At 37.5% G+C, this 72089-nt stretch overlaps 1 protein-coding gene across 1 annotated transcript; it reads right to left on the reverse strand.

Moving 5' to 3' along the window:
- Positions 1 to 48364: 48364 nt before the first annotated feature.
- Positions 48365 to 55201, reverse strand: DUO1 (myb-like HTH transcriptional regulator family protein). The gene is made up of 6 exons (XM_078987669.1): positions 55052 to 55201; positions 54546 to 54709; positions 49946 to 50203; positions 49161 to 49419; positions 48701 to 49094; positions 48365 to 48626 (listed from the first exon to the last, which is right to left on the reverse strand). Exons 1-6 carry the CDS (start codon positions 55199 to 55201, stop codon positions 48484 to 48486), a joined length of 1368 nt encoding a protein of 455 aa, XP_078843795.1. The 3' UTR covers positions 48365 to 48483.
- Positions 55202 to 72089: the final 16888 nt, after the last annotated feature.

A 72089-nucleotide genomic window follows, 5' to 3' on the forward strand; every position in this document is an offset into this window, starting at 1 on the left:
TTAGTGACTAAATGTGACAAAAGTCGAAAGTTCGTTACCTTTTCAAGTCATTATCCCTTCAAAAAAAGTAAAAGACATGCAACGGTAATCCATCTTTTTGCTAGTTAACTTCATGCTCATTGAAAAAAATATCGAATATAACTTTCTCTGGTTAACCAAGTACGCATTACATTCATCTCATTGACTTTTTAACAATGCTTGAAACAAAATGCCAAAAAAGAAAACGGTTGAGCACAACTTACATCAAAACTACTTAGAAAATACCAACGGGATAAAAATATGATCTCTAGCTCTTTTTAATGATTTACTAGGTGTGAAACCCGTGTATTACACGGGTTGATTAAAAAAATATATCAAAGTTTAAATATTAAGAATTTTTTAAAATAAAATTTCAAAATAAATAAACATATTCAACCAATGAATAAAAAGAATCATTATTGAGAAAATGATCCGTAATATCATTGATTGTTTTGTCATATTCATTAAATTTTATTATCATATTCAATGTATTTTAATATATTTTATATATTTTTTAATATTCTTTATATTTATTATCACATTAAATATATTTAATACTTTACATATATAAATTTAGTATTATCTGGCATATTAATTGATTTAATTAAAAAAAAACCACAAAAAGACATGTGGATTTAAATTTAATCAAAAATTTTACAAAATTACATGTGACAAATTTAATAAGAAGATGACATTTGGCAAAATGATCTTCATTTATTAGGATAGATATGACCATGATAACATTTGCGGGATTATGGATTCTTTATATAGTCTTTTTCAAAATTTTCAAGTATCCATCAACCAAAAATCATGAGGATCATAAATCAAACTAACTCCTTTACATGCAGCCAGATCACCTTCTTCACGTCATCAACCACCAAACATAATGGAGGCGACGTTTTGACTCACATCCCTCCACCCCATCGTTCTCGTCCCCTATCCCTATACCATACATATCCTTCATATTCTACACATGAACACCACATTCATATTACTACTGCCTAAAAAAAAAAAAAAAAAAAAAAAAAGTGAAGGAATTAAGTAGATGAAGAACAGAATCAACAATTACATGAAAAATTAAGTTGTCGAGAAAAAAAAAACCTAACAATTAGGAAGAAGATAGCAAAGAGATGAATCTTGAAATTTGTATATTTATGTTTCTCTATTGGACCGTCGTCTATAGTTTGCTACGCCAGAGCATGAAAGACGTATGTGGTAGTAACTGGTCTGATGACTTAAGAAACATCAGGGAGACCGACGGCTTGACGGTGGTGAGTGTCTGATGGGGTAGAGGGAGAACCAAAGAGGATGGAAGAGAGAAGGTGGTGGGAAGCGAGGAACATAAAGCAATGAAAAGCTGTGGGAAGCGATGAATAAATATAGGAAAAAAGAGGCGATGAGAATAGCAGTAGAGGGATGTAGAAAAAAAAAACAAAAAGAAATGGAGGAAGCAATAAATTCGATTGGGGTGATAGACGGTGGAAGGACCAAAACGACAATACCACAAACCACTATGACCAAAGTCTGGATGAGCATAAATAAATTGTTCACAAAGGGACTAAAACATTAACAAATGAAAATAAGGTAGTAAATGTCAACAAATGGAAATAAGGTGTCAAAATTCCGAAAGTGGAAACCTTTGGTGGCGAAAAACTGAAAGGAAAAATGTAATGTTGGTAAGGCTCCTCACGATTTATGTTATATATAATTTAATTATATATTTGTTTCCAATAATATCATTATCTCATTTAATTGACATGAACCCGTCTCTTTAGTTTTTTGATTATTTACAAAAACATCACCTTACATTTTAACCATCTATTTTTTATCCAATGTTTCATCTTTAGTTTTCGGGTTCTGAAAAAATCTCTCATATATATATATATATATATATATATATATATATATATATATATATATATATATATATATATATATATATATATATATATATATATATATATATATATATATATATATATAATTTTGGGTTTTTTTTTGTCATAGAACAACGTTACATACGACAAATTAACACTCTCATATGCTACCTTCATTAGGATATATATGGTATCTTAATGATTGTAGTTATCATATAAAATTTAAGAACACATGTTAAAAAAATGATATATACACCAATTTAACATGTGTTTTTTTATAACCAACTAGTGGGTGGGCCCGTGGTGAACCACGAGCCACCTTTGTGGCGATGAGATGTATTCTGTTCTATTCACAAACGATGACGGTGAGAAAAAGATGACAAAATGAAACAAAAGTACAAATCGGTAAACGGAAAAGGTCAAAAATGAAGGTCAAAAATTGTCAAAGAGACTGAAAGTGAGATATATTAAAACACGTGTGGCCAATCTGTAATGAAATATAAGTAGTAAGATGAAAAAAGGACAAAAAGAAGGTCAAATGGTCAAAGGGACTTAAAGTGATAAATATACTAATAGACATGTGACCAATCTTTAATTACAACACACTAGGTATTAAAATTGTCAAACTATAAAAAATATTTTGGTAAAATGTTGAAACATACCAAATAGTGGGATTTAAAGTGTCAAATATTAAAAGATATGAGCCTTGGCATAACAAACAATAAAATAATAAAGAAACACACACAAAAAAAAAAAAAAAAAAAAAAAAAAAAAAATTAAATAGGCGCAAAGGCTAAATAGCAAAGCATGAAACTTCAATGTGGTTTAGACTATCTCCAACCCACCTCCATTTTTTTTCTTAAAATTGGAGTAAAATAAATATACTTCATTTTTTACCCCTAAAAAGTACATTTCTAGTATATTCCATTATTCCAACTTACATAGATTGTCAAACACACCCCTCTACTAATTTAGTTTTAACAAATATATAATCTATATTTTTTTCATTACATTAATATTAAATACAAACGATTATACTTATAATAAACTTATAACTAAATATTATAGATGCATTTATAAAAATATTACACATACATACTTTTAAATAAATATTAAATAAATAAATAATAGTAGTGTCACTTGTTGGTTTTTATCAGATTATTATTGTAATATATAGGTTAACTACAAGTTTATGTTATCGTGTTTGTAATATATATTTTAATTATAAGTTTTTGTAAAATACGCTATCGTTTTTTTAAAATTTCAATATGTATTTAAATTTTTATATGAATTTGATGAACAAAAAACAAACTTTATATTTATAATTAATTAATATAATTTAATATATAAAAAAATATTATAAATATTAAATATTATATTTAAATTATAATTAATAGGTAAAAATGAACTAAAAAATATAAAAATATATAACAAAGGAACTAAAACCGACAATACAAATTTCACTCCCATTTTGGGAGAAATGAATAGTATAACACCATATTTGGTGTAATACTATTCATATCCCTCAAAATGTGGGAATAAATGAGAGATTGTTGGAGAAGAATGGGGAAAAAATGAGGGAAAAATAAAGAATGGAAGTGGGTTGGAGATGCTCTAATATGGAATAATACAAAAGTTTATTGTAGCTAACTACCATGTAATATAGAGTATAGTAATGTAACTCGTAAAGTGTAGATGATAACTACGATCATTAAGATATCATCTATATCCTAATGAAGGTAGTATGTGACATTGATTTGTTGTATGTAGCGTATTTCATGCCTTGGATTTTCAAACGAAGTGATTTAGGTGTAAAGAATGACAATTAGGTGATTTTTATCTTTTAGAAGTGACCAAATTAAGTTAAAGTTGTTCTACATACAAAAATCAAATACCATATATATATATATATATATATATATATATATATATATATGTGTGTGTGTGTGTGTGTGTGTGTGTGTGTTATCTTAATGATTGTAATTATCATTGAATTAAGGTGTCTAAGTTCATAACTAAATTGGTATAAACTTGTAATTAAAAGCAAAACCATTTTTAGGTTGCCATCATAACTAGAAACTGATTAGATTGACATTTGTAGAGAGGAAATAATTTGCTACTTTATTATATGATTAAGTTAAAGTTGTTCTATAACACATTATTTAATACAATCTATATATGATACAAATGATATCTTAATGAGTGTAGTTATCATATATAATTTAAGAGGAACTTCGTTAATTTGTCATAGGTAGTGTTGTTCTACAACATAAATTATCGTTATTGTGGTTTTTCGATAAATAATAATGAGTTTTTTAGTGAAAATAATGTACATGGTATCTTTATTTTTATTTTTTTAATAAATAAATATGAGTTTTCTTCAAATTAATTTAGTATATGTAAAAGAGTAAATTACACGAATGGTCCCTATGGTTTAGGATAATTTGCGTGCTTGGTCCCTAACTTATTTTTTTAACTTGAAAAGTCCCTACTGTTTGTTTTTGTTACGTACTTGGTCCCTGTCTTACCTAAAAAAACTATTATTTAAATATGGAGAAATGGTGGGACATGTAAGATAAGATGAGAGGGATGGGGTTGGGTATGTCTATTTAAATAAATTAAAAAAATCAATAAAAAATAGTTTTTTTAGGTAAGACAGGGACCAAGCGTGTAACAAAAACAAACAGTAGGGACCTTCCGAGTTAAAAAAAATAAGTTAGGAACCAAACATGCAAATTACCCTAAACTATAGGGACCATTCGTGTAATTTATCCTAAACCATAAGGACGATTCATGTAATTTGTTATGTGACATGTTGATGGCATATCTAAGACATCTTTTCAATGATTTCTATACAATGACACATCTTTAGATTAAAGACATGTCCTAACATTCAAGAAACAACATCTCTTGATCTTAAATGGAAGAGATTTGGAGCACTTGGAAGTGATATGGAGGAACAAGGGGACCTTATTGCGACATATGTTAAAGGGATGGGCCAAGAAGGATGCTCTTGAAATAGAAAAATATATTATTCTTTTAAGTCATTATCTCGTTATATTTTCTTGAAATGTTTTTTTTAACTCAATTATTTATTCTTTTTTACGTACCCTTTTTAAAATTATTAATTTTTAAGGGAAAGGAAGTAAAGTTTTTCCAATTCGAGAGTTTATACGATGAGTTTATCAAGACATGTTGATGGAATATCTAAGACATCTATTCAATGATTTCTATACAATGACACATCTTTAGATTCAAGACATGTACTAGCATTCAAGAAACAACTTCTCTTGATCTTAAATGGAAGAGGTTGGGAACACTCGGGAGAGATATGAAAAAATAAGGTGATCTTGTTGCTTCATATGTTAAAGGGATGAGTCAAAATGATGCTCTTGGAATAGAAAAATATATTATTCTTTTAAGTTATTATCTCGTTATATTTTCTTGAAATGTTTTTTAAATCAAATTTTTTTTCTTTAATACCCTTTTTAAAATTATTAATCTTTAGCGGAAAGGAAGTAATGTTTTTCCAATTCGGGAGTTTATACGATGAGGTGAATTTTTGTTTTATTTTCTAATTAAAGCTTATGTTTTTTATAAAAGTATTGGGACTGTATGGCAGTTTATTAGAGCATTGGGTATGGGCAACGAGATATAATACCAAATTCGTGTCACCTCATCTATAACACCAAGGGGGAAATGGTGTTCTAGATGTTATATCTTGTTAAGAGATAGAGAGAGAAAATACAGAAAATTATTTGATTGGTTGATGAATGAGATAGCCAATCATTTTTCTTGTTTTATCTTGTCCTCGTTACCACAAGATCCACCATAACAAGATTCAACAAATTGGGGGGGGGGGGGGGGGGGGGGGGGGGGGGTTCCCCGTCATGACACCGTTGAGGCATGCCACATCAGCATGTTGTTTCTCGTTTTTGCCCATACCGTATGCTCTTAAAACCCGTGTCGAGGCTACCAATGATATTAAAGGTGCAGTTTACCGTAAGGTAGATGTAAAGGTGAGCTTATTTTTTGGCATTTTAAACTCATTGTAGAGTTGGCTTACAGCTGGACAATGTATTCATGATGTCTAATAGATTATCCTCTGTTGCGAGTAACGCATGGACGGAAGGTAAAAACGGATTAAATTCCAAAAAATAGCAACAATACTTTCATTAGGATTGTTTACTGTAGCATCTTAATTAACTTCTTCCCAAAATTCTACAAAATTATATCAATGAATACAACAATTTTCACCACTACGATTGGTTGATTTTCAAAGGACAAAACACTGATAAGAAAGGAACTGAATGTACAATGTTATATTAAGGAGAGACTTTCCGATCTGTCAAATTTATTCTTGAAACATTGCGTATGATTTAATTGCTAATATTTTATTTAATTGAATTATGATTTTATTAATTTGTTGTCATAAATGTGGAAAAAAGCTAAGCAGTAGTGACGATGTGGCTCCGATTGTATTATTTTACACTTCAACAAACTTCATTTATCAATAGATATTTTCATTCGTTGTCAAAAATAGCTGAACTCAAACCGAAGGAGTAACTTTCAAAAAATTTAAGCAGTAACAATGGAAATCCCAACTTCGAATAACAAAAGTCACTGGAATTCCTTTGCATGCGTGGGATATTTAAAACTTCTCCATTGTTGGTTGCGGTTCGATTTGGAATCGTTCTGATATTTCCCATGGCAAGATATGTTTACTCACCGCCTCTAGGAAGAAGCTGAACGAAGAGATTACTGTTTCTATCGGGGAATTAAATTATAGGATTGGGATATTTGAAGTTGATGATGATTGGGAGCCATTCATACCTTTTTCGTCAAAGGATGTGTCTGAATCGGATGAAGACGACGAAGATGACGAGGATGAGAGAGAGATGGAAGAAGGCGAGTTCATGCATGATATGTTTGATGCCGCCGTCTGCGGTGGCGCTCCGGCGGCTGCAGATGACCATGTGGGAGACCATGAGGCGCCGATGGATTTCGGAGATCGGGAAGAGGATGCGTCGAACATGCGACTCTTTATACGCGAGGGATTTGGAAGTCAACGGCGTCAAAAATCACAGGATGAAGTGTCACGCAGGAGTTGGGCCTACTCGTCCAATGGTTATTTTGGGCCCAATACAAATTCATATCCAGTTGGACCATCTAACAAGCCCAGATTTCGAAAATGGGGATTCGGCTGCAAAATGTCATCGCACGGAAAAGAGATTCAAAGAAGGGCATCAGATTGGTCATATGAATAATAAAAATTAAAAGGGTAATTGATACAAAAAAAAAAAAAAAAAACATTTTTTTTACACAAAAATTCAATTTTAACACCGTGTTTTTTTTTTTTTTTTTTTTTTTGTCAATTTTGACACTGTGTTTTTCAATTTGTTACAAATCTGACCATTTGTCCGATTAACCAGGTTACATGCTGACGTGACATGATGATGTGGCATGCTGACAAGATATGTTGACGTGTCAAAATTGATTTTTTTTTCCATAAAAAACACTAAGTTTTCACTTTTTTCGATTTTGACACTAAGTTTAACTTTTTATTTCAATTTTGACACTATGTTTTTTTTGTTCCAATCGAACATCTTTTATCAAATTTTGTTCCATTTTGTCTATTTTCTATTTGAAACCGTATAAATATATTTTTTTATTACATTTTAAACCGTATAAACATATTTTTTTCGTTTTAACACTACATTTTTATTTAAATACAATGTGTTTTTTTTCTTACATTCAAAGCATTAGTTATATCATGAGAATTACACTAACCATAAGCTTCTAATAAGATATTAAGATGTAAAAATTTGATGAGTTTTGATCGATTACACGCCTTCAAACCTCCAAACACATTTTAAAGTTGCATATTTAATATAAAATACAATTTTTATATAACTAATACATATTTATATATAAATATATGGTTTGAGTGTAAAAAAAAATGTATTTATTCAAAACTATAGTTTTTAAATGAAAAAAAAAAACATATTTATACGGTTTAAATGTATTAAAAAAATATTTATACGGTTTCAAATAGAAAATTATCAACATTGAACAAAATTGGAAAAAATGATGTTCGATTTGGAACAAAAAAACATAGTGTCAAATTTGAAAGAAAAAAATTAAACTTAGTGTCAAAATTAAAAAAAAAAAAAAAAAAAAAAAAAAAAAAAAAAAAAAAAGTGTTTTTTGTGAGAAAAAATTTCAATTTTGACACGTCAGCATATAATGTCATCATGCCACGTCAGCATGTAACCTGGTTAACCGGTCAAGTGGTCAGAATTGTAACAAATTGGAAAACACAGTATCAAAATTAACACAAAAAAAAACACGGTGTCAAAATCGAATTTCTGTATAAAAAGAGTGTTTTTTGTGCCATTTACCCAAATTAAAAATTCGCTTCCACCTTCTCGTTCTCCCCTTTGTTCTATCGATCTTAACCAGCGTGCCTCCTCTCCTTAAATTTCCAACTCAGCGAAGGACACCGATAACCTATCAAGACTCAATTCCCCCTCTCACACTTCTTCTGAGGCATGCACAAACCAGTTTTTTCTGAACCTGACCGGTTCACTAGGAAACCGGTTTAGTTCCAAACCGATCAATCCCTAAAAAAAATCCGAACTTATATAAGTCGGTTCGGTTTTATCGAAACCGGTTCAAAAACCGGTTCGATGCATATAAAGTTTTTTTATTATTATTTTTGGCTGATAAGTGTAAAATAAGAATGGTTTTTTTAAGCCTTATGGCTAATACACATATACACGTCCATATATATGCAAAAAGGTCAAAAAAAAAAAATCAATTTTTTTTGTGTTTTTGTTTCTTGTTTAATAATACACATATCTTTTGATATATTTTTTTGGTTTTAATAATATGTACAAAAACATAATTTATGCACAAAATTGTTCAACTTGAACCAACACATTTTTTGGAGCAACTTTCTATTTTTTTTTTTCATTTTTATATTGGAAATACATAATACAACTTCAAACATAAAAACACAACACATCCAAATTGTCAAACTAATATTTAATATAAAATACAACACACCTTCAAACACATTTTAAAGTTGCATATTGTAACGCCCGTGTTTCTAGGCTTGCCATTTTTAGCAATGTAATAGTCTAGGTTAACCTTGTAACTCAACTTGAAATAATAAGAATGTATTATTTGTGAATAATTTGAATTATGTGATTTATGTGTGTATTTTCTTAATTTTTATAATTTAATAAATTAAGAATAAAATAAGCGTCAAAATTTAAGTGTGAGATAAGCCCGACATCTTTGCATAAACTTGTAGTGGTCGAAACAAGGATTCCGGGGATATAAGGAATGCCAAAATCCGAGTTATAACGAAGAAGTTATGACATGTCGAAGTTTCGCGACAGAACCGACACGACGCTGAGTGACGTAAAATATGAATTTAAGATAGAGCGATATTTAGCCTTAGCGATCTAAACGAAAGTCGTAGATTTCGTTAAACCGAGAGCGTGCATAAAAGGAACGCCCAAATCTGACTTCGTATGAGGAAGTTATGATTTTTCTAAGTTTCGACTTAGCAGTATGCAGCCCGAATACTCGATTTGAGATCGAGCGGTTTTTAGCCGAAACAATCTAAATGAGAATCGAAGATCTTGTTGTTAGTAGCGAAACGATGAAAAGTTAGGCGAGAACGGACGTCAGACGAAGAAGTTATGAATTTATAACGAAGTTTTTCTGTCCCGGCCTTCTAAAAATAAATAATAAAAATAAAAGTCAAAATTAGCCAACGGAGTCTAAATGAAAGTTGTAGAGTATGGTCTGACCTTCGTGTGGATATAAAGAACGTCGAAAACGGAGCTCGTATGCGAAAGTTACGCAATTTAGAAGTTTGACAAGTCAATTACGCCCCGCGTAATTTGAGTACGCCCCGCGTACTCAGTCGGATGCAACTTGTCTGACCAATACTCGAGTGCCACCAGTCGACGCACGCAGTGACGTCAAAGTACGCCCCGCGTAACCCGAGTACGCCCCGCGTACTGAGTACGCCCCGCGTAATTTGAGTACGCCCCGCGTAATCCCAGACCCAGCAGCCTATAAATAGAACTTGAATTCAGCCATTTTCTCTTGTTCAAACTCTTCCCTCTCTCTAAGTTTTGCCTCGATTTGCATGCCGTTTATACCCCAAAGCCCCGGTAATATTCCCGAGCCTCGATTTGCATGCCGTTTATACCCCAGAGTATGGATGACGACCACGGACTATTCTAGACTGTCCTGTGGAACACTAGCAGGCTCATTACCTGTAGGTGTTGTGAACGACGTGTTCACCGGTGTACTCTATCCCCCACATGGTTGCCTTTAGGATACTTATTGTTGAGGAAGCCCCTCTGCAGTAATATCCGTCCCGATGAAAAAAAATCCTAAAATAAGTTCCTTATAATAGACGTTATTTTTAGGAACGTAAGGTGAGGATAACGGGAATGGGTAATCGGGTTTATTGTTGATGGTTGAAATTAAATATAATTATTGTGGGTTTGAAAACCCTATATGCTCACCAGGCTCCCAAGCCTGACCCACTCAGTTGATTTATTTTACAGGAAGTGGCGCAAGAGCTTAAGATGGGCGAACATCAAATTGTTTTGTTTACAAGTCTGTATATGTATATATTTGTTGAACGACTTGTAATGTTATCGTTTATGCTTTATGACCTGTATCGGAACATGACATCCCGACTTTTGATTATGAAATGAAATCATATTTCTTTATGAAATGTTTTGATAAATATCTATTTTATCATGTTTTGTTTTTGGGAACAAATTCCGCATCTCTTTTAAAATTAAAAGGATTTACTCTGAAAATTATTTTAAAAAGCATAAATGAAATCGGTCTTTTCTGGCCGAGATTTTGGGGATGTCACAGTTGGTATCAGAGCATTAGTTTAAGCGAATTAGGAATTTGTAGGATTTCTAAACTTAAACTTAGCATTCTAAGTGGAGATTGCGAGGTGTGTGTCTGTTGGATCTTAGACACAAGCACTAGTTTATTTTAGGAAAGTTGCCTAAAATGCTTTTATGTGCTAAATGTTATATGTTGCCATATATGATATTATTTGTTCGGATCTATGGTTTGTTGCCAACCAGATCTGAAGGTTTATGTGTTTAGGATTCTAAGCGTATGTATACGATATTAGAACTAGCATGTAATCGTTTGGAGTAATAAGGTGAAATTATTCGGTGTATAGATCAAAATGGTGAGAACAAGAAGCGGAGTTGGAAATGCTAATGAAAACAGGAATCAACCACCTGTAATCGAGCAAGTACCTGTCGTAGCTGCTGCACCTGAGCCGATAACAATGGCTGGTGTACAAATGATGATTCAAATGATGTTGGATCGTCAGATGGAAGAAACAAGACGCCTGCTTAGGCAGAATCGTGAAGAACCGTCAATTCAAGCGGAAGAGCCCGAGGAGAATGGAGGGCAGTCTGAAGGAGAAAACTTTAGTGGGATCATTGGTCAAGACGAACAACCAGTGGTTAGACGCAATAACCAGTATGGAGGAAATGATGGTCGTGGGTGCAAGTATAAGGATTTCATGGCATCCAAACCACCATGCCTATCCGGAAGCCCGACGCCGGTGCAAGTTATGGACTGGGTCTCTGAAATGGAGACTATGTTTGAAAGTTGCGAATGCAGCAACAGGCAGAAGACCGCTCTTGCGATCCCTCTGCTAAAATCTGGCGTGTTGAGTTGGTGGAAGCTGTTAGCTGACTCTATGCCCAAGGGAGAAGCAAGCAAAATGTCTTGGGAAGACTTTCTGGAACAACTAAAACTGCAATACTGCTCCGAGCAGGACCTTCTGGAAATCAGTAATGAGTTTCAGAATTTGAAGAAGGGGAAATTGAGCGTTACTGAATACGCTACAAGTTTCACGGAAAAGATGAAGTTTATCCCATATTTGGTGCCTACAGAACTCTCTAAGGTCAACAAGTTTGCCCTTGGACTACCAGCGGACTATGGTCCAATGGTTAAGCAAGCAACCACATTGAAAGCCGCCATCTGGGCTGCTAGAAATGTTGAGACCTAGATCAGGGAAAAAGGTCTAGAAAGGTCAGAGGTTGGTGAGAAAAGGAAAATCGATGGATTTTCAGGGTCCAGCAAGAAAAGTAAATTCTCGAAGTCTAGTTCGAGAGGAAGTGGAGGAAAGGTAGAGGCGAAATGGTGCGACAAGTGCAAGAAGAAGCATCATGGGAAGTGTGGCGCGGAAACCACATGCTACAAATGTGGAAAGCCAGGGCATTATGCCAACGAATGCACCTTCACCAAGAATGTTTGTTATGGTTGCGGTGAGGAGGGGCACATCTCAAGGGATTGTCCGAAGAAGAAGGAGGCAGCAAGACCCAACATTCCGCCAAAGCCAAAGGCGAGAGCATTCCAGATGACACTGGAAGCTGCTAAAGATGAAGCTGATGTCGCTTCAGGTACCTTTCTCGTTAACAAATTGTCTGCCCAAATTTTATTTGATTCTGGAGCCAACTACTCCTTTATATCGCATGAATTTGGTAGAAAACTAGCTTTGCCTATTGTGAGACTAGATAATGCTTTATTAGTCGAAGTTGCTAGTGGCAAGATTGTACCTATTAGCCATCGTATGAAAAACATTTTAATTGATTTGAATGGGAATAAGTTCCACGAGGAATTATTACCTATAGAACTTAATGGTTTCGACATCGTTTTGGGAATGGATTGGCTTAGTGCCAATGATGCCGAAATTTTATGCAAGAAGAAAATAGTGAAAGTGAATTCGCCTGGAAAGGAATCGTTTATGGTGTATGGAGATAAACGCAGAGTAAATTCTGGAATCATTTCCCTAATGAAAGCCAGAAAGTGTTTGACCAAGGGATGTACATCATATTTAGCATTCGTGATCGATGCTAAGAAGGAAAAGAAGGTGATGCAAAATATTCCTGTTGTGTGTGATTATCCGGAAGTATTTCCCGAAGATCTTCCTGGATTACCGCCCGATCGACAAGTAGAATTTCGTATTGACTTGTTGCCCGGAACAACGCCAATTGCAAAAGCACCTTATCGATTAGCACCGACGGAGATGAAGGAGCTAATGATGCAACTTCAGGAGTTATTGGACAAAGGTTTCATTAGACCTAGTTCATCACCCTGGGGAGCTCCGGTGTTATTCGTAAAGAAGAAAGATGGAAGCATGAGGATGTGCATTGATTACCGAGAGCTGAATAAGGCAACAATAAAGAATAGATATCCATTGCCGAGGATTGATGACCTATTCGATCAGCTACAAGGTTCAAGTTATTTCTCAAAGATCGACTTGAGGTCAAGATATCATCAGCTAAAAGTAAGAGAGCAGGATATAGAGAAGACTGCATTCAGAACCAGATATGGACACTATGAGTTTTTGGTTATGTCGTTTGGACTAACCAATGCTCCCGCAGCATTCATGGATTTAATGAACAGAGTTTGTAACCCGTTCCTTGATAAATTTGTGATAGTGTTCATAGATGACATTCTGATTTATTCAAAAAGCCAGGAGGAGCATGGCAGACACTTGCGAGAAGTTTTGGAAGTCTTGAAGAAGGAGAAGCTGTATGCGAAGTTCTCCAAATGTGATTTTTGGATTCGAGAAGTCCAATTCTTGGGTCACGTGGTCAACCAAGAAGGTATAATGGTTGATCCAGCAAAGATTGAAGCTGTAATGAAGTGGGAACAACCGAAAAGTCCCACTGAGATTCGAAGCTTTTTAGGATTAGCCGGATATTACCGAAGGTTTATCCAAGGCTTTTCTTCGATTGCTAGTCCATTAACAGCTTTAACCCACAAAGGAGCTACTTATGCTTGGAGTGATAAGCATAATGAAGCATTCGAGAAGCTAAAGAAGAAACTATGCGAGGCACCGATACTTTCTCTAACCGATGGAGTTGAAGACTTCGCTGTTTATAGCGATGCGTCTGGTGTTGGATTGGGTTGTGTTTTGACCCAAAGAGATATGGTGATCGCGTATGCATCTCGACAGCTGAAAGAGCATGAAAAGAACTACCCGACTCATGATTTGGAGTTGGCAGCGGTAGTTTTCGCTTTGAAAATATGGAGGCATTACCTCTATGGCACGAAGTGCAAACTTTTCACTGATCATAAGAGTCTCCAATATCTCTTTAGTCAGAAAGAATTGAATATGAGGCAACGACGCTGGCTGGAACTACTTAAAGACTACGACTGTGAGATACTTTACCACCCCGGTAAAGCCAATGTTGTCGCTGATGCTCTCAGTCGGAAAGTCAATCTTGAAAGGAGAAGGCCAAGGGCGTTGAGAATTGAAGTTGTCTCGACTATTTTGGAAAGTATAAAGAAAGCTCAAGAGGAAGCTTCGGAGAAGAATGACCGAAAGGAAGAACGTTGGGGCAAAACGTTGGTGTTCGGTGTAAACAGACACGGACTGAAGGTGTTCCAAGATCGGATTTGGATACCTAAGACAGGAGGAGTCAGAGATCTTCTGATGGAAGAAGCTCACAAGACCATGTACTCAATTCATCCCGGTAACACTAAAATGTATAGGGACCTGAAACCCTATTATTGGTGGCCGACGATGAAGCTCGACATTGCGAAGTATGTGGCCGAGTGTGTGACTTGTGCAAGAGTCAAGGCACAACATCAGAAACCGTACGGGAGTTTAGAACCATTGCCTGTGCCTATGGGTAAGTGGGAAGACATTACTATGGATTTTGTCACTAAACTGCCCAGAACAAAGAATGGTCACGACATGATTTGGGTGGTCGTCGATCGATTCACTAAGAGTGCGCATTTCATAGCAGCCAATGAGAAATGGTCTATGGAAAAGCTTGCGAATTCTTACGTGAAGGAAATTGTGAGGCTTCACGGTGTTCCGATAACGATTGTGTCGGATCGTGATAGCCGTTTCACCTCACGATTTTGGAAAAGTCTACAAGAGGAATTGGGTACCAAGTTGTGTTTAAGTACAGCTTACCATCCGCAGACTGATGGTCAGAGCGAACGGACGATACAAACACTTGAAGATTTGTTGAGAGCGTGTACCTTGGAATTCCTAGGTAATTGGGATGAACATTTACCTTTGGTAGAATTTTCCTATAATAATAGTTTTCACTCGAGCATAAAGATGGCACCTTATCAAGCCTTGTATGGACAGAAGTGTCGTACGCCGTCTTGTTGACTTGAGGCTGGGGAAAAGCAGTTTATGGGGCCGGAGATAGTCCATCAAACTGCTGAAAAGTTGAAAATAATTAGGGAGAGAATGTTAGCAGCTCAGGATCGTCAAAAGAGTTATGCTGACAAAAAGCGAAGACCGATGACTTTTGAAGTTAGAGATTCGGTTTTGCTTAAAGTCTCGCCGTGGAAGGGACTTATAAGATTTGGAAAAGGGGGAAAGTTAAGTCCAAGGTTTATTGGACCGTTTAAAGTTCTTCAGAGGATTGGGAACCAAGCTTACAAGCTCGAACTACCAGAAGAACTGAATGGAATTCATAACACTTTCCATGTGTGTTATTTGAGGAAGTTCACGGGAGAAGTTCCCGACATAATTCCACTTTCAGAGTTGAGGATCGATGAGAACAAAAGGTTGATTGAGGAACCGGAGGCAATTGTTGACCGAAAGACTAAGAAATTGCGACGTAAGATGGTGGAGTTAGTGCTTGTCCGATGGAAACACACGAATGGGCCAAATCTCACCTGGTAGACGGAGAGTGACATGATGAGTCGCTATCCGCATTTGTTTGCTGGTGTGTGATTCCGGGGACGGAATCATTCTAAGGTGGAGAGAATTGTAACGCCCGTGTTTCTAGGCTTGCCATTTTTAGCAATGTAATAGTCTAGGTTAACCTTGTAACTCAACTTGAAATAATAAGAATGTATTATTTGTGAATTATTTGAATTATGTGATTTATGTGTGTATTTTCTTAATTTTTATAATTTAATAAATTAAGAATAAAATAAGCGTCAAAATTTAAGTGTGAGATAAGCCCGACATATTTGCATAAACTTGTAGTGGTCGAAACAAGGATTCCGGGGATATAAGGAATGCCAAAATCCGAGTTATAACGAAGAAGTTATGACCTGTCGAAGTTTCGCGACAGAACCGACACGACGCTGAGTGACGTAAAATATGAATTTAAGATAGAGCGATATTTAGCCTTAGCGATCTAAACGAAAGTCGTAGATTTCGTTAAACCGAGAGCGTGCATAAAAGGAACGCCCAAATCTGACTTCGTATGAGGAAGTTATGATTTTTCTAAGTTTCGACTTAGCAGTATGCAGCCCGAATACTCGATTTGAGATCGAGCGGTTTTTAGCCGAAACAATCTAAATGAGAATCGAAGATCTTGTTGTTAGTAGCGAAACGATGAAAAGTTAGGCGAGAACGGACGTCAGACGAAGAAGTTATGAATTTATAACGAAGTTTTTCTGTCCCGGCCTTCTAAAAATAAATAATAAAAATAAAAGTCAAAATTAGCCAACGGAGTCTAAATGAAAGTTGTAGAGTATGGTCTGACCTTCGTGTGGATATAAAGAACGTCGAAAACGGAGCTCGTATGCGAAAGTTACGCAATTTAGAAGTTTGACAAGTCAATTACGCCCCGCGTAATTTGAGTACGCCCCGCGTACTCAGTCGGATGCAACTTGTCTGACCAATACTCGAGTGCCACCAGTCGACGCACGCAGTGACGTCAAAGTACGCCCCGCGTAACCCGAGTACGCCCCGCGTACTGAGTACGCCCCGCGTAATTTGAGTACGCCCCGCGTAATCCCAGACCCAGCAGCCTATAAATAGAACTTGAATTCAGCCATTTTCTCTTGTTCAAACTCTTCCCTCTCTCTAAGTTTTGCCTCGATTTGCATGCCGTTTATACCCCAAAGCCCCGGTAATATTCCCGAGCCCCGAAGTAAGATCCGAAGCCCCGAGGATCCCGAAGAGCGTTATTCCCGAGCCGAAACGTTGCCCGCGAGGAGCCCGGTTTTGTGAAGATCTTCCAGATCTACGGAGAAACACCTCTTCTGCAAGCCGTAGTGCTGCCCGATCATCTTTTGATCAAGTGAGTGTGTAGTTATTTTCATTCGAACGCAATATTATGAAGTATTTACTATAAAATACGTGTTATGTGTATATACTTGGTTGTTATACGTGTGAGTGTATATTCACTCTCTTCTATCTTAGAGATCTATGTATTCTCTATGAAATACGTGTTATGTGTGTATGCCTCATCTGTTATGTGGAATATGTATTGATTAAAACATGTTATACAGGTTTTTAAACTATGTATAAAAATGTATATTTTTATCTACTAATATGTTGGGTAGAACATGGGTAGATAATTGGTGTGTAATAAACAGATGAGAGGCCTCGGTGTTATTGGTGTTATTCTAGTCATTCAGCAGAGTATGGATGACGACCACAGACTATTCTAGACTGTCCTGTGGAACACTAGCAGGCTCATTACCTGTAGGTGTTGTGAACGACGTGTTCACCGGTGTACTCTATCCCCCACATGGTTGCCTTTAGGATACTTATTGTTGAGGAAGCCCCTCTGCAGTAATATCCGTCCTGATGAAAAAAAATCCTAAAATAAGTTCCTTATAATAGACGTTATTTTTAGGAACGTAAGGTGAGGATAACGGGAATGGGTAATCGGGTTTATTGTTGATGGTTGAAATTAAATATAATTATTGTGGGTTTGAAAACCCTATATGCTCACCAGGCTCCCAAGCCTGACCCACTCAGTTGATTTATTTTACAGGAAGTGGCGCAAGAGCTTAAGATGGGCGAACATCAAATTGTTTTGTTTACAAGTCTGTATATGTATATATTTGTTGAACGACTTGTAATGTTATCGTTTATGCTTTATGACCTGTATCGGAACATGACATCCCGACTTTTGATTATGAAATGAAATCATATTTCTTTATGAAATGTTTTGATAAATATCTATTTTATCATGTTTTGTTTTTGGGAACAAATTCCGCATCTCTTTTAAAATTAAAAGGATTTACTCTGAAAATTATTTTAAAAAGCATAAATGAAATCGGTCTTTTCTGGCCGAGATTTTGGGGATGTCACACATATTTAATATAAAATACAATTTTTATATAACTAATACATATTTATATATTAATATATGGTTTGAGTGTAAAAAAATGTATTTATTCAAAACTATAGTTTTTAAATGAAAAAAAAAACATATTTATACGGTTTAAATGTATTAAAAAAATATTTATACGGTTTCAAATAGAAAATTATCAACATTGAACAAAATTGGAAAAAATGATATTCGATTTGGAACAAAAAAACATAGTGTCAAATTTGAAAGAAAAAATTAAACTTAATGTCAAAATAAAAAAATAAAAAAAAAATGAAAACTTAGTGTTTTTTGTGAGAAAAAATTTTAATTTTGACATGTCAGCATATAATGTCAGCATGCCACATCATCATGCCACGTCATCATGTCACGTCAACATGTAACCTGGTTAACCGGTCAAGTGGTCAGAATTGTAACAAATTGGAAAACACAGTGTCAATATTAACACAAAAAAAAAACACGGTGTCAAAATCGAATTTCTGTGTAAAAAGAGTGTTTTTTGTGCCATTTACCCAAATTAAAAATTCGCTTCCACCTTCTCGTTCTCCCCTTTGTTCTATCGATCTTAACCAGCGTGCCTCCTCTCCTTAAATTTCCAACTCAGCGAAGGACACCGATAACCTATCAAGACTCGATTCCCCCTCTCACACTTCTTTTGAGGCATGCACAAACCGGTTTTTTTCTGAACCTGACCGGTTCACTAGGAAACCGGTTTAGTTCCAAACCGATCATCCCTAAAAAAAATCCGAACTTATATAAGTCAGTTCGGTTTTATTGAAACCGGTTCAAAAACCGGTTCGATGCATATAAAGTTTTTTTATTATTATTTTTGGCTGATAAGTGTAAAATAAGAATGGTTTTTTTAAGCCTTATGGCTAATACACATATACACGTCCATATATATGCAAAAAGGTCAAAAAAAAATCAATTTTTTTTGTGTTTTTCTTTCTTGTTTAATAATATACATATCTTTTGATATATTTTTTTGGTTTTAATAATATGTACAAAAACATAATTTATGCACAAAATTGTTCAACTTGAACCAACACATTTTTTGGAGCAACTTTCTATTTTTTTTTTTCATTTTTATATTGGAAATACATAATACAACTTCAAACATAAAAACACAACACATCCGAATTGTCAAACTAATATATCTTCAAATATGAAACATTGTTGTCGTCGTAGTCTTCATTCCAAGTCCGTAGTCATTGTATTTATTTGTCATCCGCTATGTTGTTGCGGAATCCTCTTTCAAACTCTAGCTCTTCTAGGGTGAGTGGCACCGACATTCCCATCGCTACTTCTTCATCATGTACTCGTGTTTCGGCATGCAACGATGTGTCTTCTAGTACTCAATGTCTTGTATCCGTTCCATGCAATCAAGGTAGCATTTCAAGCAAATGCACACTTCCACCGACAAAGATGAGTGTTTTGTTCTTCTTGGTGATATAACCCTACCACTAACAGAAAAAGCCAATTCCGAAGCTACTGTAGAAGCTTGGGAGCTTAGTAGATCAGGGGCCATAGCGGCTAGAATCGGAAATTGGGTTTCCTTTCCTTTCCACCAAGCCAAAATATCAAAATTTTAAAACTCTTGAATACTCATTTGTGACAAGAAATCAGAACCAATGCACCTTCCAAGCTCGCTACTAGGGGTATTAGACCGAGCTCGTTTGGAATTTTTGTTCCTCCAAGTATTATAGAGCCTAACTGTTTCGTTATTTTGGTAAGAAGTGGATCCGGAAGCCCCCGAATTTTGCATCATGTCATGAATGTTTGCTAAATCATATTTTGTTAAATAAACTTCAAACAAATTTTGAAAAACTTTGTTAAAATTTGAAACTTCCTTTGATGCATAATCCATATCATTATCCAATAAACCCAAATCGTAACAAGTATTTCAATTAAAGTATCAACCCCCTCCCCTCCCCAACATTTAGAGCTGGATTCAAAGCGGCAGAACAAATAATAGTGGGAGACATTTCTTAAAAAAAAAATTAACTTTGCTCTCATGGGTTTCATCATATTAGCAAACATTGTGCTCCTTATTTCAAACTCATTTATTTTCGCACACATTAAAAAAAATTTAGTTTACAACTAAACAACTTGTAGAATAATAAACCTCCGATAAAAAAATAGTTTTTTTTTTTTTTAACATAAAGCATGTCCGTAACAAGTTTGATAGTATCCCAACTTGATTTCGGATAAGTCGTAACCTTATTACGATCTGCAAGGTTGTCATGAAACATTTTAAAAGTATCTTTTTGACGTTAAGCACATTCAACCATTTTGCAATTGGAATTCCATTGGGTATTATTTTCTCAATTCAGACCTAAAAAGAGGGCATTCACATCGGCACAAAATTGCATATAGTTATGATATCGAGCATTACTAGAACTAAAAATATCTTTTAGCATCTATTTGAAACCATCTTTTATAGTTTCAATGCTAGTTAGTCCATCTTTCACAACCAAATTAATGATATGTGCAACACATCGACTATGAAAAAAAATACCATTGCAAATTGGTTTATATTTTAGTTTTAGTTGCCCAACTATGACGATGTTGTTTGAAGCATTATCAAAAGATATATAAAATATCTTTCCTTCAAGTTTATAAGTTTGATCACAAAATCTAAAAAATTAAATAAATTTCTACCGGTGTGCGGATACTCAAACATTTCAAACGTAATCGTACGCTTCATCATTATCCAATTAGTTGGATTAATCCAATGAGTGTCAACACAAAGTTATGCGTCCGGTGAACCGTGAGGAGCCGTCCAAACATCACAAGTTAAATTCACACCGGTTTCTAAAGATTGAAATCCTAAAATCAATTCATTTTTTGCAAGTTTCCACATTTCAATACAATCACGTCTAATAGAAGTACGACTCACATGTCAATATCATGGTTGGAGAGTATCTTGGATGAGTGAAGTCAATCATTTGTTGTCGAAGTGATCAAAAGGCAAGCATTCTTGAATCACGAACTTCGCCATCCTATCTCGAACTTTCGCCAAATCGTAACTCCATAATGTTGTATCATTCACCATTGTTGTTTGATTATGTTGCGGCCCAAATTTCACCCCGAGGAATCTCTTGGTCATATGAGTTTTCAATGTAGAATTCCCATGTTCATTGAAAAAAGCAACACATTTCTCACATCATGCTTTTCTTGGACCGCTCAACATTACACACAAATCAAAATTGCACCAAATAGCCGGATTTCTACTTGTTTCTTTGATGCTAACAACGGTAAAATTGTTTGATGAATCTCCAACACCAACGGAAGTCAAATCCATTGTTTGAATTAAGAGAGTTTTTTGAACTAAGAGAGTCTTTTTGAGGTTTGATTAAGTTAATACATCTAATAGCTATTTATACTACCAAGTATTGGTGAATATAGCCAAAAGGGACCCAAAATCGAGTGTGTAACAGCCTTAACCGGCTATATAGCCATTAGTATAGGACAAAAAAAGGGCAGAAATCGTGAACACTCAAAACCAATTCAAAACCGGTTCGTAATAATCCGGTCCCAATGGTTGGAAAGGCGAATTGGTATAAACTAGCGGTTCGGTTCATAGGTGAACCAGTTCGGGGATAAACCGATTTTCAGTTCAGGGACCGGTTCGGTTTGTGAACCGTTTTTTCCCACGCCTACTTCTTCTTGCGATTTGGATCAAACTATCAATGTTGGATTGCAGGTTGGCTTTCTATTCGGTGATGGGCATGATGCCTTGCTCAAAGATATTATGGGTGGTGGTGGTAAAAAAAGTTCCCTCGTTAATATTCTACCCTTAAATATAAGGGGCATGGCTGAGTCCCATAAATTTGAATGGCTAAAAAGATTGAAGTTTGAACACAAAGAATCCGTCTCTCAAATCTCCCCTCAAATGTTGGTGATTGGTGACCTCGATATAAATTTTGTGGAGTCTGTTGGAAGATCAGGTGGCCTTATTAGTTTTTGGGACAAAGGAGTGTTTTAAGATATTGTCCCCATAAAGTCTCGATATTTCTTGGCAGTGGTTGGTTACTGGAATGGAATTGCAGGGTAAACCATTTTTGTTAATGTTTATGCCCCTTAGGCTCCTGCAGAGAAAAAGGTTATGTGGGACAACATCAGTAACCTGATTCTTTCTAGACCTGGAACTTGGATCATCTTTGGAGATTTTAATGTTGTTTGGAGGCCTGATGAGCGGATCAATTTTCAATTTTCCCCATTATTGCCTCTTCTTTTAACAATTTAATAGCTAAATCCAGGTTGATAGATTTAAATATGGGTGGCAAGAAATTCACTTATTTCTGTAAGTATGGTTGTAAGTCAATAAACTTAGATCGTTTTTTGGTTTGTTCAAGTTTTATGGCAGCTTTTCCATTTGCTTCAGTTATAGCCTTCAAAGAGAATATTTTGACCACTCTTTGATTATCTTACGAACCAATTCCATAGATTTTGGGTCTGTCCCTTTTAGACTCTTCAATTCATGCTCTATTGTGATGGGTTTGAATAGGTTGGAATAGTTTTGTTGGTGGAGGAGCTATGGATAGATATTTATCAGACAAACTTTGGTTCGTTAAACAGGCCATCAAATATTGGAGGCGAATTGAATTTGAAAAAGAAAACAAGGAGATTATGGAATTAAAACTAAAATTTGATGACCTTAAGTTACAAGCTAAACAAATAATTCTCACAGATTCTGAAATTGCTCTAAGGAAGGAGTGTAAGCACCATGTTATTGAGTTAGAGAACCATGTTAAATCGATCTTATTTAGAAATCAAAATGCAAGTGGTTGCGGGATGGCGATGAAAACTCCAGTTATTTTCATAATTCGCTTAAAATTAAAAATAGGAGATGTAATATCCATGGCCTTATGGTGGACGGAAATTAGATTACTAAATGTGGAATCCATCAAATATGAGACTTGAAAAAAATTTAGGGACAAATTCCATGAAACCAGAAAGATCCGTCCAACTTTTATTAATTCAAATTTAATGCAGATTTCTGAAGGGGACATGAATTTTTTGTAGGCTCCGTTTGATCTTAGTGAACTAAAGAGGCAATTTGGAATTGCAGAGGTGAAAAAGCTCCCGGACCTGATAGGTTTTTGGTTCAAACTCATTAAGCATTACTAGCCTTTGATGCAAGATGACATCATAAGATTTGTAAAGCATTTTAAAGAATATGGCTGTCTATCTAGGGGAAGAAACTCCTTTTTTATTACTCTCCTTCCTAAAACCAAAGATCCCCTTTACCTAATTGAATTTTTCCCCATCAGTCTCATATGATGCGCGTATAAAATTATTTTAAAGGGCTAGCTAGCATTGGGAGCTTTTGAAGGGCTGTCTTTAGATGTTCTAATGCTTGCTCTGCTTCTTCTGTCCATTTGAAATTGCTTTTATCTACACATCCCTTTAGCATTGGGAATAGTGGCATGGCCTTCTCATCGGACTTTGAGATAAAGCGTTTGAGTGTTGTTATCTTTCCATTTAGTCATTGCATCTTTGTTAGGTTTCTTGGGGGATTGGTTTCTAGAAGGTCCTTTACCTTGCTTGGGTTTGGTTGTATTCCTTCTCTGGTGATGTAATAGCCTAGGAAATATCCTTCTTCCGCCCCGAATGTACACTTAGCTAATTTTAGCTTCATTTGTGATTTCTCCAGAGTTTTAAGAGTTTCTTCAAAATCTCGTAACAAAGTTGTGTCATTCATCCTTTTGATGACCATGTCGTTGACATATATTCAATGTTTCTTCTGTTTGATTTTAGAAAATCTTATTGACCAATCGCTGGTTAGTGGCCCTCATGTTCTTGAGTCCAAAAGGCATTTTTTGTTGCATAAGGTACCGTGATCCGTGTAGAATGTTGTTTTCTCTTCTTCTTCTTTTTGCATCCATTTATGGTGGTATCCTTTGTATGCATCAACGAAACGTTTCCATTTAAAGCCTTCTAGTGATTCCACTTTTTGGTCTATCTCAGGCAGTGGGTAGCAATTCTTTAGGCAAGCTTTGTTGAGGTCCGTGTAGTCTATGCACATTCTCCAATTACTGTCGTGTTTTCGAACCATAACGGGGTTGGCTATCCATGAGGGAAATGTAGTTTCCCTGAGGATGCCTGCTTGGACAAGTTTGTCTACTTCTACGTTTATTGCTTTGTCATGTCTCCATCTTGTCCCTTCCTTTTTTGTTACTACCGTGCTATCGAGTCTGATGTTTAAATTGTGTTATGTTATTTCTCACCTTATCTTGAACATGTCTGTTGGTTTCCATGTGAAAAAATGGTTGTATTGTCGTAGCAGTCTGAGTAGTTTTCCTCTTGTCTGGGTGGGTAGTGTGGAGCCGATTTTGACCTTCTGTCCCGGATACATGTCATGTATTATCTATTTCTCTTTTAATTCTTCTTCTTGTGGTCTCTTTTCTCTTCTTGTGATTTATTCAGGTGTCATAACCTGATTTCACATAATGGTCTTCCTTATGATGGCTTTGGCGGTTGCTACCCCCGTTTTGTGGGGAATTTAATTAAACCATGGACGATTGATACGACGACTCCAAATTAGAGCATTGTTGTCCTTCCAAGTATAATGTTGTGTCTGGATGTTTCTTGGACAACAACAAAGTGTAGTAGCACTGTCTTTCACTTTGCGTTATTCTCGTTTGTCGATGAAAAGCAGGTGGATTGTTCCTAATGGTGTGACATTCTACAATGCGAAACAGGTTAATCTACCAGGTGATGGTTCTAGCCCCTACCTCCAATGGTGAGGTAGTCGTCTAAAACAATGTTCGGACATGATATATGTCTCACTTCCTCCATCGACGTACACTCTGTGGATTGTCGTGTTTCTTATACAAGCTTGTATTATTAAAGGGTCATCCCCTCCCCAATGTGGGGGAACTTGATTGTGTGGTGAAAAATTTAGCTCTATATTTGCCATGGTTGATGTAGTTGTTCATGGTGCTTTTGTTTGATGTTAGGCCCGAATGGTAAGTATCTATGGTCCTTTCTCTATATTTTTTGGTTCTTCCTTAATTGGTATTATAGTTAGCTTGTTGGTGCTGTTTCTTTCTCTTAGGGTTTTGGATATCTCTGTCTATCTCTTTGAGCATTCCTTTGTGAATGAATTGGTCTAGTACTTTCTTTAGGACGTTATAGTCAGTTGTGTCACGGCTTGACCGTTGAATTCGTAGTGTATGGAATTTTCTGACGGTTTCTTCAAGAATACGTGGGTTCCTTTTGGCTTGTTGGTGATGACTAGTACGTCTGGGCGTCTATATCGTCTTTCATCCCTCTGGTATGGTCGATAGGGATTGTGATGTAACATCACGATTCCAGGTATTTTATATTTTGACCCTTGATATGAGAATCATTTTCATTTTGGTCCCAATGACATTTTTGTAAATGTTCGGAGCGGCTTGCGTATGCTGGGTGTACATGGAATGGACCTAAAACCATAATATTTAGGGTTTTATGCACTATTTATTTATCCTTAACTCTTAATTCCCCCTTCATTCATCAACTTCCCAGCCTCATATTCGACCCTTGCAAACCCTAATCCATTTCTAGAGCAACTTTGAGCCTTGGATGTGTATTTTAGTGATGTTAAGGTAGGAAGAAGGAAGACGAGATGTTTATGAACCTTAATACTACTTTAATAAAAAAATCATTTTCTTATAAAACAACCATGAGTGCATAATATTCAAAAACTATCAACTCACCCTAAAAATAGCAAAACATTAAATGTGGCCTGTTTTCAATTATGGACTTCATCATTACCTTTCTTAACCCAACCCATTTTCATCACCTATATAAACTTTCTTAAACCCTATATTACCTTTTTACGCTAAAAAACCCCCAACTCATCTTCCTCAAATCTTCAAACATTCAAACTGTTCTTCAAAGCACTCAACTAGTTCATCAACGGTATCTTCTTCTCCCACCCAGAAATCCCAAACTGCTTCCAAAATCTCGAAATCCTTCACTAAGAAGAAATATTCCAACGGTTCATCATCAAAAATGTCCACAGAACCGTTTCTCATGGAAACTACTCAGTTGTTCTCTCTCAATCCCAACGACTACGATGAATCAATTCAAGTGATGATCGAGTTCATCGCTCATCATCCAATTGTTGTGCCCCTTTCAAAGGTTCCGGACCCTCCTATTCCTCTTTCTCTACTGCACTTAGACTTCAATCGCATTAAGATTGAAAATGGATTTCTGTAAACACACATTACTGGAGATCGAATTGTACCCATTCACAAATCAACGTTCTTGAAGGAAATTAGGGTTGCAGAAACCCACCAAACTTCACTGTTCAAGAACCCACGACTGAAGAGTTTCAGTCATTTCTGAGTCATATTGGGTATAGCGAAGAATAAAAAGCCAAAAACTTCAAGAAATTGATAGTATCAGGGTTATGGACAATCTTGATGCACTTCATTGTTCGAGGTTTATCGGGTAAGCATGGCGGAATAGACTCACTGAGCATGGATTGGTTGTACGTAGTCTACAACATCTACTTCGGAAGAACAATTGATGTCGATTTTTCTGAAGTGTTATGGCAAGACTTTCAGAAGTTTGCCATCAACCGTAAGCCATACGAGATTTCTATTCCTCTCTTTTGGGATCTTACTATTCAACAACTCTACAAGGAACTCCAAGAACCCATTACTGTTAATGTCATTTCGGAAGAGGTATTTCTCTCATTTAAAACTATCAAGTCTTGTCGCCTTCCGGACTAAAGGTCGTTCGGACCTGTTAGACGTTTACCGGAACACATGTTGGCCCTTATTCCATCTGAATCCCTTTACTTAAAACACCACTTAGAGACTTTGATTGTGTATTTCCCTACACAATCTACCCATGTCTCTGTTGAGCTCATCTCGGACGAGGGAAAAGTAGTTCCTTCTGGAGGCAAGAAAAAGAAGTCTGCTAAAAGAAAGACATCTCCCTTAAAGTCAAAAGCCAAAAAGAGATCCAAATTCGACCCCTCCTCTCAACAGGAAGGAGTTAAGGACATTAAGACTGACATTGGCCAACCTACTACCTCTCCTGCCCACTCATCCGAGGTACCCCTATATGTTTCAAAATCACAAGCACACACTCACGGGGAGTCTGCTCATAATCCACCCTCACCTTCCCAAAAAGGTGATGTCGGTGTTGATGATAGTTCCTTGCCCCTGGAACAAGCCCATGTGTCACATTCGATATCCCACCTTCTTCTACACAAGCACAGTCCGAAACCCCTGTTCCGAACCCTAAGCATTCTGAAGCGGGAGTTGTCCCTCCTACTTCTGATGCCTCAACTGGTCTAATACCTAGAACAAGTACAGGATGACCAAACGATAACGACCCACTATGGGAAGATTATGTTGATAGGTCCAAATCTCAACATCCAGAACTCACAAGATCCCAGGTGGAAGCAACCCTCATCTCTATGAGAAATAGGGCAATCCAAAGCAACATGCCCTTCGTTGTCCCTACTGATGAAGTAATTGATATGGAATTTGCTTTCGGAGAAACTCCCACAAATCCTTTTCATAATGTCATGCATTCCGATCCCAACACTACAAGAAAAATACCCTTTAATGATGCGCAAACAATGACACTCGTAGATACGATACGCATTCTTGTGTGTCCATAAAAATAATGTCAGGTTTCCAAAATCTGAAGGATAGAGGTCAAGCATTTTTGCATGCCTTTAAATTAGTGTCTAAAAATAACACGGAGGGCATCTAACGAAAAAAGGGTGTCCTCTAAAGGTGTCGTTTTATATTTTTTAATGAAGGGGCGCGTTCTCCAATTTTTTTTAATAGCTGGGAAATGAAATACCAAAAAATTAAACACCCCACCATTTATCTCCTTCTCCTTCTACAATCCTCTACCAATGAACCCTAAAAAAATGGGGGTATCTCTAACCTTCGCTTCTTCTAAGCCTCTTGTATCATCCGAGAGGAGCTTACAGTAGCAAAAAAAATGGCGGACTCATTGGTACTCCGCGGCACGATGAGGTCCCACACCGATTGGGTCACCGTCATCGTCACTCCAATCGACAACTCTGACATGATTGACACCTCTTCTCGTGACAAATTACTGAATCACAAATACGACCCCTTATTGGAGATGAGAAGCTTCAAGGCTGTAAAGATTATGTCGTCGTCATACCCGAAAACTCCCAGGTCGATTATCCCTCATTTAAGCGCAGTGTCACTTAATTTTGATAAATTCCTCACTTGGTTTTAATGGATTCTACACATCTAATTTGGGTTTTTATTTGTTATTCTAAACATCCTTGCTTCCGGTCAGCCTAACTCCTTCGAAATATTTAGGGCTCGTTTCCCCTTTCCCTCCAGCCAAAAATTTCCCTTCCCTCCATGAAAGTTGAAATCGACAGCCAAAGAAATTTCCCATCCCTCAATTGAAAATTCATTTTCTAAAATTTTGGTTTGATTGATTATATTCGTGCTTCCTTCACCTTCAACAAGATGCAGGAAACCGCCGCTCACTGGCCGAACTTCAGGTTAGTGTCTCACCTTCAATAGTGTTCACTGATACCCACAATACTTTAATTGATCTTCGGTTTTTACTAACCACGTAATTACAGGTCTCACCATCGATCCCTGGTCTAAGCCTACTAAATATTAAGTTGATTTCTTCTCCATCAGAATGATCTTCTTCCATATGTATGTAATATTTGTTCTATTTTCTTTGCTGCGTTTTTTCTCTAATGGTTTGTCTACCCGTAAATTTGTTTCTTATTCTGAGGTCTAATTAAAAAAGTGTGAGTACTGATTAAGAATTTGATAAGTGTGTGTTATACTAATTTCATTTCTTTTGCTACAGTTAATATTTTGTTTCTTATTGTGAGCCTGATTAAAATTTTGATTACATTTATAGGTAAGTATATATTATGTGTGTTGGTAATGCTCTCTCTGGATATATGTTATTGTGCCTCTTGGACATGGAACTGAACTATGAAAATCTTAAATAAGGTAGATGTTGTTGTGTCTTTGGTTGTATGTTAGTGTGTCTATATGATTTATGTGGGTATTGGTTCCATTGTTATATGTTAACGTATCTTAAGTTGTTAACCAGATACAGCTCAAACTTTTGGTAATTGGGTGCAAAGAGAACAAGTGTCAATAAAGTATGATAAAGTGTAGGCGTCGGTATGCAAAGTGCTATTAATTATTGCCTTTTTTGGTTTTAATTTGCATTATTTTTTCTGAGTTAAGAACTTTACATCTTGCATCAGTACTCGCCTTATAAAGCTTATCGGTCTGTTACTGTTTTGTTTGAGGTTTTAATAGTTGTTAATACTACAAAGTATGTTGAAGTTGTATCGATAAGGTTCCAGGTATGCTATACAGACGCGTGGTAATGTATATATGGCTTTCAACAACAAGGTACTTACTTACTTGTTATTATCCATTTCTCATTAATTATTGCAATTATATCATAATATCACAGGTCTTTCAGGATGCCAGCATGGCTGTCCCATTGCTCTTACCTGTTCTTTTACCAATGGCTCAAATATCTTTCTTCCTCAAGCTTCAATAATCTTGCTTTATCAAGCTGCATAAAAAAGAAGCTTAATCAAATGTCATCTTTGAATACACATGAAGACACAAAACACAGAAACTATGACAACTTATTGCGTTTTTGATAATTTAACTCCAACACGTGTATTTTGGAGAAACAGGGTGTTTAAGATTATAGTGGAGCTTGTATTTATAGATCACCAACCTGAGTTAAATCAACTTGCTGATGTTGTAAGCATATTGATTCCCCTTTCAAGTTCACCTTTCCAGACCCCTCCTCACTTCTTTCACTAGAACCACTTCCATTAATCAATGCCCCTCTTTTCCTCTTCCTCTGAAACGTGTATTGATAACTCTATCGGTCAATGGTTTCCTTGGAACCTTTGTTTTTGAACTCTTTAATGGTGGATCAACCTCCATTTCTATGCTCTTCTATTTCATTATTCCATCTTTCTATGTAATTCTGCTTTCACCATTACACGTTCTTATTAAATCTTTGTCAGAGTTTTCCTCTAAAAGTTTGACTGAAGTTGGAGAAGTCAAACATGAATTACCAGCCGTTAGATCCATCTCCTTTACTACTTCTTTCTCCTCCACAGAGGGTGCTATATGTAATTTATCAACTACTTCATCCTCTTTGACAATTAACTCGGGCTTTGTGTCATCTATTTCGGGTGGGGTCTGTTCGCATGCTTGGATTCTTTGATTACACCCATTTCTATACAATTCGGTTTCTTTGCTTCTCAAGATTATAGAAGGTAAATCCCTATTGATGATTAAAGATTTCTTTAAAGGAAATAAAGAATTATAAAGTCTCTGAGTTTTTGAATTGGGTTGTACTTCGGTAACAGGGGTTCGGGAATTGATGCATTATCTACTTGTACATGATGCTTTACTTGTTTGCTTCTTGGGAACCTTTCAAGTTCTGCTTCAACTGCACTCAACTCTTCCCTGAGGTCTTTTACAATGTCTTCAGCTTCCTGAAGTTGTGCTTCTAGTTCTTCAATTTTCTTTTGTTGTGTGCATGATGCCACTGCAGCTTCATTAGCCTGTCAAAATTTTCAAATGGGTATTCATCATAAGTTTACTTGTGAAAGTTGTTAATGGAAGGCATAAAACTACAAAATATGAAGAAAAAAGTTGTCAATGGGAGCCACAATTGTTCTAATTTGTATGTAAATACAATCCATGCAATCTGCAACTCATTTGCCAATCACGGTCAGTCTTTCTATTCATTACAAATTGGCAACAAAAAAACAGTTACTTCATATCATTTTCAGTGGTATCATATTTTCTTCTTGTTAGCTAGGACTAATGTAGATAATATTTTGTATTTACATTATCCAGCTCTATGTATCTCAACCTAGTCTTAGATCTTTTATTAACCTAGGCTAGCCCATTGAATTATTTATATGTTATTCTATGATATTATTAGGAAATTCAAAGATTAAAGCATACATTAAAACTTCTTTCTGAGTTTGAAAAACAATTAAGACTTTCAAGTGAAAGGTCAACATGGTTCACAGCAACCCTATTACAGTTAGGCGCAGTCCCCTCAGCGGACCCCACTCCTTCCAGAAGCAGTAGAACAGGTTCATATACTAGGATGCTTGTCTGCATATAAATAGGATACATATATCATTACAACCTTCAAGGTTGTTGAAGTAATGAGTAAAAATGGCATAGGCCCAAATGCCAAAAAGCAAAACTGTGAGGCCAATGGGTCGCCTGTTTCTGCAGTTACAAGTCCTGATTTTGTCAACGGTGTTGTACCACGGAGATGTAAGGGAAGATTCTATTAAAACTACTTTAGCACAGGACAACTATCAGTTTGCTAAATTAAGTGATGAATGGAAGTGATGGATTGATAACATTAAAAAAATCATATCTCATAGTATTTTCAAATATACATTTCTCCTTTTGTCTTACAATTGTTATATTGAATGTTCAGGACGATTTAGATAACATAAATCGTTTTCTAATACTAGCAAGAGAACCTATAACCCCAGGAATTGATAAGCCCCATAATGTAATTAAAAAGATAGTTTATTTTATTGTATTTTAAATCAAATTATCAAATCATATATAAACTACCCAAATAATATTCAAATTTTATTTTATCGCCTCAATTTTGCAGACGAGCATTGTGTTTACATTAGAAGAAGGCCCTAGGGTCTTGTTCAATGCTTTAGGTGTGTTTTCTCTAAGGGATATCAACTTATCAAAAGTAAGTTATTTTTTTCACCCTTTTATTTAATATTTTTGTGATTGAATGAAAGTCTTAAATAAGTAATTCACAACCCTTTTTCTGTAAATGATGTTGTGATTGTGGGAGAGGTGTTGTGTTTTTCCTTGTTGCTAGGTAACCTGGTCAACAACAGCATTCTACTTAAGCAGGTGAGTAATCAAGATTAAGGGAGACTTGTAATCATGTTTGGCATTACTTTCCAGTACACATTAAGCGGGTGGTATGTACACAAGGCGTTGGCAGAAACAAATAACATGAAATGTTTCCAGTAAGAAATAGAGTTGTATGATTATTTGTTAGTTTTATTGGAATGTATAACCCATGTTAGCAATGTATTATTTTTGTTTAACGTTTGAGTGATTCTTTGTATGACATTATAATTTGTGCAATTTATTTTATTTTTTGAGTATGAAATTTTATTTTATATTATGCAATGGATTGTATTTTTTGTATATGGTGTTTTATTTCTATTATGAGAAATTAAATGCAAATTTAATTTAAAAATTAATAAATATATAAATTTATTTTTTTTAAACATTTAAATATACGATACGCAAAAATGTGTGTCATCTTCATTTATGACATGACCTATCTTGACAGGGGTTTTCTTGATACGCATTGCGTGTCATTAACACGTGCGTCGTAAGGTTACGACACGCGAATGCGTGTCATCTTCCTTTATAACAGGGCCTTCCTTGATACGCATTGCGTGTCCTAAACGCGCGTCGTAATTGCGTGTCGTGAATGAGCGTTGTGAATGCGCGTCGTCTCTCTTTATGACAGGGCCTTCCTTGACGCGCATTGTGCATCGTCTGAGCCTTTTACGACGCGTAATGAGCGTCGTAAAAGGCTGTTTTTCTAGTAGTGCATCGAAGAACTTTCTGATGAAGTGATGTTTGACGATGAAGGAGCCTCAATCGCTGCTCCCAAGATGTTTTGCTCATTTCCATTTCCTTCAAAGCCTTCCTCATCTAGGCCAGATCCGGACTTTGGACTTTCATCATCCTCTTCGGAATCATTTGATGAAGAAATTAATGTTGAGGATCATGTCCAAGCCACTCTTGAAGGTGAAACTGAGTCCACCCAAAAGAACATTGCTGGTAATCCTACTCCTCCTGGCTCTCCTAAATAGCAACCCAATCAAGAAGATGACAAGCACAAGTCCCGTGATTCCACTTCGGACACTAGATCATCTGTTGGGAAATATATTGATCCTTTTTCCCTTCTTGAAATCCATTCCAATGTCTCCGATACAATAAAGAAAGTGAATACCCTCGAAGCATCAGTATCCAGACTTAACAACAAAATCGATGACAAAGTTTTTGGATTGGATTCGAAGCTTGATGCCATTCTCCAGTTATTATAAGAAGCCAACAAGTCCGGACCCACCACTAAGGAACGAGAAGCTCAACAGGATCAACTCATTTCCTTGAGGCTCAAGCACACCATTGAGGAAGTTAAGAAGAAATGTGATGAAATCGATGAAGTTTCTGGATTGGATTCGAAGTGAGTACCCTTAAAGCATCAGTAGTCGGACTTAACAAAAAAATCAATGACAAAGTTTCCGGATTGGATTCGAAGCTTGATGCCATTCTCCAGTCATTGTCAGAAGCCAACAAGTCCAGACCCACCACTAAGGAATGAGAAGCTCAACTGGATCAACTCGTTTCCTTGAGGCTCAAGCACACCATTGAGGAAGTTGAGAAGAAATATGATGAAAGTGTTGATCACTACCTTGACACCAACACCAAGATGTTAAAGGTTCATAACGATCGATATGCTGAATGCTTCCAACGAACTCATTAATCAAACTCATATTCTTCATGAGAAGCAGATCCAGCGTTTGGAAAAGGAGATTCGGAAGAAGGATGAGATGAATCTCATCATGCAACAGGTCCTCATCAAACTTCTTCGAGCATGTTAGAACATTGTCGATGTTCCGAACCACAAGTTTTACAAAATGATCTCGATCCTTTCCCAGCTATTCTATAACCTTAAATCTCAAGCTTCCACTGCTGAATCCTACGATGCTCTCACCCTTCAGTTCAACACCAGCTTCCAAAAGGTGTTTGAGAAATTTTTTGAAATGAAGGAGTCTCATGTACTTGCATCGGCTCAGAGGTTCACCGATGCAAGAGGGGGAGAAGGTCCAAGTCATAGAAATCAACCATGGAAATCTGCCTCGGAACATCAGCTCCGAGATTAAAATTATGATAATGAAGTCCAAGTGCTTTTCGTACTTCTAGGAAATGATGAAGATGATGATGGAAGTGATGAAGAAGAAGTGGAGTATGTCACCAACGCCATAGTAGGTCTCTAAGTTCCAAGGAAGCTTCCTACTAATATATTGACAGAGGAAGAACAAAGAGTTTGGTCTATAATCTCAAGGCCAACTACACTACCTGATGTTCTCAAAAGAAGTATTTAAATGGCTAAGGGCAAAACCAAATTGATGGTTGACGCCTTCCGGGCCACTTCATCCATGCTACCTCCTATTTCAGCTCCAATAGTTGTTCTAATCGATGAAGGCTCTCCTTTTCAGAAGCCAGATGATAATCCGGAAGAGCCTCTGCCTTCCTCTCCTCCAAAGTTTTCAATCGATGAGAATATGCATCACATCCACTACGCTTTTCAAAAGCAACAATACAAGGCTAAGAAGCCCATCATTGAAAGCCATCAAAATCATTACCTCGGACCTCTAGCAAAGCCAAAATTAGGCTGGTGTCATGAATAGATCCTTCAAGCTCTTGAAGAGAGATCCGAATCCAATCTTTTAAGGATGACAATCCCCATTTGATGCTAGGGTTCTATCCACTCTGCCGAGAAGGAATCCTAAAGGATGTAGACATAGTGCCTTTCATGTACTATGACACTCCCAATAATGATTCGGAACAACTTGATCTCCTCTTTCTCCCTTCAGCAAGTTCTACACAAAATTTTCCCCTCTCCATCCGGAGGATGATTGTAGCACCTGGTTCCTGGTACGTAAAATCTATCTAAGTATTTTCATTTCTTTAGCCTTGGACTCGGCGAGTTGTAGGCCCGACTCGTCGAGTGGAGACGGGTTTGGGAGCACGTTTAAGTTGGCGACTCGGCGAGTCCCAGCTACCTGATGAAACTCTAAATTTTAAGGGTTTTCACCCTATTTAAACCCTCTTATCCGCCCCCAAGCTCGCCCCCTTCACCCTCAGAGCTCCCTATATCGTCCAACCCTTGTTCCTTGTGAGATTGAAGTGATTTGGTGTGTTTTCTTGAAGATTTTGAGAGAAAAGGAGAGTAGATCAAGAAGAGAAGAAGGAGACCAAACATCTTGGTGTTATTTCAGTGATTTCCTTGAGGTATAACTCAGCTTCCCTCTGTTTTCATGCTCGTTATCCCTTGTAGCTCCATGAAAGTCCTTCTTGAGACTTTCCCCAAGCTTGTTTGTGTATTAGAGTTGATAATAAGTTGTTTAACCTCTAGATCTAGGCATGATTGAGCTCCAGGAGCTTGGATCTACTGCCTTTATGGAGCCATAGTGCATGAAAGCCCTAGATCTACTCTTTTGATGCATTTTGAGCACTAAAACCCTCATGGGTGTTTATTTATACGTAAAGTTTGAAACTTTACATGTAAACCAGGCCCTAGAAACCCAGATCTATGAATGGCATGGGCTGGATTCAAGCAGAATCGCGTGTATAGTATTTGCATGTGGCAGACTCGACGAGTCATTCATCTGACTCGGCGAGTTGAGTTGCGAGTCCCCGAGTTTTCCCCTTTTTCGTGTTTGCGGGTTGGAGTAGTGAGTCATAGGGTGTGACTTAGTGGGTTGGAAACCAGACTCACTCATGTAGTAACTCGGCGAGTCAATGCCATGACTCGACGAGTTCAAGGCAATCTTCTTGCCTCAAGAACGGACTCGGCGAGTTGTTCATACAACTCGACGAGTCTCAACATAGTGTTCTTTAGATGAAGGCGAACTCGACGAGTTGTTCATAAAACTCGACGAGTAGAATGAAGGACGTTTGGTCATCAGCTTAGAAGGAAAAGTCGTCGAGTCAATGCCAAACTCGACGAGTAGAGACGGGATAGTGGTCAGACAAAGGGATAGGGACTCGGCGAGTTGACAAGCCAACTCGGCGAGTCGGGTCAACTGGAAGGTGACTTTGACTTTGACTCATGGTTTGGTTAAGGGTAAATGGTCAGTTTACCCTAAGGTCGGTTAGCAGTATTTGACTAAGTGTTTGGTGGGAATTGCAGCCGGAGGATTTCCGGAGCAACAGCAGCAGACAAACGGTTGCCACACAGATCAGCAGCTACGAGGTGAGTTACCTTCCAGTAGCGGTGGGTCTACGGCCACAATGTCGGCCCACCAGTAGGATTGTATGATAGATGTTTGTCTCTGTGATATTCATCTAGGATTGCTACTACCTGTGATATGCTAATGTGCTGGTATGATATGATGATATGTGCTAGTGACAGTAGGGGGAGATAGTCCCCAGTATACCGGTCGATAGGGCCGAAGGGGCGGTCATGCCCAATCATGCTAGATAGATTACGAGATATATGTGTTATGTGGTAGTAGTAAGGGGATGAATTAGTCCCCAGTATCCGGTCAAGAGGACCGAAGGGGAGACCAGCACCCAGATATGCTAGTCAGTATCCGGTCGAGAGGACGGAAGGGGGGCGGGGGGAAAGCTCCCAGATATACTGGTCAGTATCCGGTCGATAGGACCGAAGGGGAGGCCAGCTCCCAGATATCCTAGACAGTATCCGGTCGAGAGGACCGAAGGGGCAGGTTGGGCACCCAGATATGCTTGACAATATATGTATGTTATGTGATTGTATGGTATGTGGTATGTTGGGGGAACTCACTAAGCTTCGTGCTTACAGTTTTTAGTTTTGGTTGCAGGTACCTCTTCTTCGAAGGGGAAAGAGCTGGCGCGGTAGCGGCCCATCACATACATGCTTTGTATTCCGCACTATGAGATCTTCCTGGGGATTGTACTCTGATGTTGTTATGTTTTAATAAACTGATTTCCAGACACGCACACTAATTATATGATTTTAAAAATGAAATTTTTGGCTCGTATTTTTGGGATGTTACAAGTTGGTATCAGAGCCCTGGTTTGAGGGATTCGGACACACCTTTGGGGGTGTTTGAACTCAAATCAAGGGATTAAAATATTTTGGAAAAAGAAAATGTTTTCTAAAAGGATAAGTAAAGGTTTTTAAGAAAGAACAAAGTGTGTGATGTGCACGACCGGCCAAGTTCAAGTAAGTATTCCCCAAAGTACCCATACAAGCTTATATATATTTTATCAGTTTCAGTAGAACAACATGCTAGAATAGGAATAAGGATCTAGGAGTGATGCCTTATGTGCCTGCTTTATGTGCTTCCGTGTATGAAAAGTTGCAAGCTAGAATTGAGTAGACAACAGTAGGATAGCCTGTTTAGGTTATGCCTGATAGTACGAGTTTATCATCGTATGCTAGTTCAGTTTTTCTCTACGAGGATAGAGTTGCTTAAGATTGTTTCCTTTTGTCCAAATGTTGTTTGCTTTGTGCTATGTGGGCTTTGAGTGATGGGAGTTAGCTGTTAGGTGAATATGTTAAAGTCACATGTGATTAGGGTTAAATAATCTCATAGTGTTGGATTTGACCCTATTGCGTAGCTCTTGTTTGAGTCCTAACCGTTGTAGGGATGAGTCCCTTACTCGAAGGATTATCCGAGCCTCGTCGCATGTGATTGTATTCAGGTAATAGCTAATTGGCATCACAAAGAGACCTTTAGCAGCTAAGGACTGGGTTGGGTGGAGTCAGAGGTTTCCTAGCGAAATCCTAGCATAAGAGTAGCAGTGATCAGCGGTAGTGAAAGGGACCTGGTAGAGTCAAGGCAGTCCTTGGAGAAGGTACGGATAGATGTGGAAGGTAGTATGGTCCCGTACTACTGAAAGCAGAGGATCCATACCCGAAATGAGGAAGGCCAAGATGAGACCAGGGAACTTGTAGTAGGTGTGATCCCTCCAGAGGTGTCAGTATCGCTAACAGTTGTTATTTATTTTGTATTTCAGAATGGTGGTACTACGCTCGAGGCCAGCAGTTGGCAACACAGGAGAGGGATCAGGTTCGGGATCAGGTTCCGAGCCAGTAGATGAGGGGCTACGCGAGTTCATCGCGTCAGAGATCACCAGAGGCATCCTTGAGTCGACCCCTATTATCTTCGGGTCGATCAAGGAAGGGATATTGGAGATGATAGAGGATCGCCTTAGGGAATTGAGGAGTGACATGGCATCTGGCCAGTCAGGATCCCGCACACTGTCCTTCAAGGACTTCTGGGGCAGTGGTGCGCTGGATTTTCACGGGGCAAAGGACCCCATAGCTGCCAGAAGATGGATTGCAGACATTGAGTCTGCACAGTTGACTAGCTTCTGCCCTGAGGGGTTGAAGGTGAGATATGCAGCAGGATGTTTGAGAGATCGAGCTAGGGATTGGTGGGAGTCCGTTGGTGAGTCGTTGGGAGCCTCGGTTGTCGAGGCTATGACCTGGTCGGACTTCGTGACCAGGTTCAAAGCAGAGTTTACGCCGGCTGTCGAGCTTCAGCAGCTGGCCAGGGAGTTCCTAGATATGAGACAGACGACGGAGACTGTGGTGGAGATCACCGCCAAGTTCCAGGGGAGGGCGTTGCTGGTGCCCCAGTATGCGGGTGATGAGGATATGAGGAGGACCCGCTATCATGACATGCTACGAGCTGATATTCGGGAGCATGTCAGTTTTTCAGCTTGCCCTACCCTGGACTCTATGATTGCCAGGGCAAGGGAGAGGGAGATAGATCTGGAGCACATTCAGAAGAGGAAGGCAGAGGAGGGGCATGTTATGGGGGCTTCGGGGAAGAAGCCCAAGGGATCAGATGCGGGGCCGAAAGGCCAACAGGGGCGGGGTCGTTGCAGGAAATGCGGCAAGACGCACGAGGGAGCGTGCAAGTTGGGATCGTTAGGCTGATACAAGTGTGGCAAGTTAGGGCATTTCAGCAAGGATTGTGCCGCCCCTGCACCTGTGATTCAGACATCGGAGTTGCTGTGTTTTCACTGCAACCAGAGGGGCCACAAGAAGGCCAATTGCCCCCAGTTGACAACATCAATTTCGGTTAAGGCGCCAGCTCCAACTACCCTGCGGATTACAGATGGCCGGCAGGGCAAGGCAGAGGCTCCAGTGGTGAGGAGCCTGGCATTTCAGCTGACGACAGAGGAGGCACGCGCCGCACCCGATGTGGTGATGGGTATGATTCTTTCCCTATACTTTATTTTTGTGATGTTATGATATTGATATGTGCTCTATGTATATGCTTTAGGATCATTCCATGCGATTAGCAAGAGGTTTACTGAGTCTTCGGGCATGTTGGATTGCCTTTTAGAGGTAGAGATTGCCGATGATCGATCGGTGCGAGCGTCGGCAGTATTCAGGGATTGTGTCCTAAGGTTATTTGAGGAGCGCTATTTGGTGGATTTGGTTCCTATCCCTTTGCGGGGGAACAAGGTGATTATAGGCTTGGATTGTTTGAGCCCTAATGGGCACGGTGATAGATTGCACACAACAATTAGTGCGGATCAGGACCCCAAGTGGGGGAGAGTTAGTGATCCACGGCGAGGGGCCGCAGCGTGGACCTACATTATGTTCAGCAGCGAGAGTTAGGCGCTACCTTCAGCAGGGTTGCGTGGGATATGTCGCGTATGTTTTGGATACCCAAGAGACGGGTAAGGCGACGGTGAGCGAGGTTCCAGTGGTGCGAGACTACACTGATGTATTCCCGGAGGAGCTTCCTGGAATACCTCTGGAACGTCAGGTAGAGTTCATGATCGACCTAGTTCTTGGTGCGGCTCCGATAGCCAAGGCACCCTATCGGTTGGCTCCTCCCGAGATGCAGGAGTTGTCTACGCAACTGCAGGAACTGCTAGACAAGGAATTTATTCGACCGAGCAGTTCACCCTGGGGAGCCCCAATCCTGTTTGGGAAGAAGAAGGATGGGTCGCATCGAATGTGTATAGATTACCTGGAGCTGAATAAGGTGACGGTGAAGAACCGTTACCCACTCCCGAGGATTGACGACCTCTTTGATCAGTTGCAGGGAGAATCTTGGTTCTCCAAGATCGATTTGCGCTCAGGATATCATCAGATGATGTTCAGAGAGGAGGATGTGCAGAAGACCGCGTTTCGAACGTGTTATGGCCATTATGAGTTCGTGGTGATGTCGTTTGGGCTCACCAATGCTCCTGCCGCGTTCATGGACCTCATGAACCGCGTGTGTAGACCGATGTTGGATCGTTCTGTGATAGTTTTCATTAATGACATCTTGGTTTATTCCAAGACACAGGAGGAGCACGAGGAGCATCTGAGAGAGGTTTTGGATACCTTAAGGAGGGAGAGCTTGTACGCCAAGTTCTCCAAATGTGAGTTTTGGTTGCGCGAGGTGCAGTTTCTTGGGCACCTCATCAACCAGAACGGGATTTCAGTAGACCCGACCAAGGTGGAGGTCATTATGAGATGGGAGGTTTCGAAGTCTCCATCCGAGAGTCGGAGTTTCCTAGGATTAGCAGGCTACTATCGGAGATTCATTCAGGATTTCTCCAAGATAGCCGTATCCCTGACACGGTTGATAAGGAAGGTCGTGGTCTTTCGATGAGGGCCTGAGCAGCAGGCAACGTTCGAGATTCCGAGACAGATATTGTGCGAGGCGCCAATCTTAGCCCTGCCCGAGGGCATAGAGGATTTTGTGCTGTATTGTGATGCGTCCATCTCGGGTTTAGGTGCTATATTGTGATGCGTCCATCTCGGGTATTAATGCAAAGGGGTCATGTCATTGCTTATGCCTCGAGGCAGCTGAAGCCTCACGAGGCGAACTACCCGATGCATGATTTAGATTTGGGGGCGGTGGTCTTCGCCCTCAAGATTTGGCGGCATTACCTCTACGGGGTTTGATGTACCATTTACACGGACCACAAAAGTTTGAGGTACCTCATAGATCAGCCGAATCTGAACATAAGGCAGCGTCGGTGGTTGGACGTGGTGAAGGATTATGATTGCGAGATCCTTTACCACCCGGGGAAGGCCAACGTGGTGGCCAATGCGCTTAGCCGTAAGGCGACACCGATCAGGGATGTGTGTATGAGGATGACGGTGGTGACCCCACTGTTAGAGCAGATTCGGGAAGCTCAGCAGGAGGCTATGAAGGAGGAACATCGGAAATGTGAGCAAATAGTGGGTCAAGTCACCTCCTTTGATTATGATAGCCGCGGATTATTGACACTACATCGTATGGTGTGGGTGCCGTATCTCGGAGGCGTGCACCAGATCTTAATGGAGGAGGCGCACAAATCCCGATTCTCTATTCATCCAGGGGCGACGAAGATGTATAGGGATCTTCGTCTAGACTATTGGTGGCCCTGCATGAAGCGGGATGTGCATGGTACGTCGAGCGGTGTTTGACCTGCAGGAAGGTCAAGGCCGAGCATCAGAGACCTCACGGCAAGATGCAGCCGTTGGACATCCCGTTGTGGAAATGGGAAGATATTACGATGGATTTTATCACGAAGCTTCCCAGGACCGCGCGAGGAGTAGAGTGGGCAGGCTTCAGACTGCGCAGAGTCGGCATAAAAGTTACGCCGACAAGCGTCGATCAGACCTGGAGTTCCAGGTCGGGGATATGGTTCTCCTATAGGTGTCGCCTTGGAAAAGTGTCATTCGATTCAGGAAGCGGGGCAAGTTGGGCCCGAGATGAATTGGTCCGTACAGGGTTATAGCCCGGGTGGGCAAGGTGGAATATAGGCTGGATCTACTAGCCGAGCTCAGTCGGATCCACAACACCTTCCATGTCTCCCAGCTGTGGAAATGCCTAGTGGATGATTCAGCGGTGGTGCCGCTAGAGGATATACAGGTTGATGACAGCCTGAATTACATTGAGCGCCCAGTTACAATCCTCGACCGGAAGTCGAAGGATCTGAGGAACAAGAGGGTGGAATTCGTAAATGTGCAATGGCAGCACCAAAAGGGTTCGAAATGAACTAGGGAGCCGGTGGAAGAAATGATGGAGCATTATCCCGAGCTGTTTCAGGATCGAGCAATAGACTTCGAGGACGAAGTCTAAAATAAGTGGGGGAGATTTGTAGCACCTGGTTCCTGGTACGTAAAATCTATCTAAGTATTTTCATTTCTTTAGCCTTGGACTCGGCGAGTTGTAGGCCCGACTCGTCGAGTGGAGACAGGTTTGGGAGCACGTTTAAGTTGGCGACTCGGCGAGACCACATTCTGGACTCGGCGAGTCCCAGCTGCCTGATGAAACTCTAAATTTTAAGGGTTTTCACCCTATTTAAACCCTCTTATCCGCCCCCAAGCTCGCCCCCTTCACCCTCAGAGCTCCCTATATCGTCCAACCCTTGTTCCTTGTGAGATTGAAGTGATTTGGTGTGTTTTCTTGAAGATTTTGAGAGAAAAGGAGAGTAGATCAAGAAGAGAAGAAGGAGGCCAAACATCTTGGTGTTATTTCAGTGATTTCCTTGAGGTATAACTCAGCTTCCCTCTGTTTTCATGCTCGTTATCCCTTGTAGCTCCATGAAAGTCCTTCTTGAGCCTTTCCCCAAGCTTGTTTGTGTATTAGAGTTGATAATAAGTTGTTTAGCCTCTAGATCTAGGCATGATTGAGCTCCAGGAGCTTGGATCTACTGCCTTTATGGAGCCATAGTGCATGAAAGCCCTAGATCTACTCTTTTGATGCATTTTGAGCACTAAAACCCTCATAGGTGTTTATTTATACGTAAAGTTTGAAACTTTACATGTAAACCAGGCCCTAGAAACCCAGATCTATGAATGGCATGGGCTGGATCCAAGCAGAATCGCGTGTATAGTATTTGCATGTGGCAGACTCGGCGAGTCATTCATCTGACTCGGCGAGTCGAGTTGCGAGTCCCCGAGTTTTCCCCTTTTTCGTGTTTGCGGGTTGGAGTAGTGATTCATAGGGTGTGACTTAGTGGGTTGGAAACCAGACTCACTCATGTAGTAACTCGGCGAGTCAATGCCATGACTCAGGGAGTTCAAGGCAATCTTCTTGCCTCAAGAACGGACTCGGCGAGTTGTTCATACAACTCGACGAGTCTCAGCATAGTGTTCTTTAGATGAAGGCGAACTCGACGAGTTGTTCATAAAACTCGACGAGTAGAATGAAGGACGTTTGGTCATCAGCTTAGAAGGAAAACTCGTCGAGTCAATGCCAAACTCGACGAGTAGAGACGGGATAGTGGTCAGACAAAGGGATAGGGACTCGGCGAGTTGACAAGCCAACTCGGCGAGTCGGGTCAACTGGAAGGTGACTTTGACTTTGACTCATGGTTTTGTTAAGGGTAAATGGTCAGTTTACCCTAAGGTCGGTTAGCAGTATTTAACTAAGTGTTTGGTGGGAATTGCAACCGGAGGATTTCCGGAGCAGCAGCAGCAGACAGACCGTTCCCACACAGATCAGCAGCTACGAGGTGAGTTACCTTCCAGTAGCGGTGGGTCTACGGCCACAATGTCGGCCCACTAGTAGGATTGTATGATAGATGTTTGTCTCTGTGATATTCATCTAGGATTGCTACTACCTGTGATATGCTAATGTACTGGTATGATATGATGATATGTGCTAGTGACAGTATGTCACACCCCCAAACCAAGGATGGCGGAAACGTCCGGGGGTGGAGGACTTCATATATAGTATCATAACCACAATTTCAATAGTAATTTAAGCAAACACAACCAACATATATATAATTGAAAAAGTTACATCACTTGTATGAATTACATGTTTCAAAATCAATTACAATATGTTGACAAAATATGAAAAGTTTGACGTCTTAACGTCCCATCCTCAAAAGCACTTGATTACCTGTTTAGTGTTTTCCTGAGAATACGAGTTGTTTGAAAAGTGTCAACACAAAGGTTGGTGAGTTCATAAGCTTTTATTAATAAACTTAGTAGAAGTCTATCACATGTAAATGTCGCGTTTGTGTCAGAAAAATCCGATATTTTCCTTGAAATCCGAAAAATGTAGCCTTATAACCAAAGACTAAATGTATAAGAAATCATCATTTCTTAGTAGAAACGTCGTGAGTTTAAAATGATATGGAAAGTAAATTTCTTTATCAATCTAAAACCTACTTCGGTTTTATGAAACCCCGTAAACTTTATGAATTGTTATCTCCCTAGGTGAGTCGCTATAATCATACTGTGACTATGTGAACCTGCCACAACGTTTCTCAGGCGTCGCGATAATGAAATGACATTTGTCACCCGTAGACCTGCAGGTCCCACTGTAGCTAGCAGCAAGGTGTGGGGTGTCAAACCCAATATAGATCTATATACAAGTATCACGTTCTCCCTCAGGGAGATTTTGATTATAACTACCAGGAATTATATCCCGCACTCGGACGTACGGGGAGAGAGAATCTCACAACATAGGTTAACAAGTTTACGTGAAATGTGTGTGGATATAAATCTTTCTTGTATGAATGTACCCTTTTTGTACAAGTGTGTTGAGTGATGTATCATAAACTATACCTATTATAGTTTATCTAAAATGTATATAATATGTATGAATTCTTCTTATGGAAATGTATTAGTGTTGTGAATTTATCCAACTATACTTTTTATAGTTACATAATACGTGTTCTAAATGAATGAATAATATTTAATATGAATGACTTAGTTTCAGTTCACAATGATAAACTAACAAGGAAACACATTCAAATATTAGAACTTATGATTATACACTTTGCTCAACATATTACAAAGTGTTATGATATTTACATGTTGTTGGCTAACTTTAGCAATTCTGCCCAGTTTTGTAAAAATCACAGAAAAATCATACAAAGTCGAAAACTAGATCCGTAAATTTTGAGAGTTCACAAAATGTGTCTAGTTTACTCATAATTTTTATCACGATTTTTAATGACCTCCAACTTGGGTGAAAATGTCCATAATCACAGACTGGTCCGGATTGTTGTTTAAAATGATAGGCAGTTTTGTAAAAATCACCATAAATTGTAGAAAAATCGTATGGAGATGTGCAAGTAGTCATTTTAAAGCTACAAACTTGAACTATTTGCACCTTGTACAGTTTTGAAAATAAAAATGTTTAAGATGCCCAAAACAGTCCGTGAATGGAGTTGAACTTTTCTGATGAAGGCTGTTAGAAAACTTTAATTATGTTCTTAGTGTTTTAACTTGTATTCCCCCCCTGAAAACATGAGAAAACATGAAAATGTAGGGGTATGGACTCACCTTAAGTGATTTCAGTAGGTAAGTGTTGAAGAAGAGAAGTGTTCAACCCAAGAACACTTGAAGAATCACTTGAAGATTCGAAAATCTAACACAATTATGAGAGAGTTTGTTTAAGTTATCCATGATTTGAGTGGAATTAAATGAGATAATCATAAAGAGAATGGATTATGATTACCAAATGTGGAGGAAAAACTCAAGATCAGCCCTTTAATCTCGAATTTCTAGAGAGAGAAAGTGAGAGAGGAAAGAGTTTGATCTTCTTGTGAAATGAGAGCCAATGAGAGAAGTGAGGAGAGAGGATGAATATTCAGCACCCAAAAACGTGGGAAAGAGGATAATTGAGTGGAAAAGACATTGATGTGACCTAGGTAAGGTGGGGGGTGTGGCTGGTCATAGAGTGGGTGTGGGAGTGGTTGCTTGTGTTAGAAGGTAAAGCAAAAGTCAACACTCCACCTCTTTGTACTTTACCCACTTGCTTTCATTATTTAAATAAAGATTTTTATGAAAATATGATTAAATTGTGAATATTTAGGGTTTATTATGTTAAAATATGATTTTGGGTGAAATTCCCACGTTAAAATAATTAAAAACGGGCCTTAAACGCAAAACTACGCGAAAACCGGGAGAAAATGAGTTCCCAGCGAGACCTCTCGGTCCTAGGCCGAGGTTCGGTCCCTAGGCCGAGACCCGGTCCACACTGAGGACTGTAGCCGGAAACGAACAGAGGGAAACGAAAGGGGCGAGTCAGACGCGAGAGCGATGGGCGAGGGTTCGGTCCGAAGGGTCATTGGGGTTCGGTTCGGGATAAGAGGCGAGAATGTCAGAACCGAACGTACTGTAGTGAACAGTAGTGAACAGTACCTTCGGTTCGTTTGGTGAACAGTACTTTCGGTTCGGCTCAGGAGGTTTCGGTTCGGCTCAGGAGGTTTCGGTTCGGCTCAGGAGGTTTCGGTTCGGCATCAGAAGGTTTCGGTTCCGCATCAGAAGGTTTCGGTTCCTAATGTCTATTTTTCTCGTTTTTACCCCGTTTTAAGCTGTTTTTGACACGGTTAAGCGTCGGAATGACCCGAATGATTCTAAAAAGTGACGGGAACTATTTGAGAGAGATTCGGGAGAGATTTCGCATACTTGGAGAGATTTGGGAGAGATTTGACATTCTTGGAGAGATTTCTCATACAAAGAGATATTTGCGAGAGTTTTCACATACTTAGAGGAATTTGGGAGAGATTTGACATTCTTGGAGAGATTTCTAATACAGAGAGATATTTGAGAGAGATTTCGCATACTTAGAGGGATTTGGGAGAGATTTGACATTCTTGGAGAGATTTCTCATACAAAGAGATATTTGCGAGAGTTTTCACATACTTAGAGGGATTTGGGAGAGATTTGACATTCTTGGAGAGATTTCTAATACAGAGAGATATTTGAGAGAGATTTCGCATACTTAGAGGGATTTGGGAGAGATTTGACATAGAGAGAGATAGTGTGGAAACGATTGAGAGAGATTTCTTGTGGGATAGTTGTGAGTATCCGGTATCGAAATGTATGGTTCGTGAATCCTGTTAAGCCTTGTTTAAGGATCTTACACACTCCCGATGAGCATGCAACATTGTTTTATCGTTCTAGTTCATTGATTAGAACTAGGGTTTAGGAAATTTTTAACACAAGACTTTTCTCAAGTGAGGTTTTCCCATTAATATAGCAAGTTACACTGTATGAACATAACACAAACCCTAATACACAAGGTTTAATAGAGTTGACCGGCTTGACTTGATGACTTGGCTTGACTCAAGATTGACGATTGTCACACAGTAGGGGGAGATAGTCCCCAGTATACCGGTCGATAGGGCCGAAGGGGCGGTCATGCCCAATCATGCTAGATAGATTATGAGATATATGTGTTATGTGGTAGTAGTAGGGGGATGAATTAGTCCCCAGTATCCGGTCGAGAGGACCGAAAGGGAGACCAGCACCCAGATATGCTAGTCAGTATCCGGTCGAGAAGACCGAAGGGGGGGGGGGAGCTCCCAGATATACTGGTCAGTATCCGATCGAGAGGACCGAAGGGGAGGCCAACTCCCAGATATCCTAGACAGTATCCGGTTGAGATGATCGAAGGGGCAGGTCGGGCACCCAGATATGCCTGACAATATATGTATTGTGATTGTATGGTATGTGGTATGTTGGGGGAACTCACTAAGCTTTGTGCTTACAGTTTTCAGTTTTAGTTGTAGGTATCTCTTCTTCGAAGGGGAAAGAGTTGGCGCGGTAGCGGCCCATCACACACACGCTTTGTATTCCGCACTATGAGATCTTCCTGGGGATTGTACTCTGATGTTGTTATGTTTTTATAAACTGATTTCCAGACACGCACACTTTTATGAATGATATGATAGGTGTATGTTTTATTACTAATGTTTTACTAACTATATGATTTTAAAAATAAAAATTTTTGGCTCGTATTTTTGGGATGTTACAATGATCCTCAAATGATTATCTGGACTGAACATGAAAGACTGGAGACCTTTTACGACAAGAACACACTTCCTCTCAAAGAAGTTTGGTCTCGGAAAAGGATCACTAAGATTTCCGGATTCGAAAGGAAAATTCTAAAAAAGTTTCAACTCAATTACATTCTAAAAAAGTCGGATGGACCCTATGTGAAAGACGTCTTGGTAATTTTGTAGGAGTTTACATAGTTTGTTGCGAGTGAAAGCTAAAAGGTTCTTACCAATACAGATAGATACAGACATATTGGTCTTTGTACAGGCCATTAAGAGCATCCACAATGAAAATAGTATAAGAGTTGAATAAGGTGATAGCTAGGATTGAATAGGAGTTGAATGAAGTATGGGTGATAATGTAGAGTAGAGTTAAATGATCATTAAATGGTTCGATAGAATGAATAAAGTGGTGATTAGAATTGAATAGGTGTGTAATGGGTTGTGAGTTACATTATATAGATGTTTAATGGATGATGTGACAATCAATTTAACTTTATAGAGTTTAATGGATCGTGGATACACTAATGATTACTTCTCCGGTCTCGTTGTCCAACCGAGGTCGTTATGATTTTTAGGAGATTGATCATAATTTGGGTTATATATTAGATTTTTTTTCTCCGAACAGTACTATGATTAAAAAAGGAAAACATAAACAAACAAGAAAATTAAAGAAAATACATAAAAGGAGAATAAAGCAAAATGGAAGGGAGGATCAATTACCAATCATCATCATTTAAAAACAAAAAAAGATTGTTAGCAACCATTTCGATTATCCGTTATCACACACCAACGAGTCTTTATGTGGCATACATTAAAAAGCATTAATAAAAAGTAAAACTTGTTCATAATACAATGAACAACAACAAATTAATACCCCTAAAACCCCTAACTCACACGTCACCACTCGGATGGACTCGGAAGCGGCTCGATATGGTCAAACATATCCATCGGAAAATCATCAATGAACGTATCCGGCGCCATCATCATCGGATCACCACTCTCTTGCCTCCCGCAGCTCCCACCGCTTTCTCCTTCACCACCTGCAACACAAAACTTTCTGTAAATCAAACAAAAGCGATAATTCACCAAGATACTTAACTTCCGGCATGAATACCTGGTGGGATGTAAGGGTATGGCACCATCTCCGAAGAACCCCCTTGCCCAAAAACGGCGAAGAAATTAGGGTCCGCAAGTTGGGTGAAAATGTCGTGGTTTTCGAGCGGCGGCGGCGGCGGTGGTGATGGGAGTTCGACTTTAAGAGGCGGAGCATGAGGGAAAGGTGGTAGTAAGACTGGTTGTGGTGGCACGTTGCAGGGGTATTGGCAGAGTGGCTGGATGTCGTCATAGATAAGCAAGCTTGTGGCCGCCGTGGTGGGAGTGGCGGTGGTGGGGGCGATAAGTTCCGGCAGTGGGACCATGTTGATCGGTTCACAGTAAGGCGAGGAGCAAGACAATGTTTTTGGTGACGTCACTGATGATTCTTCTGTTGAAGAACTTTGTTTCGGTGCCTGAAATCGTCAAATAGATGATGTTTATAATACGAAAATTAAATGGATTGAAATGAGATTTTTTACCTCAAAGGTGGGAACTTTATGGAGGGAAGGGGATTCCCGGAGAGATTTGTGGGACTTTGGTGGTGGTGGTGGTGGTGGCGGCGCCTGCGGTGGTGTTTGAAGAACTCGAGCCAATCTCTTCTGTCTGCTACTCCAGAAGTTCTTCACATCGTTATCTGTTCTTCCCGGCAAATACGTAGCGATTCTTGCCCATTTGTTCCCGAATTGCCCCTGTAGTTCTATCACTACCCTCTCTTCCTCTGAAGAAAACTTCACACCACTGATCACACACACACACAGATAGAAATCAGATGCATGTTCTTCGTGAAATTAGATATAATTGTGTCAAAAAGAAAAAGAAAAACACAAAATTACAAGAAACCTTATTAAAATTTAATTTCAATTTATCAAAAGTTCATAAACGATTGGCGAACAACCATATAAAATGAAGGCAAAATTTTGCGTTCTTGCAACAGTAAAAGACGAACACAATGACTCCAAGTTCTTCATTGATAACAAGAAACCCATTTCTAAAAGAAGCATACAGACACAATATTAACCCAAAAACTCAGTATATCGACGTGAATTATTATACTCTATGAAATCTCTCACACACAGACATAAACACGAACAGTTTGTGTGTGCGAAGTACAGAAGACAAAAACGAACGCTACCGGTTACCATCATCGATTATCACTTCAATTTTCGAAATTCGCGGGACTAAAACTCGAAAAACAGATGGGGAATTGGATATAACAGACGCGTTGTTGATGAATTTTAAAGGAGAAAGTTATCGAGGGTGGTACTTTTTGAGATTGGGTCTGAGTTTGTTGACCCAACGAAGACGACAAGATTTTCCAGTGCGTTGAAGAAGGCCTTTGGATCGAATGGAGCTCCAATCTCTGGGTCCGTATTTCTTGACATGCTTCATCAAAACTTCATCTTCTTCTGACTTCCATGGCCCTTTCTTTATCTCCCCCATTTCGTCATACATTCTTCCCCTTTCCATTGATTCTTCAATTTTCTCTCTCGCACACGCTTCACACACTGCAACCCTTTTCTCTCTGTAAATTCAGTGAATTTGTCTGCAATTAGAGGGTGGGTGTATAGTGACGGTTAAGACGGTTATTGCCATGATCTCCGATATTCCCCCCTTTTTTCTCTCTTTCGAAAACATGGGTAGAATTTTACATTTTTGGTCCTTAAGATTATAAATAATACGTATTTTCCCTTGATTAAATAATCTAAAAACGTAAATGGTACCGAAATCTATTCGACCAAATTTGACCACCATTTATGAAATTACCAAAATGCCCTTCGATATTCTCGTCTGTCGTCACACTAAATACTGTATGGGTCGATACATAATATGTTACAGTTCAAAATTTGGGTCGTTAGCAATAAATTGATAACATCGACTTTTAAACAAATTTAATTTTTAACGTAATTTGATGGTGCGAAAAAATTTAATAAAAAATATTGTTTAAATAAAAGAAAAGTAATGATTGGATTTCATTATTTTACGCAAATCTATTTAATCTGAGCAATTGTGGTTAAAAGGAAATTGATCTTGTTTACTTGGCGTGGTTGTATAATAAATGGAACTTGTATTTATGTGTTCATGTTGTATAAATCGGGTATTCTCGACTTGTGATATACTTGACTGTATTTTATTAATCACTAGTTGTATGACCCGTATGTTATACGGGTTGGATAAAACAAAAAAAATTAAATATGAAGATTTAAACAAAAATTTATATAAATTTGAAATTTAAAATTTAAAATTTGAATTTAAAAGGAAACATATTTAATAGTATATGAGTTGTAATATTATAATTTAATGGTTAGTTTTAAATAAGACAATTATTAATTAAGGTGTAAATATGATGTGTTAATTAAAAAAGATAAACAATGAGAAAATGACACATGTAGAAAACATTTACTCAAAAATACCAAAAAATGACATGTATCCAAGTTAATGAGAGATTGATATGTGGCAAAAGTATTTTCATTTATTAGGGAGGATTAAATATTTAAAATAATTCTTAATAATATACAGTTGTTTGTAAATCATAAGTAATCTTGTTAATGCATCTTTTACCCGACCATAATGTGTTTTCGATATAGCTTTAAAAAATTACTATTTTAAATGTTTTAGCCTTTTAGGCTATAAAAAAGGTAATCTAAGTAAACATGGAAACAACGATAATGTGTATTCGATATAGTTTAGCAAGTTCATATATAACTCATATAAACATGGCATCATCGATCAAAATAAAATAAAAAATAATAATAATTGAAAGTAGATGTTGTTAATCAAGAAAAAAAAATGTTTTTATTACCATAGATATAAAAATCTAAACTTCTTAATTTATATAGAAAACTTGGTAAGTCTTTTTTTTTTTTTTTTTTTTTTTTCATTTTCTCGTTTAAGAACTAATTTCTCAATTACTGTAGACAAGAAACCACTTACTGAATATATATATATATATATATATATATATATATATATATATATATATATATATATATATATATATATATATATATATATATATATATATATATATATATATATATATATATATATATATATATAGGGGAGGGTTCATGCGAAAATGCAAATAATTTGCGAAAACGTGAAAACAAGAAAAAACTATGATATTGTGTCACCTCAACTTTATATTTTGGACAATAATTCATCCAAACTTTGAACTACATGATGATAATCGATTATACATAAGAAATTGTTTCATATTAGCAAAGCATGATATTTGACATTTTTATTATAAAACATGAATTTAAAAGTGGTCAAGGATATGAAAAAACAAATAGTTGATAAAACCGTTTTTAAATCTATATTATCATAACACAATCAAATGTAAACTTATTATATTTAATTTATTGCTAATAAATTTAATTTTTATAGTACTTGTGTTTGGTTTTTATAAGATAAAATCTGTTTTCGCGTTTTCGCAAGATATTTATGTTTTCGCATGATCCTACTTGTATATATATATATATATATATATATATATATATATATATATATATATATATATATATATATATATATATAATTTAGTATAGCAAACTAATACAAAATCAAGATAAAAATGAAAGGAAAAATTTGGTAAGTAGGTAAGAAACTTTATATATATATATATATATATATATATATATATATATATATATATATATATATATATATATATATATATATATATATATATATATATATATATATATATATATATATAGGGGAGGGTTCATGCGAAAATGCAAATAATTTGCGAAAACGCGAAAACAAGAAAAACCTATGATATTATATCACCTCAACATTATATTTTGGAAAATAATTCATCCAAATTTTAAAATACATGATGATAATCGATGATAGATGATAAACTGTTTCATATTAGCAAAGTATGATTTTTAACATTTTTATCATGAAAACATGAATTTAAAAATGATTAAAGACGTGAAAAAAATATAATTATAAAAACCGTCTTTAAATCTATATTACCATAACACCATCCAATTCAAACTTACTATCTTTAATTTATTGCTAATAAAATTATTTTTTTATAGTACATGTGTTTAATTTTCATAAGATAAAATCTGTTTTCGCGTTTTCGCAGGATATTTATATTTTCGCATTAACTTACTTCTATATATATATATATATATATATATATATATATATATATATATATATATATATATATATATATATATATATATATATATATATATATATAATAGCCGTTACCCGCACACAGCAGCGGGGACAAATAGCTTCTTTCAACGATATTTTTTTAAAGAAAAATGTTATGTTCCAAAAGAAAGTTCATGCCGTGAGTGAGAGGAATGGCGGTAGTCGTGATAGTGGTTGGTTGAAGGCGGAAGGAGGCAGAGCGGCTGTGGTGGTGGTGGTTATACTGTCTTGGTTACTGGTTAGGATTCTTCGAGAGAGTGTGCGTATATTTCTTACTTTGAAGGGATTACGCAGATAAATATTATGAGATGGCTTGTTACCAATGTGAGAAAAAAGATCCTCTATAAATTGTTGACATTGACCGCTTCAAATGGCTGAAGTGTTGAGATTGACGGGTTCAATTTGCAAATTAATTTTTCTATTAATTTGATACGAGATTTTTAGGGGCTAAAGGATAGGGTTAAAGTTTTAATATTATTATATTATAAATGAGTTGTACTTCAAACTTAATAGTTTGGACGTCTTAAAAAATAATATTATTATATTCAATCTATTTATAGAAATAGTTAGATTTCTTTTATAAGTAGTAAAGATATATATATATATATATATATATATATATATATATATATATATATATATATATATATATAGAGAGAGAGAGAGAGAGAGAGATAGAGAGGGTTGTACAATACAACATTTTAAAGCATACGCGTATGGAGAAATTTTGTTGTATACAAATCAGCTCCCATTTATTTTGCTTTAGCATGACAATTAATTAATTTAGGCAACTGCATCGGAACTGATTTAATCTTTGCAATCACTTTATATTAATAATCATTAATAATAATAATTACAATAAAAATATTACATTAGTAGATTAAAACCCGTGGAACCCATAGGTGTTGATTTTTAATTGAATTTAAAAATTATTTATTTAATAAAATAATAATTCATTAATTTAGAAAACGTATGAATTGTAATAATATATTTTTCAATAATTTTTTGATTTGTAAGTATTTAATTACACATTAAATGGTAAGCACTTAATTGGAAATGAAGATTTTTTAAAACCCTTATTTTTGGTGCTTGATTGTCATTGAACATAATGCATTACGAATTTGTGTAATGAAATTAACATAAAAAAACAATACGTAATTATAAATAAATAAAGTAATATGATGGATTAAGTGTGATTTGATAAAAATGAATAAAATATGCTACAAAAAAAGTTGGCTATAAATTTCGAAAAACTTCCTTATAAACGACATTGAAAGTTTTATTTGTGACTTTTCCATTTTTATCTAAAATTAATAATTGTAATCTCTCTCTGCTTTTAATTCTAGATAAGGCAACATACAATTGTCCATGTGAAAAAATTGGATCTTTGAGAAACAAACCAATCTTTGATAACGATTGTCCTTGACTTTTATTAATAGTCATCAAAAAACATACGACTAAAGGAAACCATCTTCTTGTGAATTTGAAGGAAATTTTTTTTTCTGATGGAGTTAAAGACATTATTAGAATAAAATTCTGGTTTCCAATATTAGTTCCAATTGTTATACATGCCTCAATCACACGTTTGCCCAATGATATCACCTATAGTCTTGTGCCATTACATAAAGTCGTTTTTCTGATCAACATTTCTCAGTAACATTACTAGAACACCAATTTTTAAAACTAACTTAGAATTTGGTAAATCGGATACTTTGAGACCATTTAATATATCAGGAGAGCATAAATTTACATTAAACTGATCATTAACAATTTCAGATTCACATATGCTGTCAGAACTTAAATATTCAACTTCATCTCCTGGAAACTTCTTAAGCAGACGGTTGTTTATTTCCTGAACAACTTCATTTTTTAGAGCAATGATAGGTGCATTTTATGCACCTATTTTGCATGTTTATTTCCATCTTTTTATAGCATTCTACTTCATAATTCTTGCATTTAGTTGATTATTAGGGTAGTTGCATATTTCATTAAGAATGTCTGGTACTTCACTATTTTTGATTTATTTTGCAGGCATTATGGAGCATGGAACATGGAGCTTGGATGCATGGATGCATGGAGCTTGGATTCTTGGAGCTTTGGAGCATGCAGAGAAGATGAACCGGTCATTCCATGGAGGAAAGCATGAAGACATAACCCGAGTTATTGTTGCATTATCTTCATAGAAAAGGATTACGTTTGAAACACGGTTCTTGTCACTTTGACATGGGTCATGTTTGTCCTTTATCATTTCATATTTGAGCAACATGACGCGTGGTGAAGCTGGACTGAAGATGGAGCCAACAGTGAAGACTTTTTGGAATTTTAGCAAAAAAGCATGAGCCATGCCAAAAACACATGGTCAAGACAAATGGCCATGCCAAAAAAACACATGGGCAAAAGGCATGGCCATGCTAAAAACGCATGGCCTTATGGCAAGTCACGTGAACTTTAATAAAAGAGGAGGAGACGTCATTTTGAAGGACAGAACGGTTTTGGGAGTAGTTATTGGTGATCTAGGGCAATTTTGGGAGAATTCTTGGAGCTTTTGAGAAGACCTAATCATTGCAAACATTTGGATTTGATTTTTGTAAGGATTAAACATTCCAATTCCATCTTTATTCTTGTTTGATTTGTTCTTAGCCATGTGTGGCTAAGAAACCCTAGTTTCTAGTTCTTGTTCAAAAAATGTTGATTGCTTGACTTGAAGCATATGATTTGATGTTTGATTTGTGATTCTATTCTAGTGATTATGTTTTTGTTTAAACTAGAATCCTTGAATTTGATTTGTGTTTGATTGACCACTTTCATGAATTGAATTTTTGTGCAGTTAATTAACTTTTAGGGCACCTAATCGTTCTATTGAGTTAATAATTGGTAACAAGCAATAAGTTTTCTTATTGTAAAACATATATCACATGTTTTCACACTTCCGAGCGTATGAGAAGAAATGAACATTGTTGGGAAGCTTGTACAAAACTTAATGCAGTTTTTCAATACAATCTAAGAGCGTGTTTAGGTTGAATTAGTAAAGCTAGGTCTAATCAAAGAGCGTGTTTTGGTTAGATAATTTGGCAAGTGAGAGTTATTAGAGCGTGTTAATATCTTTCAGTACCAACATAGAATAGCAATCTTGAATTACATCAAGTCATAATCAAGTTGAACAACAACATTGAGAACTAGAACTAGAACCATTCAATCAATTTGTTTACAAATCTATTTCATTTTGTGCATGCTTTTAAAGTAGATTGTTATTTAGTTATTTACTTTTGCAAACAAACCCCCTCTTTGTGACCAAAGTACCTTGTGCAAAAAGGTATAGACTTTTGTCCCGTTTCTCTGTGGTTCGACCCTGCTTGCCTTGTACTACTTTTTAGTGCATTAAAGCAGTGTATTTGGAGTCTATTGTACCCTTTTATTTGTTGGGTCTGACACACCTAACAAATTGGCGCCGTTGCTGGGGACACGGTGTTACTAATTGTTTATGTCAAGATTTTTGTGAGTAGGTACATCTATATAAAAAAACAAAAAAAAAAAGTGTGGCTCGGAAATGAATACTCCTTACAAGGAAGACCAACTTTCTGAGCTAGCTCAGTTAGTTATGATGATTGGAAATGACAGAAGTGTGCAACCCACACCTATTCCTTGTGATTTTTGCACTCAAAATGGACATCACACCAACATGTGTCCATATTTACAAGGGGGATGGGAGGAAATGCAGGAAAAGGGAAGCTACTACTGGCCGAATCAATGGAGTTATGATCAACCTCAATATGATCAAAGTTGGGAAAACAACCAAGCTTGGGGAAACAACCAATGCCAAAACCCATACCAAGATTGGGGAGATGACCAATACCTACCAACTCCAGAGTTCCAACAACAATATCGTCCACCTCTTCAACAAACTGAAAGTTCTAGCATATCCTTGGAAGACATGGTGAAAAGCATTGCCACTACCACCCAAATCTTCCAGGAAACAACCAAAGCTAGCCTCAAAAGCTTAGAGGAACAAATCGCAAAACTTGCTCAATCTGTGAATATATTGGAAACTCAAGGCAAATTACCATCACAGACTGAAGAGGACCCAAGGCATACTGTTTCTGCCATCACCTTGAACAATGGGAAAATTTTTGATGACCCAAGATTGCAATTTGAAGATGGGGAAGAAGAGGAAGAAGTAGAAGTGGAGAAGGTTGTCAAGGAAGAAGTAGAAATTGAGAAGGATGACATGGAAGTTGTAGAGGAGTTGGAGGTTGACAAAAAAGAGGCTAAGCCGCCCACTACTAATGAGAAACTCCTTTCACCGGTAGACCAACCACAAGAGCCGAAAACAATAAATTTGTTGGACCCTTCAAGGGATATGTACCCCGAGAAGGAAGACACCCAATCGGTCATCAAATCGACCACCTTATCAAAGAAGGAAGATTTGACCACCTTACTGGACAAGTACAAGAAAGGGGTCGGCTGGACGATTGTTGTTATTAAGGGTCCAACATGGTTCCCACGCAAAAAGAAAGTCAAGTACAAGATACGTGTTCCATTGAAGGAGGCAGCGAAAAGTTCATTGAGTTGGAAAGCCCCAACATTCAAAGAATAACATATTCCAAGGGCCAAGTCGAGCCAAAGACTTGAAACAAGGGCGGCTAACCGAGTTCTCGGACAGTATTTTCTTCCTATTCTTTTTTTTTTTTTTACTTTATTGTGTTGCAATGTTTTTACGTCTTTTTAGAGTTCCATGCAAAAAAAAAAAATCAACAAGATTGAGGGGATGCATGTGTAAAAAAAAAAATTAAAAAAAAAAATAACGTTTTTGTGAGGTTAAAGTTAAAAAAAAAATTGGTTAACAGAAAAGAAAAGCATGGCCATGTGAAATTGGCATGAGCAGGACTCAAAAGGCATGGCCTAATTTTAGACCATGCAAGACTATCGAGGTTTTAAAAGGAAAAAAAAATTGGCATGGGCAAACTCCAAAACTCAGGGGTCATGCTAAAAAACGCATGGGATGATTGAAAACACACAGCCTGTCTCTAGACCATGCACATTTTCGAAAAAAAAAAAAAAAACTCACAGGCTACGTTCGAAAAAGTCACGGGCTTCTTATAAAAACTCACAACCCATGCTAAAAAAGGATGGGCTACCAAAAAAAGCACGGCTTGGCTTGGACCATGTGTTTTGTGTCATTCTTCCTCTGCACTCTCTCCTCCTAAACACTCATAAACTTTTGACTTTCATCAATCACTCCAACATTCAAGCTCAAAGGATTTCACGAGCAAGCTTGGGGAAGTATTTTGTAAAGAAGAAAGGAAGCTTTTACCTCCGTTTGTGTATTCCACCATTGAAGAGCTCAACTTTTCTTGAGGTTGAAGATGAAGTGAAAAAAGTCAAGCACATATCACAATTTCAAGCATTTAAATGGTACATTCCTTCCATATCTCAAGTTTAATGCATGAATCCTAAGATTGTTTGACTAGAATTGTTGAGAATTTGTTCATATGCTCTATATAGTTATATATTTGTGGTCAGTAGGTTGCCCTACCCTCTCCGAGCATCGAGGACGATGCTAAATCTTAAGCTTGGGGAGGGGTCCATTAGGTTTTAGTTTCAGCATGCATTTAAAAAAAAATCAATCTAAAGAAACCTAATCTTCTTGAATAAGTTGAAGTGGTAAATTAGTCGTGGCTTGAGATTAGAACTTGTTCGTTTTTCATTAAAAATCTTGAAGTAACATAATTTCACACGAACACGTCTCCCGAAGCTACTCGTGCAAAACAAAAAATGACAAGGTTATCAACACCGAATCATGAAGACAGACATAGTTTAGCCCTTGGAACACACGATCGGTCTTATGAGTTATTGCTCATTCATATCCAAACTCCAATTTCAAAGAGTCATAAAATGAATATAAAATTTCAGTGACTCGAATTCTCCAGCGCTCTAAAAAGTCTTTTCTACCTATTCCTTTCTAAATACCCTGCTTGGGGACATTGTTTCCGGCTATACTTACGGGTCTTTGCGCGTTCACATCAGTCCCCCTAAAAAAAATAAAAAATAAAAAATAAAAAAATAAAAAAATAAAAAAATAAAAAAATAAAAAAATAAAAAAAACAATAAAAAAAATTAAATGAATAAATAAATAAAAATATTATTAAGTTAATTTGTGACCTTTGGGATTCGAACAAGTAAACTCCGAGGGGTGTTTTACACCTAATTGCCTAAAGCAAAATTGTTTGGGACTGATTGGGTTGAAAGCTCGCTACACGGGTTCCATAGAAAGTCATGAACTTAATAATAACAAATAAAGCTAATCTGTGGCCTTTGAGGTTCGAGCAAGTAAACCCGATGAATCTCTTTAAATCTAGCACACTAAGGTCATCTGATTTGGATGTGTTGGTTGGAAGCCTGTTACACGGATTTCAAAGGAAGCCATGAGCTTTATTTGCAGAAAAATATAATTAGATAGTTTGTATATATCTATGCTTATAGTTTAATTGAATAATGTGTTTGAAAAATGTTTGGTTGTAAACATTGGGATTGACCGTAAACTACTTTGACTGGTGTAAGTGGTTTGAAACATGTAACCAATCTGGGTAAATATTAGGGAATTTTTAGAAAATATTTTTTAGAAAAAGATTGTTGTCAGTCAACAAATAGCTGGAGTCGGTCATTGTCATGATTTGAAAAATGAAAATGAGCATATTTTGCATCACATGTTTTCACGAGAGTAAGACCATAATCTGTTCCATGTGCTAACCCAATACCTGTAAAAGTGAACAAGTGTTGTAACTTTTGATTTTGTTGAGTTGCGTTAGGGAATGGCTAAAAACCTTGTTTTACTTGTTATATATCTTTGTGGGGTTAATGTCAAGTTATCTCAAGGCCCGACAGGTACACCTTCGATTGTAGGACATAATGAGGTTAATTGGATTGAATATGTTCGTTTGTTTTGTTCATTGCATTAATGTTTGAAAAAAAAATCTTTATGTACATATGTTATTTTCTTTAGTTCTTCTTTTATTGCATGCACACATTCTTAATTCCATTTAGTCCTTTTCGTTCCTTCCATTCTTTTCATCTTAGTTTCTTTTTAGTCGCCTATCGTCTTCTCTAGGTTGATTCTCAATTTTGTTCTTTCTTGAGGACAAGAAAGGTTTAAGCTTGGGGAGGTTTGATAGGTGCATTTTATGCACCTATTTTGCATGTTTATTTCCATCTTTTTATAACATTCTACTTCATAATTCTTGCATTTAGTTGATTATTAGGGTAGTTGCATATTTCATTAAGAATGTTTGGTACTTCACTATTTTTGATTTATTTTGCAGGCATTATGGAGCATGGAACATGGAGCTTGGATGCATGGATGCATGGAGCTCGGATTCTTGGAGCTTTGGAGCATGCAGAGAAGATGAACCGGTCATTCCATGGAGGAAAGCATGAAGACATAACCCGAGTTGTTGTTGCATTATCTTCATAGCAAAGGATTACGTTTGAAACGCGGTTCTTGTCACTTTGACACGGGTCATGTTTGTCCTTTATCATCTCATATTTGAGCAACATGACGCGTGGTGAAGCTGGACTGAAGATGGAGCCAACAGTGAAGACTTTTTGGAATTTTAGCAAAAAAGCATGGGCCATGCCAAAAACACATGGTCAAGACAAATGGCCATGCCAAAAAAACACATGGGCAAAAGGCATGGCCATGCTAAAAACGCATGGCCTTATGGCAAGTCACGTGAACTTTAATAAAAGAGGAGGAGACGTCATTTTGAAGGACAGAACGGTTTTGGGAGCAGTTATTGGTGATCTAGGGCAATTTTGGGAGAATTCTTGGAGCTTTTGAGAAGACCTAATCATTGCAAACATTTGGATTTGATTTTTGTAAGGATTAAACATTCCAATTCCATCTTTATTCTTGTTTGATTTGTTCTTAGCCATGTGTGGCCAAGAAACCCTAGTTTCTAGTTCTTGTTCAAAAAATGTTGATTGCTTGACTTGAAGCATATGATTTGATGTTTGATTTGTGATTATATTCTAGTGATTATGTTTTTGTTTAAACTAGAATCCTTGAATTTGATTTGTGTTTGATTGGCCACTTTCATGAATTGAATTTTTGTGCAGTTAATTAACTTTTAGGGCACCTAATCGTTCTATTGAGTTAATAATTGGTAACAAGCAATAAGTTTTCTTATTGTAAAACATATATAACATGTTTTCACACTTCCGAGCGTATGAGAAGAAATGAACATTGTTGGGAAGCTTGTACAAAACTTAATGCAGTTTTTCAATACAATCTAAGAGCGTGTTTAGGTTGAATTAGTAAAGCTAGGTCTAATCAAAGAGCGTGTTTTGGTTAGATAATTTGGCAAGCGAGAGTTATTAGAGCGTGTTAATATCTTTCAGTACCAACATAGAATAGCAATCTTGAATTACATCAAGTCATAATCAAGTTGAACAACAACATTGAGAACTAGAACTAGAACCATTCAATCAATTTGTTTACAAATCTATTTCATTTTGTGCATGCTTTTAAAGTAGATTGTTATTTAGTTATTTACTTTTGCAAACAAACCCCCTCTTTGTGACCAAAGTACCTTGTGCAAAAAGGTATAGACTTTTGTCCCGTGTCTCTGTGGTTCGACCCTGCTTGCCTTGTACTACTTTTTATTTCATTAAAGCAGTGTATTTGGAGTCTATTGTACCCTTTTATATGTTGGGTTTGACACACCTAACAAGCAAGTATCGCTCTTTCTTGGAAGTAATTTATATCACTATAGTTCTCTAGAATTGAAGGATATACATACTCAATTAAGTAACCTATAGGATCATGTGAATCATCAATGATAATATCATCTGGAATATCGATAATCGTTTCACCGTCGTTCGGACCACCAAGTTTGCCTTCTCCTATATCCAATAGCCAATTTGCAAAATCTCTTATTTTTGCTATACCAGATTGATCCCTTCCAACAATTAGCCTCATGTTTTTTGTTAATCTATGGACTTTGCAATGTTGCCATAAATATGAAGAACTCAATGAAGCATTTACAATGCTCTGTCTACTGCCACCCGGAACAACAGGTAAAATCTATCTGAAATCTCCTCCAAAGACAATAACTTTCCCTCCAAATGGAATATTTGAGATGCTTGAATTTCCGCACCTTAATAAATCTTTCAAAGTTTGATCTAAATCTTCAAATGCATGCTTATGGACCATAGGTGCTTCATCCCAAATTATTAAAGAGGTTTTTCTTATTAAGCTAGCCAACTCACCAGTTGGATTTGTTTTACAAAAAGAATCCCCTGTAAGTTCAATTGGAGTTATAAATCAAGAGTGTGTTGTTCTACCACTGGGCAATAATAAGGAAACAATACCGTTTAAAGCAACATTTAAAACAATATTACCATCAGATCTAATTGTTGTAGATATTGTTTTCTATAAAAAAGTTTTACCCGTTCCACCATAACCGTAAACAAAGAAGACACCTCCTTTATTTTCTTCAAGTTATACTATTGCGTTATTATTAAAATATTAAAATAATAAAATATATAATAAAGAACACAAGTGATAAAAGTAATTGAAATAAAATTTAATAACTAACCAAAGATTGCGTCTCTTGGGCATGTTTGTTCTATGATAGAATTAAAAATAACAAACATAAATCCATTCACCGGACCTAAGAAATCCTCAAATTTTTTTAGGATACTTTTACAATCCAAAGTTATAGTTTGCTTATGACCTGTGTAACTAAAACCATTAATAACAGCCGCCATATTGGGTTTTAGAATTATATAAGTTTCATCTTCCTTTAATAGATGACCAAATCTGGAGAAATTCTGATTGAAGACACGAGAATGATATTTTGTACCCTGTTAAATCAAATAAATAATTATTATTTGTTTGTTGCAACATATGTAATATTGAATGGGCTACAAAAAAATATAATAAATACAACAAACCTCCTCGTCCATCAGGATCATTTCAATTGAACAAACCGTATTATTCTTGGTAAAGTTCCATATTTTCAGCATTGTATCTTGATATGTGAATTATCATCAATTTGTTCAATGTTTTTTAGGTAAACTTTATTCCCTTTATTCCTTATATTTATTTCCTGCAAAACGATTGAAATCATATAGAAATCTAAGCAAATAGCATTTTTGTAAAGTAATATATACAGTTATCGAAATTCTAAAAATACATACTAAAATGGTTGCTATTTAGTATAAATATAGCAAATAAGATATATGCACCAAAAATACAGTGTTTGAAAATTTCTTTACGCATAGTATTTTTTTTTTGGAAAAGTTACATAAATGGGCCCTAGATCAAATGTTTTTAAGATAATTGGTCAATTTATTGTAATACAACATTATCAAACTAAAAACCTTAAATAGTTAAAATAATACATACTAAAATGATTTCTATGTAGTACAATTATAACATATCTTAATTAATAGTCTTACATTATTTATCCTTATACAAAAAAAAAATTAAAATATTTGCATTTTTGTAAAGTAATATATGCAATTATCGAATATATACAAATATATACTAAAATGGTTCCTATTTAGTAGAAATTTAGCAAATAAGAGAACAAAAAAACGTGTTTGAAAATTTCTTCAAACATAGCAGTTTTATGGAAAAGTTACAATGTTACATTATTGATCCGTATAAAAAATTTTGTAAATAAATATTGGCATTTTTGTAAAGTAAAATCTAAACAGGATTTAAAAAATATCGTAAACCTGAATAAATTGTTCATATGGGAATAGTTTCAACATAATTGGTCATTTTGATCTACTAATTGATTGTCAAATGTAAAACGTAAACAGTAAAAATAATACATACTAAATTGGTCTATACATAGATTTTAATTAGAATCAACCTTAAAAACAATAAATTGATATTTTTTTCAAGAGGAAAGAATAGAAAACTAACATTGTACAGTTGTTAAAGAGGAAGAATTAAGTACATAAACATGAAAACTATGAAAAATATATGCGTTATCGAATTTGTACAAATGCATAAATTCAAATTGTCCTGGAAAAGAAACATTGAACAGGCTTTCAGATGTCTAACCTTGTGTAGTTGTTCCTGTCGTGGAGGATGAATATGCAGTAAACGATCACAAAATCAAGAAAATTATAACTGGTACAAACAGGAAGGATTGAAAAATTTATGTTAGCAATTTGATTTATTAAATAAATTATGCTAAAAGAAATAAAACTGAGAAGATACAATAAAGAAGAACTGGAGAAGCATACCGTTTGTAATGAGTTCTCTGAAGCAGAATCGTGAACAAAATAGAAGCGTAAAGATGATATAGTGGTATATATTTCGGTATGCATTTATTTGGTGCATATTTGTTGGGATTTAATGACATAAAATTAATTAGCTTCCAATTAGAATAAACAAACTTCCATATTTTATTGGATATGAATGATTTTGAAATTTGAATTTATGATCTCTGCATATTATTTTCAATTATTATTTGGAAATCTTTCATCTGTATTTCCGTTTCGTAAATGTATTTGATTTAATTTGATCGGTGCAGATTTTTTTGGGGGGCAGATACGTAAATGTAGATGAAGAAAGAGGCGGGAAAACACGATTTAGGAGGGTTGGGAGAGTGACTTAGATTGTTTTTTTAACAATATGAACCCATGTAACAATATGAACCTAAGTGTTTAAGTTGTAATATTCGTATGATATACTCTTAGTGTATAAGGTACACAAAAACACTTAGAAATGCAGTAGAAGCTAGGGATGGAAAAAAAAAAAAAAAACGTGAACCCGACGAGGAAACCCGATCATTTCGGGTCGGGTAACGGATCATTATCGGGTTTTCTTATCAAGTTTGGGGCAGGAAGTGGGTTCTCCTTGCCCCGACCCACCCCGCCCCGATTATATATATATATATATATATATATATATATATATATATATATATATATATATATACACACACACACACACACAAATCCTTTTGGTGTTAATTGCACGCATTCAAAGATAAAATAATTATTGTCGACTATCTTTTTAGTTTTTAAAAATATGGTGTGAATGATCATTTTTTATGTTTTAACGTATTAGACTAAACATAAATCAAATAATCTTTTTAGTTATTAATAATTATTTATGTTTTGACGTATTATACTAAACTTAAATCAAATAATTTTTAATATAACATCTAGTTTGTTTTATTAAAGTGATGCATCATATTTTTAATCTAAAAGGGAGTCTAGAACATATATTTTTTATAAGACATCGGGTACCCTAAAACAAAATAAAGATTTTGTTATGAATTGTTATAAACCCGATAAGATACCTGAAACCCGACGGAAAATCCGAACCCAATGGAGCTCCCCGATAAGATACCCGAAAAATATCGGGATGGGTTTGGGAAACCATGCCCCGCCCCGAACCCGACCCGTTGCCATTCCTAGTAGAAGCGACTTCAATTACATAGAAACTGAAGAAAAAAAATATCGTGGTGGGTTCAAACATTTAGTTAGGACATAGGTGAGAATTTTCACTCTAGATGGTGAAGATGGTCATTGCAGGTCATAAGATGAAGAGAGAACGTATGATAAAGAAATGTGAATATAACTTGATGTTAGAGTTAGATGAGGTTTTTCTCTTTACATGTAACATACGATTTTAAATTAAATAAAATAAGTAATTAACTAATAAGCCCTAAACCCAAAGATGCAAATAATATTATTTTTTTATGGTAATGTAGCCCTAATTTCGGAATATTTAGCAAAGCGTTGGTTTTGTGAGTTAAATGTCATAACTTTTGAATATTGGGGGTTAAGTGTAATTTCCAGATTAGTTTTGTAAAGAACTTTGAAGGCTGAGGGTTGCTTGGTAAATTATGGATTAAATTTGAAAAGGATTTCAGAAGTCAAGGTATAATTGGTAAATATTGGAGCTAAGTTGAAAATATTTCTGAAAGGAGGGATTGGTTGTGAATAGTTGGTATAGAAGTTTGGATGGGCACAAGACTTGAACCAGACGATCTTTCCCTCCCGTTTTTAAGGATGTCACTTCCAAAGCCCTAACCCTAGCACGTAATCTTTAGTCGCTACCATGTTTAGCCTCCCCGACCGCCATCGACTTGCTGCTATGAACCGCCGATGCAGCCATCTCTGTTCCTTGTTGCACCGAGCCGCCGAGTATCGCAATTGCCTTTCCCTTCCAGCGAGATCGAGTGGCCACCATTCCTCCGTTGTCTTTTTCTTCTTCTTCTACCTTCTTCTCCGTTTCACCGATGCTACACCCTAGCCACGTACATTGATGTTGCTGTCCCGAGCGACTACTTTTTTTGCGCTCTGGTTTCCGTCTGCCACCTCCCTTCAACTGTTACATTACCGTCGTCGCTCCAGCGGCTGTACCACCCGCTAGCACTATTGTTGCCAACGTTCAGGTTGTCGTCATCGCCGCCATGCGGCTGTTTCACCTTGACGGATGTTCTCCGCCCTCTACACACCACCAGGTGTGTAGTTTTGCTCGTATTAGCATATGTAGATGCGTATAATGTTGTTGGCAGTTGTGTATGTTGAGAGTGTGTGATGGGTGGCCGGAAAACCAAAGAAAAAGCCATCACCACCACCGTGAGGTGGTGGCTATCACCTCCAACCACCGCCTGCCGCCACAAGGGTGACTGAGTGTGTGTGTATATATGTGTCTGTTATATTCTATGTGTGTTCTTTTGGATATTATGTGTATAATGTATTGATTGGCCAGATTAATCAAGGAAACAACCCGTTACCACTGCCGTGAGGTGATGGCTACCGAAGTATACCAGATATCAAAATCATAAAATGCGAGGAGGTGCACGATCAATCATTTACCTTCCCACGATCATCCGAAGTACCTGAAACAAAATCCAAAATTGTAAGCCCGAAGCTTAGTGAATTCCCCCAAAATACCAACACCATACAACAAAACTGTTTCATAATAAACAATATGCATATAGAGTCTTCAATATGACTGGACCGCCCTCACCAGGCCTTCATTCTATCTGGCCCACTTTCAGAACCTTTAGCATGTCTGGTCTGCCCTCCCGGGCCTTCAGCCTGTTTGCACCGTTCTTAGGGCCTTCGACATGACTGATACGACCCGATGGGTCTTCAGTCTATCCGGACCACCCTGGGTCTGTTGGCCTAGAGCACAAAGCAGGACCGCCTTAAGCTACCTACAATCTCACAATCAACGCATAAATATCATACGCTAGCATGTATAAGTAGTCAAACCGATCTAACAGATCACTAATCATAGCATCATCCTATATACCATGATACCGACCTAACAGGTCACTAACATAGCATCATCCTATATATCATAATACCAACCAAACAGGTCACTAACATAGCATCATATATATATATATATATATATATATATATATATATATATATATATATATATATATATATATATACCAGGATGCCGACCAAACAGGTCACTAACATAGCATCATCCTCTATTCCATGATACCGACCTAACAAGTCACTAAGCATAACATCATCCTCTATACCATGATACCGACCTAACAGGTCACTAAGCATATCATCATGTAATAACCAGGATAACAATCCAAAAAGGGACGACATTGGTGCCTTCAGTGTCCAGAAGACCTACAAAACCCTAATCAACTCGTCGAGTCAACTCACTCACTCGCCAAGTTCACTCAGAATCCAGAAGGCGGGTAAAACCCACCCAACTCATCAAGTTGGCTATGCAACTTGTCGATTTCCTTCATTCCTTTTCTCATTCATACACTTTTAAGCAAAACCAAGGCTCCAAACTGTAGATCTAGCCTCCTAGGGTGTAGTTACCACATAAAGTTGCCAAGTTGACGTGCATACAAGGCCTCAAGAGGCTAAAACACCCAAACCTAGTTTTAGGAAGAGGTTTAGGGCATGGAGAAAGGCCAAGACTAGATAAAGTCGATAACTTTATGACTATGGGGGCCTAGAGGAGTCCAGATCTGAAGTTATAGCTTCAATCATGCTCAACTTCCAAAAACGGATCCAAAGTGGGCTAAAAAGACCCTAAACTCTTGCATGGAGATATCTAGCAATAAAATGATCAAGGTAACGAATTTTACCTTCAAAATGTTGCTACAACTAAGTATATTTCGGATCTATAAGATCCTTCTCGTTCTAAGCTCCTAAACCTTCAAGTTCCTCCAAGAAATGCGCCAAACACACACTCTTTAGCCTTGTACACACTCAAAATGGAAGGGTAGCTTGTTTAGGGTTTTCTCTGGATGATAGGGTGATGAGGGAGGCTGGAGAGAGGACTTAAGGTCCTTTAAATAGGTGTAACCCCTAAAAATTAAGGTTTTCATGCACATCCTCAACTTGTCAAGTTGGGGTCCTCCAACTCGTCGAGTAGGTTCCAATAACCACGCGGCCTGATCAGTTTCTACACTACGAGTTGGGGCCTCCAACCCATCGATTAGGTCTTAAATGATGTATAAAATTCTTGAAATTCATACCTGGGAGTTAGGATGTTACAGTTCCCCCCCCCCCCACTTGAACTAGACTTCGTCCTTGAAGTCTAATGCAGTGAAAAACTCCGGATAATGCTCCCGCATCTCGGCCTCCGGCTCCCAAGTTTACTCAGATCCCTTCCGATGTTGCTACTATACCTTTACCAAAGGTATCTCCTTCCCATGCAGAACCTTTAAATTTCTTTCTAATATGATCACCGGCCTCGCAATGTAATTCAAGCACTCATCGACCTGAATATCACCCAATGATGCCACAACATCTCCGTCCGACACACACTTTCACAACTGCGAAACATGGAAAGTGTTATGAATCTGAATGAGCTTCTCCAGAAGATCCAGTCGATACGCCGCCTTTCCAACCTTGGCAACAACCCAAAATGCCCCAATATATCAGGAACCATCTTCCCTTCTTCCTGAAGCTGATCACACCCTGAAACCTGAAGTTCTCGCTAGAAACTTAATCATAGATCATACGCTACTGCCGATAATTCTTGGCTGGAAAAAGATTATATATTCTTTCAAGAGAAAGCTCATTTAATGATCGAATTTCAGAGATAACACGAACAACGGGATGCAAACTGGTAGATGAACCCCTTTTGTGCTGATAGGATAATGCTTCATTCAGCTCCTGAACCTACATACAGTAACAACCAACTGACAAACACTAACACTCGTACCTAGCCCAATCAGCCTCGACCTAGAATACCAAACATGTTAGGTCCAATCAATAATCAGGTCTGGTCATCCTCGAGATGGAATACCCTAGATTGGAATACCACTATATACATAACTCGATTCTAAACTTATAACTTGAGATCCAAGGGCTTACCCTTGTATTTCGCCCAAAATTTTATGATTCATCGCGACCCCTCACTATCCATGGATGCAAGATTTCCCTCAACCGTCGTTGAGACTACCATTCTTACACCTGATCCTATCAACCGATTACGACTCGCCCGAACCTCAACAATGCATCTATCCTTAAAGCGCTTCAAAAAGGATAAATGAACCATTAAGATTACTAGGCCCACAACCTATAACTGGAATACCCATACGTGGTCCTCAACATTGGTCTGGATTGCCTTTGAACCCACAACATAAGTTTGGTATGCCTTCCCTGGTCCTCAGCTCATGACTGGAATGCTCACAATAACATATTGACACTGTGATCATCACATCAGTTACCCAATACTCCGGGCCTAAAGGTACCCACCTTCCTCCGTCGCCCAAAAAGGGCCTAATCAATCTCCTTCAAAGCACCAAACAAGCAACATAATACATAAATCCTACCATACACGATTCCCTTATAGAACAAATTGATGCCCAGGAGTTTTCAGGCTCTCCTACATGACCACCGACACTCCCTAAGGGCACTCCATAGGTGATAACTAGCAAGCACAAATAACATACGGTTCCACAGGTTATTATCACACAGTACCATGCTCAATACTATGAGACAGCCTACGGATTGCTACAACATAGCAGCATACTCAATACCCGAACGTATTTCTAATAGAATACATACATAGTCTTCAACATGACTGGACCGCCTCACTGGGCCTTCATCCTATTTGGACCACTCTCAGAACCTTCAGCATGTATGGACCTCCTCTCTGGGCCTTCATCCTGTTTGGACTGTTCACTGGGCCTTCGGCCTGACTGGTACGCCCCGTTGGCCTTCAGACTATCCGAAACGCCCTAGGTCTATTGAGCAAAAGCCTAGACCCATCATGGTGCCCTCTCCCATATAGCCAGTTCTCCTCCACTTGGGGTTTCAAACTCTTGATACAATCTGTAGACTGTAATCCCGACCTAACCATGCCTACAAACCGATCCAACCCTAATGCTACCTTGAGCACCCATAGATACACATGAAGAATCACCACCTTGCACATACTTAGGGAACCCCCTAACCTCATGTTTTATTGCCACCAAAATCCCCATACTTGTTCGAGACTGAACAGATTCTACTAATACAAAACTAGTTTGAGAAGTCCTCCAAGTTTATCCTGAATTTTGCCAAAACCCGAGTCTGATACAAATCAGGATTCCACTACACCATTGAGGGTAAATATACCCCAAGTAATGGGGAAACATAAACACACCTCACAGGAGGATTGGTGATGCATGCCTAGCTTCTCCGCTATCGCGTCTTGGACCCTTTGGAGAATTCTTGTTGAAGACAAAATCGACACCAAATGGTCTAGAACACCCTGACTCTAAACCATGGAACCACAAGTCCACCTGGAGTTGAACATTCTCGCTTCTAAGGAGGCTCATCGATCAACGCCTGCCTAAACACTCTGGAAACCATAGTCCAAACAGCAATAGACAAAACCTTCAATGGTTGACGCTCGATATGAGAATTCCCAATTCTCTCCCACTTAGGACACTATACACCACCCACTGGTGGTGAAACCAAAACATAACCCAAGAAACCTTTCCAGTTACATATATACTTAACCATGGAATAAAATCATCTATAGAATAATCCTCCAGAAACAGATCAAACGAATCATACGAGGAGTATGAATTACAGCTAAAGACCTTGGATCTTCCCATAATAACTACCTACAAAGCATTGGCAGTTACCCGATTCACGATCCAAACATACACTCCCAGCTTGCAATTACAAACGACAATTACTCGCATTTCAAGGTACTCATGCCACATCAATCCACCTGCGTACCCCCGATGCTGACATACTGTTGCTACCACCTTGACCAACTCCTTAAGTGTTTTATGTTGGTGACTAAAACCATAACCCTTACCCTGAACTTGGTGAATATTTACCATAACTTCTCATCCTCGAATGAATCTCTGAATCCTAAACATCTACAATACCTTAATAATGAAATTCCATGTCACTTTCAATGACCTAACGACCCACGTGGAAATACATATGAAAATTTACAACACGGAGATTAGGAAAGACAGAGAACTAACCCAAGGATACTACCTATCCATACCCAACAAGATTCCAAAGCAACAATAAGCACTAATCAAGGACAATTTCACCATAAAAATGATTACAAAATGGGGTTCTAATTACATACCACATATTTCTTGTGGCTCGACCTTGACCTCCTGAGGAACGATGACCGTTAGAATCCGAATTCCCTCTGCCCCCAAGGTAGGACAGTTGGCCCTGAAATGACCTGGCTGGTGACAGTGAAAGCATATATGATCACAGTGAAAGCATATATGATCCTTCTTACAATCACATTGCACATGCCCTTTCTCTCCGTACTTGTAGCACCTGAACTTGTGACAAGCAAAACCGTGAGTTCCCTCACACTTTCCACACACCTTCTGATTCCCCTAACTTCCAGTACCCATGTCAACCACATCGGACTCCTTGTCCTCTCCTAAAAGATCCCTCTTCCTCTTTCCTAGTTGTGTCCCTACAACCAGCACTCTCTGAGTACTCATCTTAACAGCAACACCTCTCACAGTCTGCAAAGCCGCAAATTGCTCCTCGAGCCTGGTGATTACCCTAGCAGTGACCTGATCCATGACACTATACAATTATTCTTATAGAATCTGAGAAACCTCCTCGAAAATCATCTTCCAAACCTAATCAATGGACAATATCGGCCTATCCTAGCCACTAGCTCCCGATCCTGTTCCGGATCCCACCTCAAATCGTCTCGCCATCACTGTACTGAACATACACCAAGGAGATATCAAATAATCCACATCACAGTGATGGGT

The sequence above is a fragment of the Lactuca saligna genome, chromosome 4 (assembly GCF_052625555.1).
Source record: "Lactuca saligna cultivar CGN05327 chromosome 4, ASM5262555v1, whole genome shotgun sequence".
NCBI lineage: Eukaryota > Viridiplantae > Streptophyta > Magnoliopsida > Asterales > Asteraceae > Lactuca > Lactuca saligna.

Excerpts from the sequence above, each read along its gene's own strand:
- DUO1 (XM_078987669.1), bottom strand. The coding sequence starts at position 55,201 with ATGGCTCATGCTTTTTTGCTAAAATTCCAAAAAGTCTTCACTGTTGGC. Across the intron at positions 49,095-49,160 it reads ATAAAGTTCCCACCTTTGAG|GCACCGAAACAAAGTTCTTC; the intron begins GTAAAAAATCTC and ends TGACGATTTCAG. Across the intron at positions 48,627-48,700 it reads ATACCCTTACATCCCACCAG|GTGGTGAAGGAGAAAGCGGT; the intron begins GTATTCATGCCG and ends TTTGTGTTGCAG.